This window comes from Lepisma saccharinum, chromosome 9 (genome assembly GCF_977018435.1).
Source record: "Lepisma saccharinum chromosome 9, izLepSacc3.1, whole genome shotgun sequence".
Lineage (NCBI taxonomy): Eukaryota > Metazoa > Arthropoda > Insecta > Zygentoma > Lepismatidae > Lepisma > Lepisma saccharinum.
The window spans coordinates 2735092-2807180 of record NC_139237.1 but is presented as its reverse complement, the minus strand read 5'-3'; the positions used below and the strand labels follow the sequence as shown (position 1 = coordinate 2807180).

The window sequence follows — 72089 nt, the reverse complement described above, 5'->3', positions numbered from 1 at the left end:
TTGAAACTGTAGGTCCGGTTCCAAGAGTGTTCTATCCTTGTCATATGAATTAGCCAATTTCAATGGAATGCACAAATGCGTCCTGGGTTTCACTTTTATCTTTTTAGCAGCTACAAATTCTGGTTGCAAAACATGATGTAACAAATGGGAAACTTTGATTGACACGTCAAAAGCTTTCTTATTCTCATTTTTAATTTGGTTTCTAGGAGGTGTGCCAAATCTATGCAAGGTAAGCTTATTTTCCTCAAAATCTAACTTAGCCTTTTGTCCCTTCAAGAAATCATTTCCTAATATAGTAATTTGATTAAAATCCTTAACGATTCTAAATGGATGAACAAATGTTTGGTTATGTATAGAAAATGGTAGTAACACAATTTCCTTAACCGTCAGTTGACTATTAGTGACCCCTCTAATCGCAGTATTTATATTAAATCGCTTGGCATTGACTGGTATGTTCTTATCTCCCGTTACCGAAATTTGACTTCCACTATCCAGGATAAACTGTCGAATTTCCCCATCTACTTTCACATTGATGTAAATCAGATCTTCAGAAGGAAAAGTAGAGACCGTTAGAGTTTTTCCCGAAGGTCCTACACCTAGGTCCCCGTCATATGCAGGTCTTACTCGTTTAAAATTGCTTCTGTTCTGACGAAAAGTAGAATGATTTGTATTTACAACCTGATTAGTATGGTTATTTTGATCTTCGCGTCCCTGTTGTTGCTCCAAAAATGTTCGCGGCGATGAAGATGAAAAATGCGAACGCTGAAATCGAGGGTTACCGCCATTGCGCCATCGCCCCCTATGCGAGCTTTGCGACTGTGTGTGGAGATTATTATTGTGGTTGTTATGCCAAGTATTTCTATTCTGAGCTCTATGATTACTATTATTATAATAGGTTCCCCTATTGTTTCTATCTCTATGTTCATATTCTCTAACTGGATATGAGAATGATGACTTAGTGAATGAATGTTTTTTCCGATGTTCTGCAAGTGCATTTACTTTAGCCTCAAGATTCTGAAATTGCAAAACTAAATCTGACTCATGAGACTGGAGTCCCGCGTTCGACTGTAATTGATCAAGGTCTTGTTGTAGTGCATTTAATCTTTCCTCGATCTCCCGATTAGCCTGAGAATAACTTATGTCAACATGATCATTGACCGTACGCTGCAACGTGATAGCTTGCTGAGTCGGCATGTAGGCTCGACTCGATTCAGAACACGACAGAGCTTTCATTGTCTCACATTCAGTTTCTAGAATTTTACGTTTTTGCACGAGATATTTGAATTGGTCAACATGTTTCAGGTCTCGTAACATTTCATGCACTGAATCATATTCCCTGTTATAAACTTCTTTCATAAAGTTAGGTTGTAAACCCCCGCTTATTTGCTTAATTTGCTCACTAATGTCCATGGCAGGATCTAATTTTAATAACAATAACTGTTTTTCTCTCACATATTTTGAAACAGGTTCATTTTCCTGATGGAAGCGTAATCTGATTTGTTCCTCTAATTGAAAAGTGTCCCCCGGTTCCGTAAATTCTTCCACAATTTTAGTTTTTAAAGTTACAAAATCTAAATCCTGTGCTTCCTGAGTTCGACTCCAAGTATTGAACCATTCCAATGCTGAATCAGCCAAAAATGCCGGTAGCATTTGCCTTTTCTTTGAGTCATTCCACTCATTAAGAATAGCTAAACTTTCAAATTTGTCAATGAATTTTAATACATCCTCGTGAATGTTACCTTGAAACTGGATAGTTTCGAGAATGTCGGGGTGGATAAATCTAGATTGCGCCATGATTCTATGATTAGCCTATGCACAGGAAAAATGCTTGATTAGCTTAAAATTAGCACTAAGTTGCTTGTTTACATTTCTCATCCACCGTGGCTTTGACAGGACATTATCAGCAATCCAATTGTTTACTCTCCCGGAAATTTGATAAGTTAGGTTCAACAATCGCGTAACAGAGTGACGACAGTACCGAACACATCTTTAAAATATTTAACCAACCTTTATGCAACATCCTAATGTTAATTCTCATCTTTTCACAAGCCAATCGCCGAATAACCTAGTTAAAACTCTACTCTTATTTATTTGCGCCTTACCGCGTAGCATATTGCTAGGCCTACCTTTTGCTTTCTTTTCTTGATCTTTGGTAACAATTGATAATTAACACAACGTGAAGCGCTAACAAGTGAAAATTCCGGCGCCATATCTCACGTAAGTAATTTGAAAAGCTAGAAGGCTCTATTATTTTCATCATATTTCGGGATGAAATAGATGAAAATCGCAGTATTTCACGTACTGCAGTGTTTTCTCATCACATTTGCAAAAATGGATGAGAAGCCCTAAGCAGACTCCACCACGTAACGCAACTCCCATGCTGCGTTTGGGATCGAACCTAGAACCTCTAGATTTAATTGGGTGATGTAGTTACTTGTTATTCATCTCTCAGATGGTTATCACTCGCTTGGCCTAAATGTGACAAATGCAAGAGGTTACCTTTTAAAGGAATGGCGATAGAAATTAACTTAGATTAGATATGGGTTTTATACTCTCCGTGACTGAACCGATATGGATTGGTTAAGGAAAGGATATTACTTGCCTTACAAATATATGGAGATTGTTCCTAGCTTGTCCTCTCAACTATCACTTGTCTCTTGTCACACACCATCGTCCAATAGTCGTTCTCCACTTTGTTCCTCTCTCACAATCCGCAGACCTTACTCTCTCTCTCCTATTCTCGCCAACTGCCCACACTACCTGACAATCCCAACACTCACCTCACGTTTGCCTAATTGCTTATTCTGCATTCCTTTCTCTGCTTCCTGCTATCCTAAGACTTTATACTTCTTACCCAATACCTTGGGTACGATACGGTATCCTATACTTCCTTTAGTTGCTGATTCTATTGCATTATATATGTGCTCCCAATTCTTATTTACATCTGTTTCATTTATATTTTCATTATTATTTAAATCCTGTAAAATAACGAATCCATTTGACAGTTTAATTTGGTAATCTTTCTTAACTCTATCATCAGCAAATTTTCCTGGATTAAATTTTAGGGCTTTTAGATTTTGTTGCTTGTGATTTATCACCGAGAGTCTTTCTCTTAATTTAGCAATTACTAAATAATGGTCACTGGCACAGTCAGCACCTCTATGTGAACGAACGTCAATTATATTAGTTTGCCTTCTTTAATCAATGATATATGACCTATCTGATTATGAGTTTTACCATCTGGAGAAGACCAGGTATCTTTATGTTTAAAAGTAGTACCTTTCACAATTAAATTCTTCAAAGTTGCAAAAGTAATTAATCTTATACCATTGTCATTATATAATTCATGAAGACTTTCTTTACCAATAGTAGGTTTAAATGCCTCTTTTGTTAAGTCTGAATATGTTGTTTAAATATGTGACCAATGTAGGTCTTAAAAATGATGCATATTTGATGCATTGAAACATAGAGAACAGATGAAAGTGCACCATAGAAGGAATATAATATACAGTATTTCAAGCAATTGTTCATAAAGTTAACAATGGACAAAGAAATTTGAATTTGGTGGAATGTAATTGAAATACTTCATCCTCAGCTTCTTTCTTATGAATACAAAATAATGTTGCTTACCTTTCTCCTTCAGCTGGACCCCCAATTTCAAATTTCACTTCCCCACTTCGACACTTTCATTATCACTGTCTTCTAGCTCACCACTGCCAGCAACAGGCATCTGTTAATCCACTGGTTCCAATTTGACAGCTGTCAGTTTAGGTGGCCAAGTTCTTCTAATTTTCTCTTCGGGAGAAAGAACCTCTTGGGGTTCAGTCTTAATGCAGCAACTCACAAAGTCAGGGGCCAGCTCTTGTGGTGGTAACGAACAGGACCCACCAACATCTAGGTTCTCCTTGCTCCCTGCGTTCACGAGTGGTAACAAGGGCAAGGTGCTTGCAGCCTGCAAAGAAAACAGTAATGGCACTAAAATCCACATCACTTATTTATGATAGGACTAGTATTTGCCACCATCTGCCTAGTTGCTTTCAAAAATAGAAAACTTCGGAAAGGGGAGGAAAACAAAACACATTACGCTATTGTTTACAATCAAAAATGTGCAAGTCTGGTCCCAGAATTTTATCATTTTTTTTCAATTCTTTGTGGGAGTATAGTGTCCAAGTGCAAATATGATTTGTGTGTACAATAATGGACATTTCTGGGTTGTAATTATCCCATTGAAAGTCAACCTTGATTGTGCATGCAGATAAGATCCTTTTAGACACCTCATGTTGCCAGCATCCATTACATTCTACTAAATGCCTCCCCAATGGCATAGTCATAAAGTCCTCACCTTGTAATCAGGGGTTCCAGGTTCAATACCTGCCGGAGGCACAAATGCCATTTTAAACTGTAGGCAAAGTTCAGATTAGCCTTTATGTGCATAAAGTATACTTAAAACAATAATTCAATTCAATTCAATTATATGTTACTAAAATGCAAGTTCATGTTGTTTAAAAAGGAAGCTTGCACAACTTAAATGTGTGAATTTTGTCATTTGAAACATAAATTATGGTCTACATAATTTAATTAGCCATACTCTTGTATGTGCAGAAAATGGTCCCAGAGTAGACATGGAGTCTTCTGATTATTAAAATGGCATAGAGGTAAAGGTAAAAGTTGTGCATGTAGCACTGTGCCATGAAGGTACATTTAGAGTATTTGAGGCTGGGTGAGCCCTGGAACCGCTTTATGTGAGGACAAGGCCAAATAAATTCCGACCTTAGATCACTCATCCCGGGAATCTAAAAGCCAGGTCTCCTGCATGGCAATCAGACACCCTACCGACTAGACCACTGCGGCTCTCTAAATTATTAAAATATCAGGCACCATTGTAGTTAAACAATCTTTAGCCAACTCATGAATCTCAAGATAGCGTTCACCACCAAACTGAAATTCTTCAAATTGCTAAGTCTTTTGATATCATCCTTCCATTTTTCCAGTTCTTTCTGTTTTCATTGAAAATGTTAAAAAGGATGATGGCAATTAAGTCCATGAAAATGATTGTTATCCATTTGAAATTGCATAGATGATGACAGAAAAAGATACTTATACTAGAAAGATGGGTAGTAGAAGCCATGGTAGCTCAGTCGTTGGAGTTCCGTGGAAGCCTTCAGAGAGAGCGGACACGGAAACTAGTTGCTCCGTGAAGGTAAGTGAAAAGTTGCCTTCAGGAAACAACGAGCTGGAGTGCAGTGTGCATGTTGCTTGTGGCGTTTGGTGCAGTTGGCTGGCGAGTAAGTAGAATTGGAAAAGTACTTTAGAATAGTAAAAAGATTAATATCATTACACAAAATACCATTCAGATACGCTTTCCGTTCGGGGCACCGAGGCCGTCGGCGCGAGAAATTCATGACTTTATACATGGACAATTTCAACTCCACATAGATGAGATCTTGGGAATACAAATACCTACGCATTTTCGATGTGTTTTTGTAAAATGTATCAGAGAAGCAATAATGACGCGAATATTAGAGAAATGTGGTCCAGAAACAAACTTTTGTTATGAAAATGGTGAATCTGTAAAAGTGCTTTTGAGTGATGCGGGGAGGGAAAGAAAAGTGGTAAGAGTGTTTAACTTACCACTAGAATTAGATGATGACTGTGTGAAGGAAAAAAATGATGGAATTTGGGAAGGTGGAATGTATAGACAAAGAAACATGGTCTGAAAACTTCAAATATCAAGTTTATAACGGGGTAAGAATAGTGAAAATGGAACTAAAAAAAACAATTCCGTCGTTCATTACAGTAAAATGTCATCAGGACCATGTGATATACGACGGACAGCCGAGAACGTGCAGGGCGTGTGGAAAAGAAGGACACGATAGCTGGCAATGTGATAGTCGTCAGATAACAACGCTTCGTGTGAATAAAAACCGAGAGAGAAATTATAGTGATGTAATAGTGGAAAAGGGGAGTTCCTCGAACGTGAACAATCAGTTCCAACCAGATAATAATCAAAACAAGTCGGAAGGTCTACAAAAGGCGATAAAAGAACAAAAGCAAGATAAGGGGATAAAGAATGTGTCAAGTGATAGCCGCCCGGTGGAAATGTTACCAGGAACTTCCCACCTAGACAAACAAGATGAAAAAGGAAGTGAAGAAATGCAGGATGACCGGATGCAAGACGAAGGGACCTCAGTTGATCTTCCTCCCATCCCAGTGGCAAAGGACAACGTCCCAAAAGAGGAGGACAAGGGGCCATCGAAAGACTGTGAGCTGGAAAGTGAATTGAATACAGAATAAAGTGACGAAAGTGCCACTTCAGTGTCAAAGTGGAAAAAATCTCAGCAGGTGGGTGCAAAAAAAACGGACGAAGAATACTTCGAAAGGTAGCGAGAACACAGTAGCGAAGAGGAGATCAGTGAGAGAGGTAGGAGGTATGAATAGAGTAATGAACAGAAGAAGTAAACCCTAAAAAGGGAAATTTAATTTGATATTTCATTTGTTATTTGTATAGTTTTTTTCAACGTTATGAGGGACGATCGGAAAGTACTATTAACTGTGTGCTACATTATTCATTTATTAATGGTGTATATCACTAGAATATGTACTATTAATATTAATGAAATATTTTCGCCAGTAAAATGTAAAATGTTAGAAGAATTTGTACGGGTACACTCCATAGATGTATTGTTTTTGCAGGAAGTTTGTATGTGTGACTTTCCATCAATATATGGTTACAAAGCCATAGTTAATATTGGTATCAATGTCCGTGGGACAGCAACACTTGTTAGAAACGGCCTAACCATTAATCATGTTAAAAAGTTAGTAGATGGGAGACGCATTAGCTTTCAAAGTACCAACTATACTTTTGTAAATATTTATGTGCCATCAGGGAATCAAAACAGACGGTCATGTGAACAATTTTATAATCAGGAAATATTATATTTGCTACCGTTAAATGAATCTAAAATAATACTTGGGAGTGATTTTAATCAGGTATTAACCTTTTGGTGCCCAAGCATCTCGAACGAGATACCCAAAAGTAACCCTCAGGACACCAAGCGTCTCGAACGAGATGCTGTGTCAAGGTCGTAGTTTTTACGTTATAACTATTCTATTTTTGGCTAGAATTTCAATTTTATTTTTTTATATTGTTCCTAACACATGTATTTAACAGAAATGGTTTTTTGCATTTTTTTTTTGGTCTTCATGAAAATGGAGGGGGAAAGGCGGGAAAAGGAAGACCGGCTTTGTTGTTCTAAAGCAATGCTTTTCACTCCCTCTTGCTAAGTGCATTCGAAGGAAGCTTGTTTATCAGTATCCGATGTCAAAATGAAAGTTTTCCGTGAGGGCGCAAGCAGGGGGGAGGGGGAGGGGGAAGACTGGTTGTTGAATCTGCGTTGTGAGGATGGAATTTCGAAGCGCGCTGAAGGAAACCTTTGTTTTTTTTAGCACAAGTGGCAACAGGGGTTACCCAGCATTGTCTAAAAATAGAATTTCACTACGTTCTAGCTTTTCGTCCGTGAATGTTGTGCGTAGGTGTCGTTTTGTGTCCAAGTGCGAGGACATTTTTTGGGTGAAGTGACAATTTTTTAAAATAATTTTTGGGGGTTTCCTCCCTTCCCCCTCCATATATACACCAAATTTGCATAAATTTTGCATTTTGTGCATTTTGACATTTTTTTCGGGGCGGGGGGAAACACCATTTTTTTTAAGAAAAGTATTTTTGAGGGGATTTTCCCCTTTCCCCCTCCATATGTACGCCGAATGTGCATAAATTATATATCGTCTGAATCTGTGATTCATTCTGCGTACAATGGTATATCTTTCATATCTCTAGGGCATTTAGTTTCTGAGCTATAGTCATTTCAACGTACCACTGCATTTTGAAGCTTGAATCAGTGGCCATTCCTTTCGGGGGTACAACTCAAGTGGTCATACGACAATGATGCAAATATTTTTCTGTTTCTTACATGCCAGCGATAATTTCTATGTGCATTTTGAACTTTTCATATCCTTTTTTTCAGAGGGCGAGAGGGCGAAACCCCATTTTTAAAAAAAAAAATATATTTTCAGGGGATTTCCCCCCTTTCCTCCTCCATATATACGCCGAATGTGCATAAATTATATATCGTCTAAATCTGTGATTCATTCTGCGTACAACAGTATATCTTTCATATCTCTACGGCATTTAGTTTCTGAGCTATAGTCATTTCAAGGTACCGCTGCATTTTGAAGCTTGAATCAGTGGGTACAACTCAAGTTACATTGGTCATATGATAATAATGCAAATATTTTTGTGTTCCTTACATGTCAGCGATCATTTCCATGTGCATGTCGACACTGTCATGTACTTTTTTCTTGGGGGGAGGGTGGGGGAACCAATTTTTTTTCCGAAATTTTGGAATTTTGAGAGTTTGCCCCCTCCCCCCCCCGCCACATATACGCCGAATTTTCAAAAATTTCATATAGTCTGAATCTCTGGTTCATTCCGCGTACAACGGTATATCACTCATCTCTCTAGGGCAATTAGCCTCCGATCTACACTCATTTAATTGAAACTCTGCATTTTACTCAAAATCGGGTCGGACAATAGAAGCTTACTTGTGAAAATGGCCTTGGGCGGCAAAAGGTTAAATCCCAGCGATTGTTTAGGAGCTTATCAAAAGAGTCCAGCCCTTGCAACATTAATTGAAGAATTGCATTTGAAAGATATTTGGTTACAGAAGAGACAGGATATAAATTTACATATTTTAATAATAAATCTGGATCGAGAATGGATAGGTTATATACAAATACAGATCAAATAAAAAATATAACATCCATCGAAACATTGCCAGCGCCCTTTACTGATCATATGGCAGTAAAAATGGCAATAAACCTGGAAGAAACAAAACTAGTCAGGGGTCCTTCATATTGGAAGCTAAATATACAGTTATTAGAGCTTCCACATATCAATGAAATATTTGTACAAAAATGGGCCGAATGGTGTAAACAACAATAGTATTACAGTAATCATAATGACTGGTGGGTTCGATATGTAAAACCAAAATTAAAAACTTTTTTCTACTGGTATGGAAAAGAAAATGGAAAAGACAGAAACGGATTGATCAACTTTTATTACCAGTGTTTACACGAGGCATGTCAAGGGAGAGATGTCACCAAAAATTACCAAGCCATACAGCAGTATAAAGCCAAAATCCTAACCTCCAGAGGCAACAAATGGAAGGCATAACAATAAGAACCAATTCCAGAAATTTAATTCAAGATGAAAGAACTTCGATGTATCACTATGTACAGATGCAAAAACAACAAAAAACACTCATGATAAACAATATTTTGGATTCAGGTGGAGAATCGGATGTGAGTCAGCCAGGAATCATGCGGACATTTTATGACTATTATGGGGAGCTTTATCAAACCGGGGAGGGGGAATCAGAAGCAAGAGAGACACTACTGAATTCTCTAACTAATGGTTCGCAAGAAGAGGATAGACAACTTTTAGATACTGAAGTAACAATAGAAGAACTATATGAAGCGTTACGAACATGCAACCTTAAAGGAGCACCAGGAAAAGAAGGTATTGGTTACAAGTTTTATTTGCAGTTTTTTTGAGATTATAAAATATGAACTAATCAAAATCATACAAGATACCTTTAAAAATGGAAAATTTTTACAAAATGAAGGCATCATCATATTGATACCGAAAAAACCACACGCAAAACAAGTAGACGACTTCAGACCAATAACATTACTAAATTGTGACTATAAATTAATGGCAAAGATCTTAGCAAATAGGTTAAAGATAATTTTACCACGGATACTCAGTGAGAAACAAACATGCATTGGCAAAAAGCATAACATATTCAGTGCAGTTGGAGGGATTCGCGATCTGATATCCTATTATATGGTGCAGAAACTTGATGCATGTGTGCTTTTTTTGATTTCAAAAAAGCGTTTGATTTAGTGTCGCATGACTACCTGTTTGAGGTGCTAAAGGCATATAGATTCAGTGATACGTTTATTAATATTTTGAAAGGTTTCTATCAACAAGCAAAATCTCAGATAATGGTCAATGGATTCCTGTCGTCCCCAATAAATATAACAAGATCAATTCGGCAAGGATGTCCACTAAGTATGCTCCTGTTTGCTTTAACCCTGGATCCTTTGCTGCAATATATCAGGAAAACTACTTCCGACGAGATACACGCCTTTAAGGAAAACCAAATGTTTGCTTTCGCAGATGATCTATCTGCTTGTATCACCACAAACGAGCAAATGCAAAAAATGATGGCAGCGATGTATATATACTGCCATGCTAGTGGGGCCAATATAAATATGGAAAACTCGAAGGCACTACCCTTTGGCACATGGGATCAAAAATATCCAGATATAGGGATACCATATGTACAGGAAATTAAAATATTAGGAATAATTTTTCACAGGGACGAGTAACAAATGTTAGAATTAAATTGGCAAAAGTTAGCGAGAGACATTCACATACAATGTTATAAAATGCGAAGCAGACAGTTAAACATGATACAAAGAGTGTGGTTTTTGCAAACATATATGTTTAGTAAATTAAACTATATGGCCCAAGTGATCCCAATCAATCAAAAATACCTCAGAATAATGAATTCAGCAATTGGTTGGTTTATGTGGTGTGGACATTTTTTTCGAATAAAACTATCAAATCTATGGCAAATGAAACTAAAAGGAGGATTTGAGCTGATAAATATTGAGATCAAATGAAAATCCCTATTCCTGGCAAAAATCTTATACGCTATATGGCATTGAAGATTCCATTACATCATTATGGATACAGTTATGGACGGAGGAATTTCCACCCCAAAATCTGCCAGATCTACATAGATTGAAAAAAGGACCGATATATCTACGAAGTTTGATGCAAGAATTCAGTTATGTGGTGCTTCCGCCAGAAGCAATACTTATATACACTGTTTCACAACCAGTTGCAGATACCAACTCACCGCATTGAAAAACATTTTCCCAATAACAGATGGCAAAATATTTGGAAAAACTTAAATAAAGAAATTCTGGATACATCAGTGTATAGTGTTTGGTACAATGTAATACATGATATTATACCAACTAATGAATGCTTACATAATATCAAGAGAATAACAACTAATAAATGCCACATATGTGGAGAGATAGACACCACTGAACATAGAATAGTAACATGTCATGGAGTACAGGGAATTTGGAAATGCCTAACGACATATGTCAAACAGCACCTCAGTACTTTCAACCGTCTATGTGTACAAAACCAGATTTCAAATATTTTCCAGAAAAGAAAAACAATGCAGTAATTTGGTTAATAACTAATACAATATATTATGTATTTTGTAAAAAGTATGAGAGCAATAGCACTTTGTTCACACTGTATTTAAAAAGAACTGGATGGAAAAATGTTACAATATCCAAAAATCTATGAGTATTTTGGAAATTACCTGTGTTGTTTAGAAAACAATAATTGTATACTTGTGGTGTGAAAGTGTAAACAGGTATTTAATATATGAAGAAATGTATATTTATATTATAGGTACAAATGTATGTTTACGCCAAAAAATCTTGTATCAGATAGCGAAAATGGGACTCTTACTATATTACTTACTATGTTATAAATTCTATACAATATTTTAACGGAAATTACGTAAGTAAACAGACCTATTTTGTATATATGCTGATAAAATAAAAAAGTAAAAAAAAAAGTCGTTAGGGCATCTGACTACCATGCGAGAGACCCAGGTTCGATCCCTGGTGGGGGAGAACCGGGACTTTTTTAACCTGTTCAAGAGGCTCCGGTGGCCACCCAGCATCGTATAAAGTGGGTACCTGGAGGAAACTCTGGGGGTTAAAGGCAACCAGGGGATGGTGCTGATCATATCACTCCCAGCAAGGCCGAGATCAAGGAAGTGTGGGATCCTAACCCACAACCCCTATACGCCTTCATGGCATGGTGCAAAGCACAGGGGAGCACTTTACTTTTTTTTAGAAAGATAGGTATAGACTTTAGAGTGTACGAGGGACATTCATTAAATATTTCCCCTGAACCAGTTCCCATGGATGGAGATAAACGAAAATTGGTACAGACATTAGTCCTTCTGTACATAGGAACCACCAATGGCCACACACTTTTCCCATCGCTTTATGTACCCGTGGAGACCTTGTTTGTAGAAGTCTGCAGGTTGCTCCAGAAGCCATAGCTTGACCTGAGAAATCAACGTTTCATCGTCATTGAAGTGCGTTCCCTTCAGAAATGACTTCATGGTTGGGAAGAGTGAAAGTCTGATGGCGCGAGGTCTGGAGAGTACGGGGAATAAGGAAGGATTTCGTTTCCGCAGGACCGTGCTTCTGTCTGGGCAACATGTGAGTTGTGAACTGGAGCGTTTCTTGCAGGATGCGGACTCCTATGGTCAACATGCCACACCTCTTGGTTTTGATGGCCTTCCGCAATTTCTGCAGCAGTGAAGTGTAGTATGTCCTGGTAATTGTATACTCCATGCTGGTCCCAAAAGCCATGAGCATCACTTTGCCAGCTGAGGGTTGGACACGGGCCTTCTTTGGTGGTGGTGAGTCAGGATCCTTCCATTGCTTTAACTGGGCCTTGGTCTCTGGGTCATAGTGATGGACCCACTTTAACCCTGGGTGATTAGTCTGTCAAAAAATTCCTCCTGGTTTTCCTGGCACATGGTCAAATTAGCCTGGGAGCACGTGACTCGTTCCTGCATTTGGAAAGGTGTTAGTAGCTGAGGAACCCATCAGGCAGACACCTTCTGCATGTGCAAATGGTCATGGATGATTTTTCCACAGACTGCACACTGATCTTGACATCTTCAGCTAGTTGGCGAACTGTTATGCGGCGATCTTCCAAGATGGTGGCTTTCACTTGCCCAATGGTGTCTTCGTCAATGGCTGACTGGGGTCGCCCAAGAATGGGGGCTGTTTCTACTGAAGTCCGATCACACTTGAACTGACGATGCCAGTGCTTCACTACGTCATACGATGGGGCATCCTCTCCATAGGTCACTTTCATCTCACCAAAAGTTTCCTTTGGTGTGCAGCCTCTCAAGTAACAAAACTTGATGACTGCTTGGTATTCCACTGGATCCATCACTACACCTTGTCTCAATTTAGTACTTGTAAGACAAAAACTAAGAGGAGTTCAGAATTGCAAATTACCTCATGACCTATGCACATATGTATCATTACACACGTAAAATTTCAGTATCCTACATTAACTAGAACTGGGGAAATCTTTAATGAGAGTCCCTCATATATATAAGGGGCATTCCTGATGGTGCAGTGGTAGCATCATCGTCTTGTAATCAAGGGGTCCAAGGTTCGATACCCGGTGGAGGCACATAGTGGTTCGGACACCACTTTAACACTGTAGGTCCAGTCCCGATTAGCTTTACTGTGCATAAAATGGACTTAAAACACCAAATCAATCAATCAATCAATTTAGAGTGTATACAATTTCATTAAAATAAAATTTTCTGATTTTTCCACGCTTTCCAGACCAAAGGTCACAATATTTAAGCTATACACTCTCACTTAGAATCGCACTTAAACAAGTCTTAGAATATTCACTTCACATGTAGAAGTAATAATGTAATTAACCCCTAGGTAGGGGAGAGAAGCAAATAACATGTATCAGGAATAACTTTCTACATATGTAATACTTGAGACTAGAAATAGAGATTTTCTTTTTCTAAAAATTCACATCAATGGCAGTGCAAATAATACATAATACATAATTATAGTGCCCGGTGGAGCACATAGTGGTTCGGATCCTACTTTAAACTGTAGGTCCAGTCCCGATTAGCCTTACTGCACATAAAGTGGACTTAAAACATCAACTCAATCAATCAATCAAAAACACATAATTATAGTGAAATTTATATAGTAACAAACACACTTAAAGAATTGCAAGAAAACAGCAGTAAATACCAATAACCATTTGTTGTACTATATATTTCCATGATAAAAAGAGTTAAAATATGAACCCCTTTCCCACAGTATTTAATAAAAAAAATTCTTCTCTAACTACTGATTATACTCAGCAGATGAAACTGAAGTGCAGTTTCTCCACAGTAAATTTAAAATGTCTTTCTCATCCTTTTTTAGTTGAATAACCTACTTTTACTGCACTGCTACAAAAACACAGATTTTTCCAGACAACATTAACACATTGAATCCCATGCTTGTGCTATGCAAGAGCATCCTGAATATGGAAAGTGTCCCATGCACTCTAAAGTGGAATTCCTCAAGGAGTGTGTTGCAGCGGATTTTGCCATTCACAATTTTGTATAAGTAACTGAAATCATTCTGCAAACGTCGCTGATAAGCAGTTTGTAAGTTTAGTAAAGACAAGAGATGCGGAGATGAAAAATTGCGTAATGAGGGAACCCTGTGTCGGACTATAGCTAGGAAGAAGTGAAAGACTGAATCGATTCTGGAGAGGTGAGTGGGACATGCCATGGACCAGACGGGAGAGCAGTATTCTATTATTGGGGAGATGAATGATTTGAAGTACAAAGTGAGGGCTGAGATGTCACTAATTTCAGTGAAACGGTAGAGTAAACCTAAGAGACGCATGGCCTTTTTTGTGGTGCATAAAATATGTTCAGAGAAAACTAAAAATACACCAAATTGCAAGTTTCCAACCAGAGAGCATTGCTTTTTGCTTGCAACTTGAATTTGCCTACCACAGAAAACTGCCTCACAAAATGCACATTTTTTTTTTGCTTGACTTCCACAATGTTGATAAACACAAGTCCACTCTTCCCCTTTCTCTCTCTCTCTCAGATGCATTTCTTTCCAGGCAGAAAGTTGGAACTTTGGTTCAGGGTTCAAGCAAGGGAGCATTCCTTCATGGAAGAGCCTACACCCAGCCAGTCGGGTTGCAGAGCAAGCCAACAAAAATGATTCCAGAAAGAACACCTGGGGTTTCAAATACAAAAGTACATACAGTGAGATACTGCTATATACGTAACTCAATTCTGTGTAATTCTGTTTTATATGTAAATTTCTGTTGGTCCCGGCAAAATATGATTTAAAAACATGTAAAATAAACCATATTTGTACATAATTCGGTGTTATACGTACTAATTTTCATAAAATTCAGATGATTTGTACCTAACCAAGACAGGGTGGCCACTCTAGGACCATGATAAAATTCAAGTACAATTCCCGGTTTTCAAGGCAAACTTTCCAAAAATTCACGACTACAAGCAGATGTTTTCTCAATTTCAACCTTACGTATTATGGTCTCTCACCACACACACACACACATATTAACAATATAAAGGGTCTGTGTGATTCTAGTGTATCCAAAAATTCTAAATCAATTCAATTGAACGGTATATATATATTTTTAATTTAAGGTGTGGAGTTTACATATGCCATTTCGCATACTCAGACTAGAAATGCATCTACAAACACAAGTCACAAATGATACGGGATATAGTAATGTACGAAAAATTGTTATTTGTGTAAGAATTTCAAATTTACCTAATCAACTTAAAGATATCAACTTCAATCTTGTAATAATCTTCTGTCTGTCAGATACAATTGTAGATTGTTCTGCAGAGGACATCAACAAAGAAAATGGGTTATTTTCCAAGAAGCTTTTTCTTTTCCTTCCTCGATACAAATAAAAGCTAAACTGGATAAACATATTTATGAATGCCTCAGGGCATTCATAAATATGTATAAATTCAATGGAATTGGGATTTTTAAAAAGTTGCAATTTTTCACGTCTAAGGAGAAAAATTCAAGCAGAATTCCCACAATTTAACGAATTCCTGGCGAGTAGCCACCCTGCAAGATACAAAAGTGATAAGTTTTCAGCTGCTACTGGTCGGCCACAGAACAGAAAGAGAAAAAGTTACACGCTTGACCAGAAAGGAAAATTTCTACGGGAAATGGATGCTAATTCACATAAAACCAGAATTGAAATAGCAGTAGATTTAGGCAATGCTTGTGCCACATTTTGCACAGTCATTAGTTAAAGAAATGTTATTTTAGACGATTTTATAAAATTGGGTAATAAAACTATAGTGTCTACTGTAGTATTTCAGTGTCAAAGTGTTCACTAATAAAGTGGTAAATGTAGTGTGTTTAAGAATCAAACTTTTAGCGTCGTTAATTTAGTACTTTATGACAGAAATAACCTGTATTATGTATATATTGTTCCTCAAAATAGATACAATTACATTATTTTAATAATAACATGACATGGTATATAAATCTGATTTGTAAGTAATTCTCAGGTACACGTATTATTTTCTCTTCACCTTGACATACGTATAACTCAGGTTCGACTGTTTACTCACACTTAGAATATAATCCAAATCCATTGTGTACATAATTACTCAATTATAAGAATGGGTGTTTTGATAGGGAGGACACAATATTTGAGGAACACTTTTACTTTTTTAGATTAAAATAAAAACTACATTTTTTCTTGGAATTTTAAATTTGGTTTTCTCGTACTTGACCCTAATTAGCACATGTCAAGGAGAAACTCACATTCACAGCATGCATGCACCACACGCAGTCACCAACCTCTACCTAGAATTGAGCAATGTTCAACTGTGAATTTTAAGTATCTCAAGTCATGTTTAAATACGAGTAACTATTGCATGTTATGTAGAAGTAACTGCATTTTAATATCCATTAATACAATATATATTATATTTTAAAAATCAACACAACTTTGGAAAATTGTAGGCACATTTTAGAATTTTTCCATTTACTTCAGTTTTAGGTGAGATCAATAGTGATTTCCATATTCTTCTACCTCCTCTAACTGTTCTCGATGAAGAAAACATCAATATGTAATTTTTGCAAGAGTTTGATCCTTCCATGTTTTTGTTTGGATGATGAAAAGGTTGACTCGAAATCCAACCACACTGAGAGGTTTACAGACGTCAACATGTACTGACAGAATAAAGGCTAATATATGAAATATATATTTCACTTTATTTCATTGCACATTACACTTTTTTCTTTTCTTTTTTTTAAAAAATGGAATACAGTTGTATTCAGAGTTTTCACAGCATCCACTAAAAGTTTGCCAGGGCGTTTAGAAGCCTCAACACCTTTGGGGAAATTGTGTAGCTCTTCCTTCTGCTCTTCTCAATCTTGGATCCTCCAACGGGATTTATGCCAATTAGGCACCTGGGAAGAAAACAGAGATGCCATGAAAGAACCACTAACACCATCCAATATGTGAAGAAGTGTAAACATTGCACTGAGACGGAAAAGAGAACCATGACCTATTTCTCACCATTTCTAAGAACAGTACTACCAAGCAGAAATATGTCAATATGTCTGGTATTTTGGAAAACAAAAGCCTACCATGGAACCCCCAAGGAGCACAAAGAAGAGGACGTCCCAGACGTACATGAAGAAGGACAATTGAGCAGGAGCTGGTTGGAGGTCTAGAGCTTGGCAAAGATGGTATAACGAATATTGTTATATATACATTTTAATGGTATACTGTGTTTATTCTTTACTAAATCCATGTCAAAAAGTGTAAGTTAATGCCGCGGTATTTGATTTAAACTGTTTACGTGTGTTTTGAAGGTGTTTAAGATTTACTCACTAGGTGGCAGTAGTCTGCGGCGCTGTCACAAGTAGTATAAATTTTGCTCAATAGATGGCCTTTGCTTTTTCTGTGTGCGTGAATAATATGTATTGGAATTTAAAAATTAAAGCTGGTTATTTCAACATTTTATTTAGGGTTATAGTGATAATTGTTACGGTTATACTTATGTAGTAAATCGAAGGATTTGCATCTTTATTGTGAACCTAAATTGAAAAAAGGTAATGGATGTTAGGGGATTTAGTGTGCATAAAATCTCTTGGAAATAGAAGAAGAAGAAAAAAGATTGACCGGAACCGGAACTTTGAACGCGAGAGTGGCAAAAGTATGGAGAAGGAAGGATGTTGTAAAGGAATACGCACAGAAAGGAACCGATTGATATCGGATTTACAAAGCTAATGCGAGTTGTTGTGCATATCACCTTTTAAGAACAAGACTTGGGGAATCATGTACATGTACAAATAGTGAGACGAACGACCGTCAGATCAGACGATAAATGGAATTTGCGTCCGGCAGCCATTGTCACATGGTTTGTATAAGCAGCAGAGATGTAAGTACGAAATTCTTCTTATATCTAAACGTCAACCAGATGATGGTTTAAGGAACTTTGAAAGCGCGACGTTCACATCGTTTAAGCATGCTAGCATTCGTGTGATCCGTTTCATGGCCATGATTCGCGAACTTCCTGCATCACAGATCTAACAAAGGGCATTGCGCCGTCATTTTGAACAATACGATTTCGAGAAATTCCTGAACAATAAATTATCTAAGGGGATAAGAATATGGACCTATGTTGTGATTAAATTTAACATTGTATATCTCTATCTGGTAAAAAGGAAAAATGGTGATTGTCGCTCCAGGCCATGTGACCCTTTCTCGAGCAATTGAGCCACTTACAGTTGATGTATGAACCTCTCATAGTTGATATCAGTCTTTATAAGTGTAACTAGTTGTATGAAAGCATATTTTCATTTATGGGTTAATTTTGAAATCCGTCTTAATTTTTTTTTAGTTTAATTGTCCTATGACAAGGGAGATCATCCTTGAGTTGTGATTGTATAAAGCATTACACCTTCATTTATGTGTTTATTCAGGTGTGCTTGAGTATTAAAAGTGCAGTTGTTCATCACGAAAATCTGTAGTTTCGAGGCAGCTTCTTGCATGAATCATTTACTTGAACAATGACGTAAAATTAGCAGATTTGTGAATTAACGTCTGTGTGCCTAAAAGTGATTATTGGTTTATTTTTATTCTTGGTCAATAAATGAGTATTACTGAATCGTGGTGTTACACTTTCACCTATATGATTTCTCAGTGTATAGTTATTTGGAAATTTATGTACTAATGACAGTCTTCACTTCCAGGAGAGGGGGGGGGGGGGATTCTAGTTCACACTGGTCATCATTTGTCATTTTCTAGTGATACGAGGGATTCAGATTAATTGTTGTTATGGCCAAAATTTAAATTAAAGAAAAGTTAAGGTACTGCACGTACGTGGCTCAAAGGCGCGTTTTGATTGACAAGTTGTACGAAGTTCACGATAATGCTTTTGATTTGGGTTGGGTTTGTCAGGTTGGTTTTTAGTTGGGAAGTAAAGAAAAGGTTTGTGGGAGTGATAGGGGTTTCTTATCACGTGATTCAATTTTGGATAAGCCCTCCACTGATAGTTCGTCATAATGGACAAGATGGAAATGCTTCACGGAGGCCCTAGGCTCCACTAGGAGCGACAGGAAATAAGTAAGTAAGTAAGTTATACCTTTATCTACACACACACTTATATCTAATAAAGTAGGTGATTACTAGAGGCACATATTTTTGGTAAATAAAAAAGCAAAATTTTTGTAGAAAAACACAGTCAATTTCGGGTTTAAAAGTGGTAAACAAAATAAAATTTTGCTGTTATGGTGGTGAAAAAGCAGTATATAAAATGACATTTTGGTTTTGAAAATTGAATACAATCCCAAATTTGATTTAAAAACTTCACTTATTACACAAAATAAACATATGCCTTTTAATAGCACATTTATGTTGTTACCAGAATACATAAGTTTATTCCTGTATAAAGGGGTCTATTTATGCTTTTCAAATATTTACAGCAGAATGAATCAATTTTCTGTGAATTGCATAACTCACAGGACAATTCTGATTTCACAAAGTGTCGCATCAGTAAATAAACTCTAAATTTAGTGTTTAAGAGTCTATTTCGCATTATTTTCTGACAAAACAGGGTGGAAAAATGAACCTCACACCTTTCAGAAACATGAAAAATTAACATTACAATGTGTTATTTCACATTTCGTGTTTTAGTCAAAAATGAAATATGTATGCCTCTAGTGATTACTGTCATGTATAGCTTATGCATAAACAAAATGTAAATCAATGTCCTAAATTGATTCTGTTGTATCCATAATTTCAAAATAAAAATATTTTAAAATTTACATGAAGTTTTAATTGTGACAGTACTTTGGGGTATCTGTAGTGTAAGACAAGGTCAAGGGGACTGACGAATGGGCTTTTCCATCTGAAAACTTTCTTAAAGAGAAACTTAGGGCACATAAAATATCCTGGGCAAGTGGTATTGAAAGTGTCCCTGAAAAAGCCTTAATTGTAATATGCTCTCCCAAAAGACATTGTTGCCACATTAGCTTCAGTGATAGAGAGTATAACTAAACCTTCAGCAGATGGCTGGTTCAAACAAAACCAATCAAATTATGCGCTTCCGGAGGGACACGAAACCACCACCACAAGGCAGAAATTAACATGTCATTTCTTGAACTGCAGATTATAATTCAGTTTCATCTTTCATGTTCATTTAAATATATATGAGGGTAAGACATACTAGACTGACAAAACAATATACTTATTGTTACTATGTTTAAAATTCATTTTGAAAATGTTGATTTTTCCTTCCAAAATTTACATGACGTAACGTACCGTTTTTTGGTGATATATTTTACTCTTAAGTGTAACATGGAAAAAAAAACCTTTGTTCACAACGAATGACAATTACCACAGATTATGATTTTCTAAAATTAGTTGCGCATTTTCATCTTTTCTTTTTTTCAAAATTTGAGGGAAGGCCATGCAGCATCCATAGGGTCGATGCTAGAAGAAATTTTCCAGAATTTTTTCTCAAGAAGTATGAGCCTATTTTCAATCTGACTATGCCTGGTTGTAGCAATGTAGCAGTGCTACAGACTACATTTTTTGTTCACTTTGTTCCATTGTGGCCACAGAGACATAAAATTTCAATTTTCTTCTTCTTTCATTATTGGGAGTTGAAACGTATAAAATTCACCTCTGCTAAGAGTCCCGTCATTCTGTGGAAAAAATATTATAAAATATTTTCATGTCTGTACAACAATTAGTTCTCTTGCTATAATTTTTTGTACATCATTTCATGTCTGTACAACAATTAGTTCTCTTGCTATGATTTTTTGTACATCACAGCAAGTTTGAAAAGTGCACACGTGTAAAGTTCCCATCCGGAGATGCTAACATGGTCCCATCCGTAGGTACTGCACGATTTGTACACTATGCATTCTACAACTATTGTTTGAAAGTGTGTTTCCGTAAAGTGCACAGTTAGAAAGAAATTTGCTGAAATACTTAAACTCCTCTCCGAAAAATAACAAAATTAATTTTCAAAGTTATGTTCTGATGAGTATACTAATAAATAAACAAAAAGCAAGATTCTTTCTTGGGCTGAACAAACCCCAACTGCTTCTGCTTAATCTAAAATGAGAGACTATAATTCTAAAAAAAAAAAAAAAAAAAAAAAAAGAAGATGGAAAAATTGTTTCCACTACAGGAAGAAAAGTCCCAAGTATTTTTCTATAATTGCCCATTTTTTGGTATTTTATGCAAATAGTATGGAAATGCTCACAGATAGGATGAAAATGAATTTCACCTTTCTGAAAGTGCGTTTTTTATTACTTTTATGACATTTAAAAATTAAAATTCAATCAACTGTTAACACTTCTTTCGAGACGTATGCGGTGCGTCATTCATTTGTTAAAGTAGTACTGGAATTCGGCGCTAGTTGTCTCTGTAGTCGCTCTTCGTTTTGCAGCTGCCTTTCGTAACTGCACACACAGTAGTACAGCCGTAGCGAGCATACATGTTGGTTTTACGTGCAATAGCAGCATGACACACGATTGGGGAGGATATCGACGCGTAATATTTTGTCAAGTTGAGTTAGTCATCGAGTGAAATGGATTTCTAAGAAGTATATTTCGACAAGGAAGTGTAGCAGTCAAAAGTTGTGGCCGATTAGTATGTGTGAATTAAGTACTGTGTTTCTCGCTGAATTAAGCATCTTTAACTATTTTTGAGGGAAAATAAGATGATTTAAATTTAGTATCTTTTGGCTTTTGACTTGGATTCTTGCTTCATAAAATAGTCAGCACTAGTTAACGCAAGAGAACTTTATACAGCGTTTCAACGTCCGTCCACACTTCTATTCTAGTTCGAACGTTAATTATTGTTTGCGAAAATTTGACTGTTGCCCCAGCTGATCAAGTGATATACCTTACGAACTCTTCATCATCATATCTTCAACCAAGTTGGCTGCACGTCCAGGAAGACCGTTGATGACCAGATACGTCGAGTCAAGCAAGGTAACCAATGGGAAGAGGTTACAGATGTTAGAGGCCAATCTTACTTCGAGTCATGAAATGTAACTAAATGGGAAGAGGTTACACCAAGTAGATGACCATTCCTGGAAGTATTCCATTAGACGTAGTACACGATTCGAAGGAATCAAGTACCACGAATGCCAATTCTGTGTATTCGAGGATCCGATTGAGTGAAAAGGAGGTATGTACAGTGTCAGCATTAATTGCTGTGTTTGACTAAATAGATCGCGAGTGGAACATACATATAAAAGTGAGCTTTTTGCCCCTTGCCAACCCCCCTCCATTTCAACGGTTAAGACGTTTGACAACACTAATAGTAGTGGAATGTGCGTCTAATTTACGTACGTTCGATTGTCGGTCAATCTTGTAGTGTAATGTGCAGCTTAATCTAGTCAGAACAGACCTATTGTTCAAGATACGGCGTTATCAGGAGAAAACTGTAATGAGAGCGACTTCGCGTTATTTACGTAAAATTACAAGAAGTAATCCAAAGACTATTGTAAAGGTTATTGAGCATCAGATAACTCGATTTTTAAGTAAACCTTGCAAGTGTACAGAATTTTAGTAATATACAAGTTTTAATTTGATTAGATATGTTGAATTTGTGCATACATATTTATACATAGTGCGATAATGAATTGTGGAATTTTGACAGATCTTAATCTATCCTAATGGTCAGTTTAAATGTTGATATTTGATGATTTTGTACCAAAGGAGACCTGAAGGTCAATTCTTGTATTAGTAACGCTCAGCGTTGTAATTTATATTTGCTCATGAATGTACTTGTTGTTGCACGATAGTCGTACTCCGTTGCATTGGCTAATCGTAATAAAGAAAGATAAAATTATAAATTGGACTTGCAATCTTGACATGCCTTTACGAGAGAAAAAATACAATCCTTTTAGTATTATAAGTACTGCATAATTCAATAACAAGTTTTGATTAACGGGGGGAATACTAAATTATATTTGGTATTATTGTTTTGGAGGTCAACTAGACATACGCTGGTTATTAGTATGTAAGCTATTTTTTGTGAGTTTCCACGACGAAACCTTGGAGATTGTTTGCTAGTAATTTTGGGGTCTTGAGAAACCAGATGACGTTTACGTAGTTTTTTTCCTGTTTTTAATTTATTTTGACTGCATGTATTTGCCGGTAGTTTGGATCTCGTAAGAGACTGGGACGGACCGTTACAATGCATCCAAAGGTTCCACAAATAAGTAAGACTCTGGTGATGGGTAGTTTAGTGGCGTAGCTATTTCAATTACCACTCTCTGGGTAGGCTTCCAATTTGTTGCTATGTTTTGATGCCCGACTACTACGTTACACTGTTCAGTAGTTACTTAGCAGTAGAGAAATCAAATCATGGCAGCCATTTTGATAACATAACCATCATAAAGTGCATATAAAATGCTTCCTCGTTGCTAGAAGTCAAATACTCTGCACTAAATACATAGATTAGTTGTGTGTTGAGCATTGAAAAAAGTTTTTCAATTATGATTAGAATTTTTTACATAAATAAGATTCAAAATTAAATCTCTAGTTTTTCTGATACATACTTCCTACCCATCATAAAATTTCCACAGCACTTTACTCACACTAATGGTACATTTGGCTAAACATACCTTTGGACAAACTCCAACGTATATTGCGCTTCTGTTGGATAATCCATATTAAATACATAAAAGCAAGCAAAGAGAACTGACACAGCATCCAGAAAGTCAACTATTGCCTCGATTCTCACTTCATGCTCAAGTGAAAGCATGAATCTCCTGCATTCAGTCAGGGATGATCCTAAAAAAAAAGGGGAAAAACATAGGATTTTTTTTCCAATATACAATGCATTGTCAACATACAACAACTAGCATGCAGAAGAACCACTTCCAAAACAAAGAATGGCAAAGAAAATCTAACAGAACGTCCACACATTTGTATTACAATGTGGCAACACTTTATTAGTTGCAGAAAAGAGATTATTATGTAGCTGATAAAATTAAAGCCATTTTTATTAAAAGTCATGCAGGCAGGCTGACACACACACAGACAAGAATCAAGTGGATAATGAAGATTCATATGTGCATCATGAAGGTATGAAAGGGAACAATAAGTAATTAATTCAAGTATTTTATCTCCATCCTCAGGGGATAAAATGTTAAATCAATTTCACTGCATATTTCACACACACACAATGCAAGTAGTTTCAGGGACCTAACATTTCATCCAATAAAAAGGGGATCCCAGATTTAGTTTCTAATAGGGATGTATTTCACTGTTTCAAATTACATTTTGAATTACAGATCCAATTCCAAACACACACACAATCTGGATTTAAACTGAAACTTTATATTATCTGACAAGAATCAATCCATTATCCATGTTACTCTGTGATAAGTTAACACTGAGTGCTCATATTTAAACAAAAAGTACCTTTTATATATTTTTCATATATATATATATCAAAACTAAAGCAAAAAGGTAAAACTCACCACACAAAACAAAATTGTTGATTCACTGTTTATATGAAATACAGAGCACCATGTAACTTGGGAAAAGCTAAACTTATTCACCTACCAATTCACCAACTCCTGCCAACAATACCAAAAGGATTGTGTAGCAGTAAATTTGTCAACTACGGAATAGAACAAACGACGACATATAAACATGCAACGTTCGATTGGTGGATATTCTGGCAATGTGGTGATCACACTGCATCAGGAAATTCATCAATAGGTTTGATATGCAGAATGCACTGAAATGACCACTGAAATGTTACGTTGAAAACCCCACATGTGAAAATATTATTGGAGAGAGTAAAAGGGCCAGCTTAATGGGATTTTGGAAGATTTTTTTTAATTATGTGGTGAATTTTCGATAACAATAAACCTAGTTTATTTGCAATTTCCCTGTAATTTCAAGCCAGTTTTGTGACTGGTGATTGAGATAGTTCTTGATCAGTGGTGTTTTTATGAGTGTGTAAGTAATATGTCAATGATCCAAGAATGAGCAATATCTTTCATTTTGATAACTCGAACGTGACATTATGATTGTGAATTCTCAGTGTTGCTCGAGCCAGGGAAGCAGGTCATTGCCATGGGATTCTGACGTCTTCAGTTTTCACTGCTTTATTGGACAACGACTGTGCACGCGCCTGATCTCCCCCACCAATGTGCTAAGCAAATCACGTAGTTGCATTTACTTTCAACTGCTTGTCTCAATTTTAGAATTAGAATTAGAAATTCTTTATTCATGGGCGAAGTTCAGCCTGTGGCTGCTCTACCACTTTCACTCCACATTCAATATTGCTCCATCAGCAATTTATGGTCATTAAAACTTATGATTATTTCAGGATGGCTAGCAAAAGAGTAGTGCAAAAATATGTAAATGATTGCTTTTCTTTGATATGATATTATGAAACTGATGAATGGAACCTCGCAAACATCCATGCCCAGGCCGGGATTCAAACCCAGGACACTTGGTGTCATAGCGCAATGTGCTAACCACTCCACGATGGGGGACGGCTTTCACATGTAGAGAAGAAACAAATTATTGCTAGTGGTCATCCATGTCCTATATCACCATGCTGACATGTGTTAAAGAAAAAAAAAGAGTGGTGTTGGAAAAGGTTTTGAGGGACATTTTTGAAAATATTATGTTTGTTGAACATGAGGTGTGTTTATAGTCTGGTAGTTGGTTGGGATTTTCTTGCATCAGATAAGTGCTGTTGCATACGCTCATTAATGGTTCTGATTGATCTGGCAATGTAATGCAAATTGCAATCACACTTGGCGTCATATACTACTGGGTTGTCAACAGAGCAATCTCTAATTGAATGGGTGAGAGGAAGAAGAAACAGACTCTGCAGAGTGTAATTTTTGGTAAATTAACTAAATAGTTCTGGGCTCAAAATACTTTATTAATTAAAAACTTTTCTATTGTGAAATTATAATAGAAAGCTCGGACAATAATTCAAAAGCAATACTTTTTGTAAATTGTTCATACATAAATAGACACAGTCATGAAAACATCGTGGAATGTTTCCCTTTTGGTTCTCACTTGAACGTAGCAAGCAATAAATTCGGTTTTGAAACATTACAGCCCAGTTATTAGTTGATTTAACATTACTATGAAAGCAAGAAAAGTGTTGTGACCAAATAAAATGTTTACATTGTGTAATCTCTCTCTAATGAGATTTAGGGGATCAAACCTCAGGCTATGTGAGAACCTGGGGCTAGGGGGATTACCAGCGAGAGGTACATGTAAAGAAACAACGTAAACACGTAACCAAGTAAAAAAGGGACTTGCCCCTGTAACCACTTCGAGGGTTGACTGGTCTGGCAGGGTTATGAGAATGTAAGAATGGGGATAAAGGAACGTTCTTTACCTCTGGTTTTCTGTAGCTTGAAGATCTCATAGAATCTGTAGACCCTGTTATGACGAGTGACGATACACGGTCCTGAAATAAAACTTCGCTAGAGCTCGTTCCTCTCGGTAACACTTTACGTAGCGATCATACTCAGCCCATAATTGGGAAAGACAAGAACTGTTCTCACAATAGATTTTGAATAACAACTGGGGGTGAGAAATATTCTCTCAAGCTATTTATTTGGAATTTGAACATTCGATCGGTAAATCCGTTGACTTCAGCGTGTCCCTCACCAACAGCGATTTCTGTGGATACTGCTGATTTACTGTATTTCATGTTCGTCCGGCCTAGTGCAGCGTCAGCAGAGTTTTACAACTCCACTGATGGTTGCTGGCATGATTTACTTTTAAGAAGCTCTTTTCCAACGCTTCAGCGGGACCCCTTTTATGACGTGATTAGCTTATTAATTTATGATGCTCGAGGCCCTGGGTTCGACTCATGCGTGGGCCTTATACGACATTAGCATTTCTTGATAACAAATTTTAAGTAACAACATTTTCTTCAAATAGTGGTGAACCTGCAAAATGAACGTAATGAATTGAAAAGTATTCTCTCTATGGCACTGCTAGTCACTATCAGAATGATTATCGTATTCAGATCGCATGGATGTAGGCCATGATAAAATTGTGCCATACAACTCTCCGCAGTCGTCTGGTACTTAATGCACAATTTTAACCACATCCTCAATTTTCTTATTTTTTAAAAAATATTACTGTTTGTTGGAACTTTCCCACCATAGACATTAGTAGTAGCAAGCACAATCTCACTTTCTTTGTAGAGCTTGAATACTTCTCCTAGTGCAGTCTAAACTCGTGAGGTGTCATTTTTCTTCTTCTTTTTACATGAGATGCCTGTACTAGCTAATTTGGAACACGTCACTGCTTTGCAAGCTCTTCTTAAACAGGGTAGGCCACCATTGCTTAAAGTTGATTATTTGTTGATTTTTAACACTTTTTATTTTAAATGTTGGCTGCTTCTTGTCAGTTCCCTCAATTATATTTCCTACTGTTTGCTTTCTCTGTGTCAGGTAATGCAGCTTAACTTAAGTAAAAAAAAATGGCTATATCAGCTCAAAATGACCAAAATATGGAATTTTTAGCTTCTTTCTCTCACCCATTCAATTATTATCAATGGCATCTTTTATTACCCAAACATGAAATTTATTTTAGATGGTTCCAAGTCAATTTACTACTAGGTGCATCACATGTAATCAGTTAGGGAGGCAGCTCAAGTAAAGTGTTCAGTAAAGCTAAAAAAGAAACTTTCAGTAATACAAAGGCTGTTGCAGAGAAGGTGAGACAGATCTTTTCCTGGGTTGGCAACACTGCCTATGGTTTCGGAACTAGTCGCATCGATTAGAATGACTCATTCTGTTTCCGTAGCAAGTTGTCACATGTTACGAAACCACGTTAGTTAGCAGCTGTGTTGATTTACGTGGAACGTGTTTCATTTACCCCTCCAGGTTTTTGTGTATAACATTGCTTTTTGCGATGAGTATTCAAGACGAACAGCGACATGTCATAAAATTTTGTTGGCGTTTAGGGAAAAGTGCTGCGGAAACATATGCATGGTTTCAACAGGCATATGCCGATCAAGACAGACTGAGTAGAACCACAGTATTACTAAGGAGTCATTGAGACTCTGCACCAGCACATAGCAAAAAAAAAAGGCCGCATTTGAAGAACTCCTTCATATTGCACCACGATAATGCATGCCCGCATATCGTGCGGGCTTTTCAGGATTACTCGATGAAGAGAAAAATAGAAATTTTCCCACATCCAGCATACAGCCTGGACCTTGCACCTTGCAACTTTTGGTTATTTCCACTTTTAAAGGCCGCTTTAGGTGGACGTCATTTCATGACAAACAGAAAAGTGATCACCCCAGCACAAGTTTTCTTCAGTTTGCTACCTGACGACGAATTTTCAGACATTCACTAAGTGGCAGGAGCATATGGACACTTGCTTCACTGTCAATGGTGCCTATTTTGAAAAAGATGTACGTCTACTCGATATGGCTGATTCTGAATAAAAATTTTGTGGTTTGTAATTATTTTGTTTCATTTTAATGATTCTTGGAGGGGTCCATGTACATGCTTGCCTTTTAACTGCTACGCAGTCACGACTTTTTGACCGATTGCGCTCATTTTGGTCTCAATTTGCAGCTAATGAACCAAATTTTCACCCTAGTACATTTGATAGCCAATGGACGTCGCTGTTTTCCTATACAGGAATTAGTCTCACCTTCTCTGCGACACCCTTTGTATATATGCTGTCATGATGGAATATTTTACAGGAATTACGACATGATCTGGGAGGGGGGGGGGCATTGGCCTTTGGAGGGGATGGCACTTATGAATTTAACTACTTCCTTTTGCCTAATGGGTGTTATTTATTTCCCTTCTTTTAAAATTTTCTCCACCTTTCTTGCTCTCCTTCCATTCCTTTTGCATACAATCCTAATTCTTTAAACAAAATCTACTGACATATTTCAACTTACCGCACACAACAAGACAAGGGGTGTCAGGGAGCATTTCTCTGGCTACTTCCCAGGGTAGCGTGATGTCCTAGAAAGCAAAAACTCGCATCAAAATCAATTCAATTCCAACAATCCTCCCAAACACATTGCAAGTGGAGCAATTATTTGTGAATAGATTCACTAGTTAAAAGATTTCATTTTTATGTTACTACTGACAAGTAGTTTGCACACAGGTCTTGTAATTAAGATTTAACTCTTACTTTGAATCCTTGTATATTTTATGGATGGACGATGTGAGATTTTTGCTGGTGCTACTACCGATATAAAAAACACTCATATCAATAACTGATATTCTGCCGATCTGATATGAAGTTGCAAATATTTCTTAAAGAAAATAAAACGTCCCTAACTTCCTTAATTATTGTATGCATGTACTTTACAAAACAAGGCCATATGAATTACATGTTACCTTCATAAAATTAATAATAAAATGGCAGAATTTTCGTGATATGTGAAAAGTAAAAAAAACTAATGTATTTTTGAGGATCCTCAGTACAAATTTTATTCATGAAGTAATGCAAAATACCAAAATTCCCTGCAAATTGAACATCCTTTTTTTTTTTTTAAATGTTACCAAATTAGATCAGAAACATGCAAAATTTTGCAATATATGCTGCATGTTTGTGCTGCGGATTTTGTGACAAAAATATGAATGTCACAAGGGCTGCAGCACTAGTTCACACCTACTCCATTTTTCTCTTGCTGTGCTCTATTACCTAATAATGCACCGGCATACCAAGATGAAAGAGAAGATATAAGAATGCTATGTCAGTTTTTTTAGGCATATTTTGGTGCAATGTGTGTATACCTTGGATAGAGGTCTGTTTAGTTTGTAAACATCAATGGGCTGTGTTCAATAGTTCCAAAGTTATTGAGTTGTGAAATTAGCTCAGATTTGGACTACACTGATTTGGACTGTTGAACACCACCTTCTTCCACAGTAAATAATTCTAAAACTATTTCTCGAGGAACCTAAGCACAACCCATATATTGCCACAACAAACTGATAAATTCCGACAGCGACATGAAAATATTTCAAAACATGACCCCTCTTCCTAGAGTATTTAATATGCAATTTCTACTGCATATCAAACTCTCCACAAGATATTTAAAATTTATTTTTTCTTCTGCATTCCTTTGTTCGAAAACCTACTTTTAGTACACTATTACAAAAATGCTAATTTTTCCAGAAAAAAAACAGTAAATTTCTCTGATATTTCCAGAGAAAGTAAATTCCCTGACTTTTCCAAGATTTGTAGACTGACAGACAACCTGTTGCTACTTTTGCTTATGATTTCATAGTAGTGTCAATTTCTGTCCCCTTAAATAAAGTGGGTCTCAATATAGCATTTATATATCAGTAGTTGCAAAATTATTTTCTTCCTAGATCGTGTCAGGTCTGCCCTATGGCATAGATGTAACTTCCTAATCAAGGGTTTGATTGATTGATTGAATTGCTTTATTTTACTTCACTCTTTGTGCCACTTTTGGCTAATTTGCGTAGATGGGGATAAGTGATGACATGATGAAAATGATGGACACTCACAAACATCCATGCCCAGGCTGTGATTGGAACCCAGGACCCCTGGCGTCATAGCGCAATGTGCTAACCACTCCACCACGGGGGATGGCCCTAATCAAGGGGATCCACGTTCAATCCCTGGTAGAGTTACCTTACACAGTGATTCCGATCCACTTTAAACTTTTGATTCATCGCAGACCAGACATATCCTACTGAACACACATAAGTTTCATCCCCCTTGTTGGCCTGACAATGAAACAATGAATTTATATTCTCAAAATTATTTTTATCTTGCAACATAATCAATCTCCTTTAACCCTCAGAAGCTGAGGCTGATTTTCCAGGTATTTGAACTAATGCTGAGCATGTTTTCAGCGGGAAATTTGAAATTCTGCATGCTTGTAAATGAAACCGCTGTCTGCTCCTTCTACCAACATCTTGGTCTCCACTTTGCCCTTATTCCCACTCCTTGTGCACTGTAAACTCTTTCTGCATCCATCCTCTTCATGTGTCCGAACCATCTCATCTGTGCCTGATCTATCCTGTCCTGAAGCTTTACCACCTCCACTGTCTGTCGGATCTCCTCATTTCTTATTCTATCCCTTCTAGTCTTCCTCAATATACTCCTTAAAAATTTCATCTCCACTGCGTGCATCTTTCTTTTTCTCTCTGTCATGTCCAAGTCTCTGCTCCATACGTAATTATTGGCACATAGTATGTGTTATATATTACCTTCTTGAATTTAATAGGTTCCATATTAATCTTTGAATGCTTTGATACAGTCCACAAACAAACAAAACTCCAGTATCAAAATGTGTTTTAAACAAGTTTTAAAAAAAACATGTTTAAAAGACTTTGTTTTAAACATTTGTGAAAAAAAACAAGCCAAGTGTTTTAAACATGTCAACCTTGTGCAGAGGGCATTTTGAACGCTCCGGTTGTGAGGTGAGGAAACACAATAGAATGATAATGCTGATGCAACGTAATCATTGTTTGTAAACTGTTTTCATAACACTTCCGAAGGTGTCCTGGGTTCTTGTTCTTTGGGGTAAAAAAAAAAAAACTTTAAAAATGGGATGATTCTGTTTAAAATATACATGCATGATGTGATCTTTATAGCATAAAGCAAGGAAACAACAGATGAAATGTTTAGATTATTGAACGAAGACCATGAAAGAATAAAGTATACAAAAGAGTAAATGAACAATGTAAAGATTAATTACGTACTTGGATATAGCCATTGAAGTAAAAGGGAAAGGACTTGAAACCATAAAAAGGTAGCTGGGAGAAAGTATATCTGCAAGGAATCTGCAAATGAAAGAACAAAATACAACACCTGGGAGCATTTTGTACAGAGTAACAAGATTACGCAACAACAAAGAAATGAAGTGGATACGAAGAGCAGAGAAGAAAATGAAAAAAGAGATGAACAATATGGAAAAAAAGAAGACGATAAGGATGCACACAAAGAGAAGTAGTATGTGAGTGTGCCATTCAGAAGAAAGATGGAGAAAAAGTTAAGAATCACCTATACAACGTATGGACTTTCAAGCCACCAAAGAGAATCGAGAAATAGTTTTAATGCAGAGGTTTCCAAACTTTTTCATTTCACGGCACCCTTAGAGTTTCAATATTTTTCCACGGTGCCCAAGTCAGAATGTAGGCCTGTCTAACACTTGCAATGCTCACTTAGTGTGGTTAGGTTGCTTGCTTTAAGTTAAAAAATAATCACATATTTCAAATTCAGAAACATTTTATGTGTAAAAATTACTAAATAAGCACATATTTGAAACAATCATAATATTGATTGAATTTACAATTGTATTTCACAATATGCTTGAAACATTTCGTGGCAATCCTGTAAGCCAGCCCCCTGCATCCCAGGGTGTACACTTTGGGAAGCACTGGTTTCATGAGTACAAAGGAGAAAAGAAGAGTAATCAATTGGCAATGGCAGGGGTATGTGAAGTAGAATGTGGTGGATACGTAGAAGCAAGTACATAGAAGAGACAGGGAGAAGCATCAATGAGGGAATTAAAGACTATACGAGAGACATTAAAGAACAGCATTGAGTGAACATATGTTGACATATGGGCACAGGATTAAGAAAGTACAAATGAAGGAGAAGAGGGGAAAATGAAATAGAGAGAAAAGTGGCAGAGACAAAGCAGGGGAGAGAAAATTAACAAAAACGGAGGGGAAATTGGAATGAAATGGGTGGAACTAATAAACAAGGATGTGGGAAGTAAATTGGTTGTTTCCAAAGCCACCTTCAATTTTCAACCCAAAGTGGAAGATTTTAACTTGCCAGACCAGATGAAGTAGAAAAGGAAGGCTAGTGCCATCAGGAGGAGGAGGGGAGGGAAAGAAACAGCCAGTTATGACACCTGGGGAAGTACAGCAAGGTGGAAAACCCAGTTTTCTTAGCAGGAAACGAGGACACAAATTACCATTCCTTACAAGTGTAGAGTAAGGTTGTATCTTGTGTGTGTGTTTATCTTGTGAAAGCATGAAAAAATTCTGGGAAACCATGACAAAACATCACAGAAAAAATAAAAACCACTAAAAAGACTGTATTATATTATTTTGCATCTAGTAACAAAGTATCAGTCCAACTTCAGTCTCCAGTAGCAGCCGATACTTTTACGTCTGAGAGTCCTGCAGGGTCTGCAAAAATGCCACGAAACACTTTTGTAGTGTTTAAATGAACTGGAAAGTTCATAGTTATATAAATTTGAATACAATAGTACAAATAGTAAATTTTATAAAAATAAGAAGAAAGGAAAGAACTTAAAATGAAGCCCGTCCGCTAGCGCCCATTGATCTGGGCAAACCGCCACTAGTCGCTGATTGCCCCAAGTTATACAAAGGCGAATACATAGTATCAAAACAATAATACAAATAGTAAATTTAATTAAAAAAAAAAGAAAAACTCAAAATCAAGGAGAATTTTCATCACAACTGGCCGCAGAGACGTTATCAGAAATGCACCCATCTATCAGGGCAAACCGCCACTGGTCGCTGATTGCCCCAAGTTATATAAAGGCAAATACGACATCACAACAATCAGCCTGGCGATGCGAAAATGACGTAAGAGTCTACTCGGCGATGACGAGAGATGTGAGGTGAAGGCTTGGAAATTAAACCCAAAAAGATTCCGTGTGTTTTTTTTAATTCAGTTTTCTGTTTATTAAACTTTTATTACCAAAATATTTGTTTGACGAAATATTCGTCATCCGTCCTTGAATTACTTCTGACATCTATAGGCCCCGCCCCGAAAGGGTTAAAGAAACCCAGACTTTATCTTTGTCACAATCTTGACAAGTTATTGAAGATAAAATACAGATTTTACTTACATGTTGTTTCTAACACCGACATGGAGGAAATGATAAAATGTGACCTTGCGTTGACAAGACAGCTGAAGACTATGAGGCCATTTGTAATCAAGTGACTCTTATCCTTTCAATCTGTAACTCTTTTATCTTTTTAATGTGACTTTATTGAAGAAGGCTGAAGAATGATGCAGCGATGATTCCAAAATGTTGGGGTTAGAAATAACCTTATAAGACACACGTAATAAAAATCTATATTTTATCTTTAATAATTACGAACTGTTGTTATGTGAACAGTTAAGCAATTACTTGAATCTTGATAAGGCATGGAAAGGTATGTGGGTACCACACGCTCCTTCAACGTTGCTAATTCCTGTAAGGACACCCACATGGTCATGTGGTAGTCACATTCACATGCCTTATGATTCACATTTAAGTTTGTCGTGGAGTATAAATTTGAATCTCAAATCTCAGTATTAATGGAAATTGGTCAGAGTATCAGCATTGTTATCACATCAAAGTTGTATCAATTCAGCCCTAGTATTAATTAATTTAATTTAATTTAAAAAATTAATTAAATATCTTAATTCAGAGAGGGGAGAGAGAGAGAGAAAATGAGTGAGTTTGTAAGGAACATTCTGATTCCAATACATGAACTTCTTCCTAATAAAAGTTTATAAACTTATCTGAGACAACTTGGCAAAATAAAGAAAACATCTAACAGAAGCACACACAAAAATCTTACTCAATTTACGATTACTGAAAATAATAACTTATAAGAAAGCCCATTCAGTGATGAAAGTAATACTACTCTACTGTATTCTAGGTTTCAAGCATGGAACAAAGATTGGTATTAAATAGTTAAAGAATCTTAAATACCTCCACGTATCTGAAGAGAACATCATCTTCTTGAAAATATGCTTGGAGCAGCTTCAATAATATGGCAGGGTGGTTCCTAAAGTCTTCATCATTGTGTTCCACATCTTGACATAACTCCTGCGTGAGATTCAAACAAGAAAGCTTCAAAAATTTAACAAGGCGTGGCCCCTTGGTGCTGAATGCGGTTCTCAAAGTCTGCTTGATGTCGATGTTCACAAGTTCTGTGAAGTGCCTAAGAATGGCCTGGCCATCAAAGAGCCCCGGATCGTTCTCCTGTATCTCGGGTATAGAGGCTCCGGAGTTAATCAAACACCTCTGCCTGTAAAATGCTACGGCATTTGAGTCGTCCTCGTCAGGTTCCCTGGGCTGCCAGTTGACGCAGCCGTACCTATTCCTGCCGATGCAACGTGCAACGTTGGCCTCACACGCTGGCATCTTCCGACTTCTCTTTCCATGTTCCGCTTTCCTGTTTGCATTTTCTGACCGCACACTTAACTGCCGTTGCAGAGAGAGAAAGCCGGTTCCCACCACCGTGCCATCTATCCTATCTTGAAAGCATTCGGGGAATTCTTGAGTTATTGCCCTTGCGACAACTTCCATCTGCTTCTTCTGCGGCCTTCTACATATTCTGTGGATGTGGTCCACGATAATTCTCACCATTTGCCTTCTTGCCCCGGGGGCAGGCCTTCGGTTCCTTCGCAAATCATTCATCAGTGCTCTCGGCATGGAATCCCATGGCACCTGGAATGTATAGGGCCAGTTTGGGTCTACGTTTGAACATTGAGGGTCTGCCTTTGGAGTGAATGTGGTGTTCGCAGCAGCTGGGGCCTGTTTTGGAGATGCAACTTCTTCGGATGGCTCTCCTGGAAGGGAAAAGCAGAAGAGAATATTACAATGACTTTAATCCAGCAGCTTATGCATTGTTAATAACAAAAAAAAATAATAATAATCATTCCACTTGTTAAATTTCATTGAACCGTATTGATAATTGCTTGTCCATCTTTATGAGTTAATGTCAGTACTGAGGATGGAAAAACAATGGGGGGAAAAAATCTTCCTCTCTCATGACACACCTTAATTACTACATACAGAGTAACATTAATTCCGTGACCTGAAAAATTAATTTTACTTTCTTATATACAGTTGTAAAAAAATTGAGCCCAAGTAGATAATGTAAACTATAAAAATGACCACTAGCAATGTGACAAAGCGTCAAACTAATATCATGATAATTTTTTCAATGATTTCCAAGCTCCATATTAACTGATTCTGATATATGGTTATTTCATAAATATGTTTCAGGTATTTTGGATGTAAATATCACAAAAATTTCATATTTATCAGAGCATTTACATTGGCAGATGGAATAAAATGAGAAGATTGACTTCATTTCATTTCGAAGAAATAGCCCACATTTCTTAGCTTTCTGATCCCACTTTAAACTGTAGGTCAAGTCTCGATTAGCCTTACTGTGCACAAAGTGGACTTAAAACACCAAATCAATCAATTAATCTTAGCTTTCTCCTTACAAGGAAACAATGCAACATCTACCACATTAAATGAGAGTGATATGTCCCCTTTTATTAATTCTGAAAAGAGAAAAAGAAAAGAGGGTAAGTGAATCGGATTAAATACATAACTTTACAGATTCTGGTACCAATTCTAATATGCCAATTTCATCAGAAACTGGAATCAACATCCCCATGATTTCTTTATTTTCTTGCAATTCACTGTAATCGCACAATCAACCACTTTCCTGGTACATATGATGATATTAGGTCATAATTGCATTCGAGGTAATAAATACTTTTCACATTCAAGAATTAAATGGCTAAATGGGTTTCTCTTGGTAATTAAATAAACACATGATTTAATATTACTTGCCCGTAAAATTAATGCACATCTAGTGAACAGATTCCTCACTAGGGGGTAGGTGTTTGCAGGCAATCTGTTAGCACGGGAGTATAATGCTAAATGTGCTCGCTAGATGTCACCATTTGAAAGAATTGCAAAAAGAAAGCAAAATCTTATTATTGCTGTGTTTGATGTAATAAATTTTAATGTAGATTACTTTGTTCATTTATTGGGAATTTGAAAATCATGTAACCTGTATTTCGAAAGTTGTATAAAGAATCTTGAAGTAAATAATATGTAATGAGGGACAATTCGGCTGATTTGGCGTGAAATAGGTGTATTCAAAAATCCATGAGAGGAAATGGATAAAAAGGCATTGCATTATTTTCGCTTGTATATAGATTTTTTTAGTGTATAAGTAGTGTAAATTGATTTAAAACATACTTAAATGTACCCTAACACACACACGTACTACCTTATGTAATAATTTGGTGCAAATAAGGGTTGCGTGTGTTATCGCTGGCGGAAGTTGGAAGAATCCAAGCGGAGAAGGGCTTGTTGGGAGAAAGGAACTGCGTCGGTTGGAAAGAGAGCGAAATGGAAGATGGATGGTGTGAACTGCAGCAAAACTTGGCGTGTTGGTTTCACAGATTTGCAGATAAGTAAATCAAATGATAGTGAGACGTCCGTGATCCTGAAGTCCTATTGATGCTATTAGGCATCAAAATCCAAGAAGAAGTGATTTTGTGGGCTATTGCTAGCTAAGTGAAGGAACGGTAAGAAAGCTGTTTTGCTTTGGCTACCTACATCAAGAAGGTAAGAAGTTTCCATACGCACAGTGAAGTGCTCATGACAAACTCGTCAGGTACTAGTACCATTTACACAATCGCGACGGGAATACAAGTTTTGTGGAATCACGTATATTCGCAAAAATTGCTGTACAGCTCAATTGAACGTAATATATCAAGATATAAAACAGTGCATTATATCGATAACCGAGTGACGTATCGTGTTTAACGCATGCAGCCATTGTGATAACTATTGTATTTCACGAGCGAAATTTAGTGATAAGAAAGCAAGGTGATATTATGTTAGATAGATACTGCTAGCAGTACTTAATGGAACGTTAAATTAACTTCGATAAATAGTACATTCTAGTGGGTAAACGTCACGTGACGAAATCTTTATTTTGAATGTGCACAACAGAACATTGAAAGCATTGCAAGTCCAGTCCAATGCTCGGACGAGGTATTTGAGAAAAATAAAGGTGAAAGTTATCAGATTGAATTCTTTTAAATTGTCTACAGTGTGATAGGCAACTACCATTTGAGTATTATAAGAATTTCCAATTTGTTGCATGAAGAGAGTTAGTTTTGAAGTCATACTATTTGCAGGAACAAGTTTTTATATTCAGTTCATGCAATGCATGCACCAGCTGGTTTGTTCTTTGCTCAAGTATTAGTTTCAACCGGATCCAAGTTTTGAATAATTTGTTGTACTGAGGTACCTTTTAACAAAAGGTAACCTGATGGGAATTTACACACTAGTATTGAAAGGTGATGTGAAATTTCATGAAAATAACTAATATATGTTGTAATGCATGGATGATTAAATAATCTTGGATATTGTACTTGGCTTAAATGTAATTTTAACATATTCACAACAGAAGAAATAGTTTGAACGTCTGTTAGCTTTACATTTCACCATAATATTACATCACAGTATCTAGTTGTAAAGGGTTTGACCATTCGTCCAGGAGACCGAAGTCCCCAGTTCGAGGTGCCAAACAACTCTACCGCTGGTCCGTAGGTTAAGGGTTCCGCGGCCGCCCGATTGGACGGTCGTCGGTCCTTGGTTCGCGTCTCCGGTTAAGGAAACACGAATCCTACCACCAGCTAACGGTTTAATTCCAGGTTCATGTCACCGGGTCGGTTATTTACACCTCCGGCGGTAAGCCACGTCGTGCATAAAGTGGTGCTGTTATTCATTTATAATAATAATAATAATAATAATAACCGTCGTAATAATAAAAAACTATAACCCTTCTGGTCAATGGAGACAAGCTATACAGCTTCAAACTCAGGACTAAAAAAAAAAATATCGACCATACGAGGATATACATCTATACATACATATAAATGAATCAAAAACACCTGTAGGATAACGAATATATACGTGTATTCGGCAAAAATAAACACAACAATGATAATATAACACATTACTTGTACATATCCCCTCGCTCTCATTCCATCATGCACTCACACACACACACACGCTGCAGGGGTGAACACAATATACCATTACATGATAAAATATCTAACCGCCTCTTTGGTTTATCTCCCGTGTACCTTCGAATTTGAGATTTCTATTAGCCCCTTAGGCTTGCTTTCAATGTAAATACGCGCGGCTAGCGCTCTGTCACATACGAGACGCAATTAGCTAGGCGTCATAGTTTCCAAAAGTAAATAATAATTGACATTACACTTGTTGAGGCACTACTATGCAAAAAGAATTAGCATACACTAAATGAGTGACAAGAGGAAATTAACTTTATTACAAGTACACGAGTGCTGATAATACAAACAACTGTAATATAAACTAGAATATATTAAAAATGATTAAGTCGGCTATACTATTTAGTACCTAGTTTTCTACTACCTATATATATCAAAGAGCACGGTAAAAGTCAAATAATTAATTATATAAATACTCGGCGAGAATAGGAAAACAATAACAAATCGTAGGTCTTTACGTTTATAGAATTTCGAAGGGTGAGCGAAATAGGTTCTTAATTTTGAAGATTTATAGTACTTTTGATTGGATTGGCCAAAATAATTAGTAATTGCAGGCAACATTGTTCGATTTCATCTCGCTTTGTGTTATGACGAACCAGTGGCGACGTAGGTGGACAAATGTTCACTCTCACACATAAAGAAATAACTGGAGGATACTATACCGACTCAATGGCGGCGTGGTCCTCGTTGCGGCGTCCCGACGATACTCGTGGCTATGCCAGTCTGTCCTCCTGGCGGGCAAAAACTGTCTCTTCGACTTAGACGTAACATTCATTTTTCTTCCTATTTTCCATCGCGGCGACGAAGATGGGTGGAAAAAGCACCTCGCTTCCATCTGTCTGCTCGGGGCGTTGCATCCGATCGTGGCTTCAATGGCCGTTCGGGGATACGCAGGGCGTCGGGTCGTCTAAGGGCGGACGTCGTTTCATCTCTCTCTTTTCTCTATCTCTTCTTCTTTTCTCGGCGTAACATCCGTCTCACCGTTGTGGTACTTTCGTCTCTCATCTGGGTTGGCAATGCGAGTTGTCGCTGCGGCGTGGCTTTCATCTCAGATGCCGTTATGCAAGCGTCGTGGTGCGGTTCTCTTGACTTAAGGCGTCGTATAGTCAAGCAAGGGCCCTGGCTTCTTCTCTTGGCTTCATGGCAGCAGTAATCGGAAACCCGAAGGTCCCGTCCCTCTTAGTTTTCAGCCGCCCATATTGATTCAATGTCCCTCCTTACAAAAAGGGGAAAAACACGACTGGAGCACGTGAAACACGTAATTAACACGGCCTCAATTCCTGGCACTGTCACTGTGATCACACACTCACGGCAATTAACACGACGCGGTCGAAAGGTTAAAACAAAGCAAAGTTCCGTAACTCGCGCAAAGTGACGCGGAGATGGTGTTCGGTCTGAATATGGCGCTAAACTGTGTCGGTCCTCTGGAGTCCAGGGGTATTTAAGGAAATCTTGAAACTTCAAAAATCAACCGCCTCGCAGTTCGTTAGCTTAGAAAAAATGCTGGACGGTGGTCTTTCTTCCAGGCTCGTTGTCCACTTGGGAGGTTTGGGGGTGAAGAAAAAAAAACAGAGCAGTCCTCACACGTGTTGCGACAGAACTCCCCCTCGGTCGGCAGCTTGGACGTTGTTCCTATTGCTGGACAAGTAAAAGTCACCCTTAGTGTCAAAAATTCCACAAATCGGTATTGTTTTCCTACCCTCGCCGTCTAGAACCGAAAATCCAAGAAAAGCCAAAAAGTACAACTGGCTACAGAAAGTAGTTAAAGAGTATTTACGAAATTCTAAAATACACTCACATAAAGTACAAAAAAGACTGGTGACAAAAGTAATTGTCACATAGTTATCAGCTATGCATGTGATATAACCATGAGATTCCTTTTCAGGTGAGGGTAACTTCAGGTGCTGGATGGAAATTGCACATATTCGTATACTTAATTATTCAGGTTGAATTTTATTTGGTTCACCTCTCGCCAATAGTAAATTTTCAGTATTTGAACATAGTTATGGTTGAACCCTTTATGGCAAGTCAATTACCACTCAGGAAACACAAGAAGGAAAATATACTTTAATATTTACAGAGTCTAACTCTAGTTTGAATCAAGTTTGAGTCAAAACAGAGAATTACTAGTATATGTTCCTTATCTGGCTGGAGTAACACCTAAGGTACAGGGTGATGAATAAATAAACAGACTAAATTTAAATTATACATATATTTATTCTTAATTAGTATAAATTTAGTGTTAAAGTTTTTCTTCCTTTCGGTGGTTAGGATCCGCTTATTGAGATTCATAATAGACGCCAAAGCTACTGCACGGTAGGCAAGTGAGAGAGAGTTGGTATTGGGACAAATAGGCACAAAGGATACCCTCAAAATTACGAGGATAATAGGATTGGGCATCCCTGCACAGGCAGATCGTGATTTAAATCTCGAAGTTCAGTTTGTGTCTCATAGCACTCTTTGATATCGTGATATACACACATCAAAAACATGATACACTGGATGACTGTAACTTACTGAGAGTGCAATGCAGTCCATCCAGCCCTTCAGATAATTTGAAGCAAAATGTATGCTTCAAAAGATACAGTAAATAAAACACATGAATTCTTTGACTGGAACACATTAAATAACAGTATGCCAACTTTCTGCCTTCACGAACAAAACTGACACAATTAAAGCAGTAAATAAAATACAATAAATTGCTTCTGATAATGATGAAATATAAACAAAAAATATTAAACTGCTAAAGTGAAGTGTTCCTCTGTGCCTTGCACTATGCCATGAAGGCATACAGGGGTGTGCACACCTGAGGCTGGGGGTGATGTGATCAGCACCATGCCCTTGGCTGCCTTTAACTCCCAGAGTTTCCTCCAGGTACAAACTTTATATGATGATGGGTGGGCACCAGAGCAGCTTCAACAGGTGGAAAAAATCACAGTTCTCCCCCGCTGGGGATCGAGCCTGGGTTAGACACCCTAACGACTCAGCTACCGCAGCAGCTCCTGTGAATATTAAACTTTTACGGCAGCATATATTTTATCTCCTGAATACAAAATTTTCATTCTGAACTGAACAATATTCCATTAGCTGTAAAATAGCACATTTTGTTCCAGTACGAAAGAATGATGTAACAACATCCCTAAATTACCTTTGATTGTATTTTACAAAATCGCTAGAAAAATTGTTTACAAACAAATTTATCACAATGGTAATCACCCAAATCTGTTCCCATAATGCCAATCCAATTTCCATCCAGTACAAATCACAGCAAAATCATTCCTCAAAAACACTGGAAAATTTTCTCCGATCAACAGACAAGAATTTGAATTTGAATTTTTGGGTGCGTCAGTACTTAAAGGCTACTTTGAACCCATCACGTTATACAGGGTCCAGCCCCTTACCATGACTAAAATAACTGTACTGTAGTTAACTAAAATATTAAAATATTCTGACTTTGGTTAAAAGCTGAGACTGTAAAGGGGCACTCAGCACGCATGAGGACAAGACACAGGACAATGCAAAAACAGTCGTACAAAGATTATACTGGCCGTAGGTGCAGATGCCAGAGCCTCGTTAGTATGCAAAATGCAGTCCAGGGTGTACTTACTACCTGGAAGTGAAGTTGACAATTGTATTTACTACATAGAAGAATTGCCCCTTACATCCTGATCAATGGACAAGACAATAGCAGTATTGCTGTTGCTAGTTTGACCTGACTAAAGCCTTTGCTAGTGTTCACTATGGTCTGGTCTTAAGTTAATCAAAATATATTTACAATTTTTCACTTCCTGCATGCCACTGAAATGCCCCCTCTGTCCGACATACTACGACTGGAAACTGGTGTCCTACAGCGATCCATCCTAACTTCTATTCTATGTAACACTTTTACAACAGACTAACCTACTGTGACAAAACCCCTGTTTCTCCCACCCTCTCAAACTTAGTCAAAAAGTTTAGTTCTTTTCGTTTACTTGTAGAAAACATCAACGAAGGAAAAACCAATCCCCAAGGAAGTGTTGCCTACTCTCTCTAGAAAAGTGTTCCTAAACGTCTCAAAAGAGTTTGCCAAGGGTTGACTTATATTATATTGACTTAGACTTATATTTTCTTAGTATGTGAAGTCAAGAATCAGTGCTCAAGTAGATAAGAAAATTTGCATGAAGCACTCCCTCCAGCCAGGATAATTTGTGTAAGCCTGTTTCCAAAGCCAACTAAGTACGTGTTTAATACTCTGTTCCAACGTCATAGCAGCACTACATACACCTGCAATGTTGGGGCCTCGCAATGTTCTCCACATGACTCTTGTGCTCTTGAAATTTTGTACAATCCTAGAAATTCAACAGATGAGATGTGATATGGAGTAATTTGATTTAAGAAATGTATGCTGTGCGCCAACAATGACAATTCAGAATGGAAATTCTCTGGACAGAAAGAGCCTCTCTTCTACAAAAGTAAACAAAACTTTCCATGGACTTTAAAGATAGATCAACAATCACAGTTAGCTCCATTGTACGAGTCAACTAGCACATTAAAGATAACAAGTTATTGTTTCATGAAAAGTTTATCAAAAAGAAATAGCATCGATAAAATTATGAATAATAATTGAAATCCACTAACATACAAAGCAAATTCTCTGGGCGCGAAAACAACCTTTTGAGGATCAAGTTCTTCCATTGGCTGACACATGATCAGTGAATTAAGTCAATCGCCACCCTATTTCTTTCCCGTAGATTCCAATTGGCCTTTTGAATGCTGGGTCAACAGTGACAATCTAAAAGTACAATTCAGCACTGAAATTATCTGTTGAATATAGTATTAGTTACTATTAGCATTAATAGACAATTGTGAATGACTTTCCGTTCAATGTTGGACTGGCACAGCCACGGAAATGGCTTTTGAAGCTGAAGCACTTTTCCCACTCACAGTTCAATTACAAACAATTCCCAATTTTATATTTCTTGAATGTACACTGTGTCCCAAAAGGTACTTTACAACTTTGATGTCTTAAAGCACAACTTGTAATTGACATAGAGGAATATACTTTGTTGTAGGTGATTCACCAACACCTGAAGTTTTTTCTCAGTTATTGAATAATATTGTGCACTACCACACTTTGCCTTAGACGTGAGAGATATCCTGGACAGGACATTTCCAACACATTGAACTGGAAGAGATGGTTCAATTGCCTAGCATTCTAAGATTCCCTGACATTACACCTCTGGACTTCTTTTTGTGGGGCTATGCCAAAGACAAAGCATACAGAACTCCTGTCATCGATCTTGAGATTCGAAGCCGAGAATAAGGTTGCCATTGCCTCAGTTGACAGGGATATGCTACAGAGGGTATGGTCAGGGTTGGAGTTACGATTAGACGTTGTACGCACCACCAGAGGTGTGCGTGTTGAAGTGGACTAATACACAATAAAACTTCATGCCTTGTGAAATCAAATGGGGCATGGTATGTTTCTTTAGGTCAACTGCAAGTTGTGCTGTGCGACATCAAAGTTGTACAGTACCTTCTGGGACACACTGTATGTGTACGTATATACGTAATGTAATTGTACTCTTAAAAATTACATCAAGCCAAAAATACAAAAAGGCATGCACTAAATAATTGGCTGAACGAAACCTCAGCCTCCTTCAAGGAAGAATCCTGACTGTGCCACTCCTTTGAAATAAAGTATATTTCCAATTTATTCTTCCAGTTATTTATCAGAGAAATTCAAATCATCCTGATTTAGTTTCCTGACAAACACAAGTAAACGATATACAATGAGAAGTTAAGATGGAGCACGTTTGCAATAAAAGTTCATTCCTTGTCTGTTGTGCCTGTGGATATACAGATGGGGGACAAAATAATACGAACACCTGTGAAAACGTATGCCACATTTCACACCGGCAGTACAGCAGCACCACCTGGCACTGAAGTCTGCCACCTAGTGGCTGTGAAGGGGAAGGTATTAGTCTGTCAACAGCAGTCATTGGTGGTACATTCGTCTATCGTACGGTCTCAAGAGGCGCTGCAATGTCAGACCTGACAGAGTTCCAAAGAGGCATGATTGTTGGAGCACGTTCAGCTGGAGCCACGGTGACTGAAACCTCAAAGCTTGTTGGGTGTGCAAGGAGCACAGTATCAGCCGTTATGACAGCGTACGCAACACAAGGTAAGATGGCGTCTTCAAAGCACAACAGTGGACGAAAGACAAAGCTTGCTGCTCGGGATAGGAGGGTGTTGAAGCGCATAGTGGCCCGAAAGCACAAGCAATCGTTATCCGAGATAACATCTGAAATGAACAGGCATCTCCAGGACCCCATTTCAACCAAAACTGTCAAAAGGGAACTCCATGCTGCAAACATTCATGGCCGAGTGGCAATTCGTAAGCCATTGGTGACATCACGTAATGCTGTCAAGCGACGCCAATGGTGCAGAGCTAACAGAAGTTGGTCCCCACAGCAGTGGCAACAAGTCATCTGGTCTGATGAATCAACATTCACGTTATTTCAGACCACGGGGCGCGTTTATGTGTGGAGAACACCTCGAGATGCATTTCATCCTGACTGCCTCTTGCCGACTGTGAAGCATGGAGGTGGGTCCATTATGGTATGGGGTGCGATATCTTGGCATGGTGTGGGACCACTTGTTTTTCTGTATGGAAAGATCAACGCCAGTCACTATTGCAGCATTCTGGGGGATCATCTCCATCCTTTTGTCCAGACTTTATTTCCTGGGGAGCGTCCGCTTTTTCAAGACGACAACGCTCCTATCCACACAGCTGGGTCTGTCCAAACATGGTTTGAAGAACATGACGATGAAGTAGGACATCTTGAATGGCCCCCACAGTCTTCTGACCTGAACATTATAGAACATTTGTGGGGATATTTGGAGTCCAAACTTCATGCTCGAAGTCCGCCTACAGCCACACTTTCGGAATTGGAGACTGCTCTGGAGGAAGAATGGCTCCATATTCCCTTAAACATTGTGCATGACATCTATGTGTCCATCCCACGTCGCATACAAAGTGTACTTCAGTCACAGGGTGGTCCAACCCCCTATTAATAAAGATTTTCTCTACATTCACAGGTGTTCGTATTATTTTGTCCCCCATCTGTACATTATGCTCTTTTCACTACAGGACTTGAATATTTTTTTATGTCCGGGTATCACGGGAAACTATCCTATGCCACTAGCTAGGCACCTTTATAACGTGAGCTTACAAGCTCCACATACTCAACCGTTGCAAAAGCCTGCCTCTTTCCATTCAATTTGGCAACGAGTTATGGGATCTGGAAACACTCTGGCTGTGCTCGTGGGCTTTCACAGGAAGGAAAGGACAGACCATGTTACTTGGCCAGAATGAGGGAGGAAATTCTCCAAAATAAGTCAGGACAGGTTGCCAACTCCTGAAGCATCATCATCTTATTGAAATGAACACTTGCATCCACATTTTCTCATCAAGCTTTCACATCTATTTTAGTCTGTGGGCTTCAGGCTTCAGAGAGAGCCCAGCTAGCCTACAATACATGCTCCTGCTCGTAAGCTATTAACACAATGAAACACAGTAACGACAGTCGTGAAAAGCTTGCAGTGTGGACGTGCACAGAAAGTGCAGCAATGCATGCAAAAGAAATCTAAATTTAATAAACTATAGCCTGCAGTCTGTTATTTGAGCCTGCATCAAAAGCCACATTACCTTACTCAATGCCTGAATCTCTTTTACAAAGTGCTTTACCAGGTTTAATTTCTTAACAGGTAAAAAAAAGTACAGAAAATATTACGGGCGCAACTTACCTACACCCTTCCATGCTCCTAGCAATTTCCTCACTTGGACTGGCTTCAGTATGCTCAATAGGTCACATTCTTGGACGTAGCGCAAGTCCTCTTCTTCCTCAACGCCAGAATCCAAGAGTTTATTAGCCACCGTGTCTAATATGACATCATCAAGAGTAGGGAGAACGCTGCTGATTCTTTGTTTGACTGCCTTCAATTTTAACTGTAAGATTTGTGTAATATAAGTCACATCATAATGCAAAACAATTTTTTTTTTTAATCATGGCTTAAGCTAAATGCCGAACACAAAATATGAGGAAGAATTTTCTAAAATGTAATAATTTTTTGTAGTTCTTGAACTGAAGAAAAATTATAAGCAATGAATCATGTGCTCAATCAATGTATTTTAGTATGAACATACACGCAAAATGTACTTACATATCTGTGAAAAGATTTACTTCTGTTTGATTAATTCCGGTGACCCGTGTCACCATTCACATCTGTTTGGCTGGCTTCTGGTCTGTATTGTCATGTCAGTGGCTGCTGTTGCTGGATTATCTGCTGTCAATGTTTGCTTCTACTTGCTGAATTAACAGAAGCCATGTGGTGAACTTCTTCACTATCCATGGCTACTGCATGGGGAAAATGCATATTGCTGTATGCTTCCTTAATTTTTTGTCGTACATTTTTGATGCAGTGTCAGTGCAATGCACTATCCATTTCATTAACGAAAGAATTAAACAGCACTTATTGAATGAAAAAAACTCACCACCAGCCTAGCAAAACCCATCAGATGCAACAAGCATCAAATCAGAAAGTGTCAGCCAAACACGTAGCACACAATCTAATAGATTCAAAAATCAAGGAAGCACATGCCATTCTGCAATTCCTCCATGAACTAAACAAGTGGACAAGCTCACCACATTTGGCTTCTGCTACTTCAACAAGTAAGACCAAATACCGACAGATAACCCAGAACATGGTCCAGCAATAGCAGCGCACCTAGCAGCAACTGGCATAACAATGCAGATGACTACAAGTTCCAATGTGGATGGTGACAGTGGTAAACGAAATTATCTAAATGAAAATAAACTGTTTTGTGGATATGTAAGTACATTTAGTGTCTACATTAGTATCTAAAGTTTTCTGTGATATAACAGGAGCATTTTCTTTATTGTACACCTCCCAGTCTCCACGGGATCTTCCAAAGCTCTTCCCCCATGGCAGCGTTGCCAACTTAGCTCTCTTGGATCCAGGTTTGGCTCTTCTATGCACTTGTTTGGCTATGAACTGGGGCACCTGCTCCCAAGCTCCACTTAGATGCCAACACTGGTTCCGGCCCACATAGACCAACTTTTGTCATGATTATACATTTTGCACATGACGTGATATTGTTATATTGGCTGTGTCACGCCAACCCCTCTTATATCCCCAGCCACATTTTTAATAGTGACGTGAAATTGGCATAATATTGTTATCGGGAAATCCTTTATTTTCGATTTCATACGACCATGAGATGCTGCTGGATCTAGATGATGAAAACTAAGAATAAATTATCAGCAATTTAGAGTTAACATAATAGCAGCACCTCACCCCTTTGACAACTAACATTACTCTAGGAAGCACTTCGTAAATCTAGCTCCTTCAAAGTCAGTTTTAACTCCATTTAGGGTGAAATTGAGCTCTTTTATGTGCATCAGGTTTGGCAACAAGGAGAAATGCATTGGACTTATGGGGAATATTACTTGATTTGTTCTCTTGGGAATATCAAACTTCCGATGGAAAAGAAAAAGATATCAACAAAAAGAGGGTGGTTTGAAGATGTGTTTGACAAGCGGAAAAGTCGAAACTTCCATTTGATTAGCTGTAACTTGATGTTGAAGTTGATTCCCCATAACAAGGTTCCTACACAAAAACATGCAATTTTCCCCAGGACATTTCCAGGACTTTTCAGGGATTTTCTACAATTGCTCCAGGACAAGTGTACAAAGTAACCATGGCAAATAACCATGGCAAAATACACATCATTACATATTTTCTTTTATTAAAAAAAAAAAAGTTTTACGTTTTCTTAATGCAGGCTCCCAACTCCCCTCCACCTGCTCCTTTCCACACATTTCATTTCTTAGTATAATGAAGGTTATTTAATTTTTATAATAATACAGAAAAAATACAAAGGTAGAAAAATAAACACAAGTATATATAAGTTTATAAAAAATACAATCTTGTATTACAAATAAACAAGAATAATATCTTTAGAAAACTTGGAATATTTAGGATAGCAAACCCCTTTTTTTTAACCATTATTATTATCATCATATTTTCTACCTCTGAGCGATACAAAATAATACAAGAACACGGGGCATTATACTTCAATCACAAAAATAAAACTTAGCACAAAACTATGACTACAGTACACAGCAATGTGACATAAGTAAATAAACCACTGTCATGACACTGACTTGTTTTAAATGAAAACTTATTATAATTCATACAAATAAAATGGGGCAAAGTAATTTCCAGGCCTGGAAGGAATATTTTAAAATTCCAGGTTTTCCAGGATGCATAGGAACCCTGCATAAGGAATGCATGGGATTCCGAAAATTCTTATTCATCATATTTTTTAAATATCGTGTCCAGCTTAATAATCAACATAAAAAATGCTTCCACTTGCAACATGGAGAGAAATTCATACATATTCTTGATACAACTAGGTTTATATTTTAGTAGCAGCGCCCATTTGGGTGATATTGAAATAAATGCACAATTGGTGCGTAACTGTACCTCCTCCCCTTAACTAGGACAATGAGAATGAATACTAGAGAGCAAAGTACACTTTACTCTCAGTTAGGCTTGTGGGTGCTTGAATTTAAGTTTAAAGTGGGATCTGAGTCCAACGTGCAATGTGGCTCAACCAGGAACTGGACCTAGGACCTCTTCACCTCAAGGTAAGATCATTAGGTGCTATTGGGGAAGTTAGTAATGAAGACTGGTCTGATAAAACATGTACAAAAAAAAAAAACAACCTTTATGTCATATTATCCTTTGGGCTCTGATGTAACCACATCTGATGTACGCTAACCACTCCACCATGGAAGAACTTTCAATGCTCAATGAAGCTGTTTAGTCTATTGGATATGATCCTAGTTCTTTTTTCTTTAGAGATTCAATCACAATGCAGTGCATGACACTGGTCTGTGGTATGCTATACAAGAGAAGAAGCTTATCTCATGCAAAACTTTGCTGTTTGCAAATCCACCAACAATCTTTTTACAAACGTTATACATTTTCATCTTTTTTAAATCTAGGGTAACCTCCACTTCATGTTCTAAGAGGTGCATGAAGGCTTCATTGCAGACACGGTGGGACTCTGTTGTACACAAATGACAAGTTACCTCTCTCCTGGGAAATCCAGGAAATTACTTTTGTATGTACTACACATCTGGATCAATATTCACAAGTACTTCCTCATATATCTGTTATCCTGCTTTTGTCCAATGCTTCTCTACAGTCTCATATTTTCCTACAGGTAAATTAAATTTTACTTGTCGCATGATATGGGGCTTTCTTTTTACTCTTGATCAGAACTTAATCTCCATTAAATTAATTTTCGTAAATACACACATTTCAGATTTTTCAGCAAAAAATGCAGGCTCAACCGGGACTCGAACCTGGGTCTCTGGCATATACCGTGTCATTGTTCTACCGCTGAGCTACTGAGCCAGCCTGGCATTGATAATTTTTCACTGGCTCTGTTTTACCTGTGTGGAATCGTCTCTGCAAGTGCTACTGCAATGGGATCTGTTGAAAACTGTTGAAACACTGCAGACTTTGACGTTACCTGGTTTCTCCCATTGTAGAGATGTAAATTTGTTAAATTATGCTGAGAGGACCTAGGTTCGAGTCCTGGTCGAGCCTGCATTTCTCGCTGAAAAATCTACGTAGTACATCTTGTGTGTGTGTGCCTAATTTAATGAACACGCATTTCAATTTGTCAAATATCAAATGTTGCTGTTGATCTCTGACCTCTGTATTAATTACTAGGACAAATAGCCTGAGTGCTGGCACATGTGTGTAATTTTAACTAGTAAATCAAATTATGAGGTAACTGAAATAATGAAAGTCTCAGTATATTTCGAGTGTTGATATTATGATGAAGGATTCCTATCCTTTTACCAGTACACCGATTAAATGATATCTGCATTTTATGACAGTTGTAGCAAAATAAAATGGAAAGGTTTCATGTAGCACAATGGCAATATACACATATAACACACTTTTTTCAGAACTTTCATTATATTAGGCCCAGTAAATAAATAACGAGGCAGAGGATATTACACCAAAACTATGGTAGTTAGAAATGGGTCGACGGGCCCAAAATAGAAGTGCAGGTGTGACGAAACTGATACGTGCATGGTTTTATGCTAAATGGCATTACGTGTCTGGCAAGATATGCGCAAAGGCTGCTAACTGAGCAGCGGCAGTGTCCAGTCATTCCGTGTTTGACTGCGATGCGAAATGGAGGCATCCAAAGAGGAGCAATGGGGTGTTGTACGCTTCTTGACAGCGGAAGGTGTAGGGAGTTGTGAAATCCATTGACGAATGGAAAGGATATATGGGGGCACTATATGTCCCAAGCAAGAGTGCAGGAGTGGAACGAACGCTTTTGCGAAGGATGACATGCTGAGTGGAGCACCGAAGCGTGTCACAAACCAGCATGTTGCACAGGTGGATGAGCTCATCAAGACAGACCACACACATCCAACGCAACAAAGGAATGTCTGGAAAAATTCAAGTGGGAAGTCTTGAGCCAACCCTCCCCCCCCCCCTCTCCTATAGTCCAGATCTGTCCTGTGTGACTTCCACATCTTCGGTGAGCTCAAAAAAGCACTGCGGGGACAACGGTTTCAATCAGATGATGACGTCAAGGAGTGCATGCGCAATTGGTTCCAACAGCATGTGTCACAATGAGATAAATGCCTAAACAGTGGCGGACAATACTTCTGAGGTTCATTATGTAAGTACTGCATTGTTATTTATTGACTGAGTCTCATAAATGCCCAAGTATAGTGCAACACCACATTCTGCAATCTCAGCCCAGAGAAAGTATGTGATTATCGTTCATTTACAATACATGGAGTGATGTAATGATATACAAAATTTGCCATCAACATTGTATCCATAAAATTGGAGGATGAGAATCGACCAATAATGCAACTTTACATAATGCTGTCTTAAACTTCTTGTCTGTAGAATCCTAATGTGCCTACATGCACAAACTGGTAATTTTCTACTAAATATTACTTTTCCTGTCACTGACTACTTTTCTGTAAACGATTCATTGCTACATGCATTGAAACTCACTGTCTTCAATTTCCTCCTGAATTTGAATGCTTCTGTCAAAATGAGCTCCATTATTTACTTCAGTTTCTGCAAGGAAAATTTGCCTGCATTATGGTGAGCTTGCAGTAGCTCACATCTAAGAGTCAATGTTGTGCACAAGTCTTTCAAATTTTACAGGATCTGTGTTGACTCTCAAACCTTAATGTCTGCAACGTAATAGGCAAAACAAAATAAGACACAGGAAAAGTTGTTATTCTGACACAATGGTAATTTTCAATACACATTGCTAAGTATGGAATTTGAGTGAAATACACAGAACTTATTAGTTCTGTAGTTTCTTTCAATTTTATGCAGAGGATCTGTACAACATTTCCCTTCTCAACAATAAATCTGAACAAAAAATGGGGAAAAGCCTCAAAAACTCTCTGCTGGAGTGCATCAAGTTCCTTCTGAATGCAAATTCACATCATAAGTTTCTCCTTCAATGTAACTGTACTAGACCTTGTTCAGATATCCCATTCACATGCAAAAAATAAATTGTGTTTGTGTTATATCAAAAATATAACTGCCATACATACTAATTTTTTCTGTTTCAAAGCACTTTTCCTGAGAGATCGTCCTTTGCAACAGACTGCATCATTAGTGGCTGCTTAATATGCACTGCCAGGCAGGTTACAACAAATTTCATCGATTAAAGAAATTCAATAAAATACTCAAGTGAAATTAAAACTTCCTCACATTAAGAGAGACAATATGCATTTTCTGTACGGTGTTAGCCTGTAATGAATAGCATGTGATTGACTGGCTTCATTTCCCATTTTCTTGTGGGTGATGCAGGGTCTTGCTCAGGGGTGTGCTCCCAACAAACCCAGCCTGGTAAGAAGAAAGCCTGTAGACTCTGTTAGAACGACATCACCATACTATCATATCCACATGTTCTGCAGGTTATTAGTGTACATTTGAGTAATGTTTGTAATATGTCATATATGTTAGCACAAGCTGTAAAAAGTTGAAGATACCCTTTCACCTTGAACCATGAAACATGCACTTCTAACTTGCGAAAGTGATTTCTGCTAAACGATTGAATGTTTCAGAAAAATTAATTTGACCTAAATGAATGCAAAACTTTAGTACTTACGAAACAAATGTTTTTTGTTCTAGCCAGTTTCCAGCACAAAAGGTTCTTGCACATTTCATTGTGTGAGTCAGGTCAAGTAGTCGCTGTTGCTGTGAAGTATTAGTTGTGATTTGTTGCTGGAACTGTGCATGTATGTGTGTAACATGAATATGCAATGTGATTGTGTGTGAGCGGTCATTTTACATGTAAGAAAGAACTGAATGACCTGTAGCCACAGCTGGACTGTATGAAAAAAATCACTGCAGGTGAGTCAGCTTTTAAGGAAAGGTGAACTTTAATTGGAAAGTAATAGAGAGCAGTTTGAGCGGATAAGTGAACCTGGTTAATCTCCTGTACTAAAGGGTGTCTCAAAAATATGGGATTTTTTGAAATCGTAACTTGGCAACACTCTGAGGACTGCGGCATCACGTAACGTACAAAACATGACGTAGGTGCCATGCCGTTCGGTTATCTTGGAGCAGTGGAGTGGTGCTTCAAAAAAATAAGGGCCCAAGATGTCAGACAATGACAATGGACTCCGTACAGTCACTTTGTTGCCGTGTAACGGCACTTCATTCAGTATAGGCTGGTTTTCAAGGGCCCAATATTGGGATTTTGCTTACTGACGAAGCCATTGGGATGAAAATGGGTTTCGTCTGACATCACAAACAATAAATTGCAGCTTTAAGACAGTTTTTTGGCCAAACGGTAGCCATCTACAAAAACATCAAGGCCATCTTTTGAATAACATATTTACTATTAGTTGCATATCCTGTACTATTCATTTCCATGAATGCACTTCCTTCGAAGTTCATCTTCTTATTTTATTTTCCATTTCAAAATGTTCCATAATTTTTGACACACCCTTTATATACTTTGTACAGTGCTCACTGGCAACAAGTTTTTAGAAACCTACTCCTCAAAAAGTTATTTGTCTCAAATGTATTGCAACACAATTCATTAGCTTGGTGTTTAAATATGTGTCCTTCTCACTTGCATTGATCTTACAGCACAAATACTTCCACATTCGAGCTGCAATGATAATGCGATGCAATATGTATGTGCGTGTACACATGTACGAGGCATATTTTTAAAGTAAGTTCTGTTTTGCAATTAGGCCGCTGTAGTGCTGCACTCGCCGTGTCGCACGTGCGCACCGAGGACTTGCATCTATGGGCTTGCCACAGACGGCAGTACGCAACCGTTTGCCCGAGAAGACAGTTGTTCAGGTGTGATTACAATGCCTCAGACGATTGTAAGTCCCGCGGAGTGTGAACTAAGTGCAAGAGACGTGAAAGTGGCCGAAATCCATCGGCAGATTGCAGAAGTGTATGGAGACAATGCTATGAGTGATAGCATGGTAAGAAGATAGGTGAGGGCATTTAAATATGGCCGTACAAACGTGCACGACGAGGGTAGAAGTGGGCGACCGTCCGTCATTAACGATGACCTGGTGCAGCAAGTTGATGAAAAAGTGTGCAAAAGCAGATGCTTTAAGATTTCATTTTTATCTACGGAGTTTCCGTAAGTGTCACGCAATCATCTGCGCTTTAATGCAGATGATGACATGAAAAAGGGCGTGCAGGAGTGGTTATCACATCAGGCGGCCAATTTCTATGAAGATGGCATTCAGAAGCTGGTCGTACAATATGATAAGTGCCTTAATGTAGGTGGCAATTATGTTGAAAAGTAGATGTAGGCCTAGGCTTTCATGTAAAGAAAAGGTTCCAAAGACACCCAAATGTCACCCTCCCTTCCCCATAGTACACCCTGGACAGCATTTGGAGACTAGCGAGGCTCTGGAATCTGAACTCACAGCCAGTATAATTCTCCGTAGGGCTCATGTTGCGTTGGCGATCGTCCCTTCATCCATCTCAGTTTGTCTCTCAGTTTGTCGCCATTAGAACTCTAGTCTGAGTTCCAGTATCCCCCCAGTTGAGCATACAAGGTGTGGCAGAAAAGTAATGAGACTGGCAACAATGCACATGAAACAACAACACTGCTGCCTTCCCCTTCACCTGGCAGTTACATAAACATCTCCCGTAATCTCAATATGAGTTCCAACCTGCTGCTGCTGCTACGTGATTGTTCAGAGCATCTTTAGTGAAGATGTATTTGTGAGGTGCATTACGAAAATGGACCGGCAAAATTTTGAGGAACTTTGTGCCATTAAATTTTGAGTAAAACTTGCCAAATCTGCCACTGTGACAGTTACAAAGGGCTTGTGGAGAACATTCCCTATCCAGGGCACAAGGCATTCTTAGAGGGCCGAGAAGAAGTGGAAGATGAACCTCGTGCTTGTCACTCGGCAATCTCCATCAATTAATTACAAATTTGTAATTAAATTACAAACATTAGACCAGAGTTTGTTGAATGGTGTACTCAGTATTAATGCTGACAGAGCATCAGGCATTTGACCTGATGATAAATTCATAGGAAAAAAATAAACTCTTGACACCATTAAATATTAGCATCTATTACTGCTAATCAATTTCATATAGGCTACATAGTTAACTAAATTAACAAGCTATGTACATAATTAAGAAGGATTTTCCAGGTTTTCAAAGTCTGTTGATGCCATAACACTCCTGCCTAGAATCCAGAGAGTAAAAGAAAAAAGGGAAGCATTGCACTATGCCACGATGGGACACAGAAGTGCAAGTAGGGACACGCACATTCTTGATCTCTGCTATACTGGCTGCCTTTACTCCCAAAGTGGCCATTGATTAGAGCCTGGGTGAGCCTCAGAGCCACTTTAGGGTCATTCCATGTCAAGTGGTCTAGTTTCAGAAAAGTGCCACGCTCGACCATCTTGGATTTAGCTTAAATTTTGTATGTAGAGTACCACATGTCTAAAACGAACTTTGGTAAAGTTTTAGATTCTACAGTAGAATACTTATTGAGATATAGCCATTTGTTTGACCCCATACCCTGACCACGTAACGTACGACACTGAGATTTCACCAACTTTGATACCTAATATCTCTCTTGATATTCTTTTAAAATGAGTGAAACTTAGCTAGCTTGTACAACTTTATGCGCTCTATTTTATGGTAATAATAACTATTATTTCTGTGCACGCTGTAGGTAGATAAATTATATCAAAGTCGGCCAAAAAAATGGACTTTTAAAAAAAAATTGAAATTTTAAAGTTGCATAGTTCCTTCAAGAATTATTTAATAGATGTCAAATTTGATGCATAGCATGTCTACAAGTTGTCCTTTAAAGGTTTATAATTTCATTGTGGTAGCTCTTTCTGTTACTTTACAAAGTTAGTGTAAAGTTGACAATTTGTGTAAAAAGTCAAAAACTGAGGTATTTTAAATTCTATTTTGCAGAAAAGTATCTTCTAGAAACGTTTGAAAACCACTTCCATTGGAAAGAGCATGTCTTAAAGCACCTAGAAAAGTAGATTTGATTGACTAACGCCAGCATCTAGTGCCAAAAAAAGAGGGCCAAAGTTGAAAGTCATTGCCATAGCGACAAATATAATTCAAAATGCAATCATGCTGTTATTTAGATTTCTTGATTTTCTCATATGTGTTGATATTATTAGACAAGTTTTCGTTCATAAACGAGCACATTTAACCTATTATACAGATTTTTAGATTCCCATTAGTATGATATAATTTGCTAATTGATCAATTCGATTAGGACGTCAGCGAAGCAATTGATTATGATTCTCCTATAACCGAATGCACTGTTGGGCAAAAATTGTCATCAAAATGTCACCATGGTTCATTTTATTCCAACAAAATCGGGCTAATTTCTGTTAGCAGCTTGTCAGCAAATGAAAAATTACTTATTGCTCGACGATCAGAAGTTGAGCTTATGGACGATGAATTGGTCTGTTTGCATCACCAAGGAAAATACCTCCTCAAATACGAAATGAGCCAAAAATCGTGTTGCAATGTGTTTGGAAAGCAGAACCACATGATCAAAGGTGGCTTGTTAAAGGTCACTTTAGCCATGTCTGAGGAACTGAACAAAGTGACCAAAGTGAATGTAAAGCCAGGTCAGAAAATTTGCATCAAGTGCAAAGCTGAATACGTTTCTAAGACTGAAGTCACAGCAACTTCTTCTTCTGACGAATTTGATTCAATAGCATCCGATAGTCTTGATCAAAGCTTGACTGCTTTAGGCACTTCTCCATTGAAAATTCGTAGGATAAGCAGCCAAAACAAAGCTGGCTATTTGAAACACAAAATTGAACGTGCACAAAATGTGATGGCAGAAAAAATCATGTCCGTCTCCGGAATGACAGATGATATTGCACAATCTAGTCGCTCTGCTGAATGCAGTTTGTGTAATGATTACACTGACCTTATCAAAGAAATGAAAGCTAAAATCGAAATATCCAGTAGATCAAGAAAAGTTCAGCTGCTGACTATGGCCCCAAGAAGTTGGTCAATAAAGGAAACTGCAAGGAAGTTTGGCGTTTCTGAACGCATGGTCAAAACAGCCCGGAAAATTAGGGCAGAAAGAGGTATATGTACATTACCTGATGCAAAGGTTGGCAAACCATTGTCAAAGGAAGTTGCTGAAAGAGTCAGCCGTTTCTATGAAGATGACGAATTTAGCAGGATGTGTCCTGGCAAAAAAGATTATGTTTCAGTTCGGATTGGTGGTATTAAAGTTCAAAAGCAGAAGCGGTTGATATTGTGCAACCTTAAAGAGCTGTACGTGGCATACCGTAATAAATATGGAGCTGAAATCAGTTTCTCCAAATTTTGCGACCTCAGGCCAAAGTGGTGTGTGACTGTTGGTGCGTCAGGCATGCATTCCATCTGTGTGTGCACCATACATCAGAATGTTAAGCTCATGATGCAAAGTGCTAATATTAAAGATGACTACAAAATGCTAATAGAAAAGGCAGTATGTGATCTGAGTGCCAAGGACTGTATGCTGCACCGTTGTCAAAGCTGCCCAGGTGAAGATGCAGTTATGGTTTACTTAGAAGAAATATTCCATGACTGGGATGCAGAGGAATCGATTGAATTCAAACAGTGGGTTCATACTGACCGTGAAACACTAGAAACCAATGTATTAACAGTGGAAAACTTTATTGAAAAACTCTCAAGCAAGATTTGGAAGCTGACAGGCCATCACTTTGTTGCAAAGCACCAAAGTGATTACTTGAAGTCATTGAAGACTAACTTAAAAGCAACAGAATTGATAGTTCTGATGGACTTTGCCGAGAACTACTCATTTGTAGTGCAAGATGCTGCCCAGGGCTTTCACTGGGAAAATTCACAGGCCACCGTGCATCCATTCGTTGCATATTATGTCGACAATATGGGCAACTTGCAAATTGTTAATTGTTGCATGATTTCTGATAAATTGCAACATGATACAGTGTCTGTACATGTGTTTATTCGAAAGTTAATCGAATTTTTGGTGACGCGGACAGAAGTTACCAAAATATACTACTTCAGTGATGGTTCTGCTGCCCAATATAAAAACTACAAGAACTTTGTGAATTTATGCAACCATAAAAATGATTTCAATATCGAGGCTGAATGGAACTTCTTTGGTACAAGCCATGGAAAATCACCCTGTGATGGGGTTGGTGGCACAACTAAACGGCTGGCTGCTCGGGCAAGTCTCCAGAGACCTTCATCTGACCAAATATTGACGCCAAAAGATCTCTTTGACTTTTGTGATCAAAACATAAGTGGAATTAAATATATTTTTGTCACAAAAGATGAAATTGAAGAGAGCAGAAAGTTTCAAGAAGAACGGTGGCGAGAAAGCAGCACAATAGCTGGTACTAGAGAGCATCACCAATTCATACCAGTTGGCTTAAACTCGATTAGTGTCAGCAAAGTTTCCAATGACACGATAAATTTTGTTGCCAGAATTTCTGATACCACTATTTTGCACTTGAAATTGGCTGAGCTGTCCCCTGGTTGTTACGTTGCCTGTATTTATGACAACAAATGGTGGACTGGCAATGTTGTTGAGGTTTCAATTGAAGAAAATGATGCATTGGTAAATTTCATGCATCCGCCAGGTCCTGCTCATTCGTTTTATTGGCCAGAAAGGCAGGATATATGTTGGATTCCAGAGCAACATCTCATTTGCATGCTCCCTGCTCCTTCAGTCACATCGTCAGGCCGACAATATCAATTTCCAGAAAATGTGCTGAAGGAAGTGGCTTATAAATGTAACAGAATGTGAAGATTGCTATCAATTGAAATCAAGCTGTGGACATCGGCTTAGGAACCATATAAGATACCCACTTTAGGCTTGAGAACCTAGGATAAGCTGCTCAATCATTGGCTTGGGATCCAGGCAGACACCCACTTGAGGCTTTGGAACCTCGATTAAGAAACCAAATCAAAGGCTTGGGAACCTTGACTAAGAAACCCACCCGTGGCTGGTATTGCACGGCTATCGGGCGTGGCCCCTACGGCGATGGGGCTGCCAGTTCATGTTCATGAACTGGTAGTGACAATGTCACCATGGACCAACGCAATATAATACTCATAATTTCTCTATAAAAAGCATTAAGAGAAGTCTTAACCTATAAAAGGGCAGAATTTGAATATTAAAATGAAAGCTGTAATAAGGAAATGCTTCTCACTTTGGCCCATTTTTTAGGGCATTGTATGCTGGCGTTAGTCAATTAAATCTACTTTTCTAGAAGGTTTAAGACATGCTCTTCCCGATGAAAGTGGTTTAAAAACGTTTCTAGAAGATACTTTTTTGGAATATGGGATTGAAAATACCCTATTTTTAGCCATTTTACAAAAATTGTCAACTTTACACTAACTTTGTAAAGTAACAGAAAGAGCTACTGTCATGAAATTACAAACTTTCAAAGAACAACTTGTAGAGCCACTATGTATCAAATTGGGCATCTATTAAATAAATATTTAAGGAGCTATGTAACTTTAAACTTTCAGTTTTTTTGAAAGGTCAATTTTTTTTACTAACTTTGACATAATTTATCTTGCTACAGCATGCACAGAAATAATAGTTATTTTTACCATGAAATAGAGCGCAAAAAGTTGTACAGGCTAGCTAAGTTTCATTTGTTATAAAAGAAAATTAATAGAGATATTAGGTCTCAAAGTTGGTGAAATCTCAGTACCGTACGTTATGTGGTCAGGGTATGGGGTCAAACAATTGGCTTTATCTCAATAAGTATGCCACTGGAAAATCTAAAACTTGGCCAAACTTCGTTTGAGACATTTGGTACTCAACATACAAAATTTCAGCCAAATCCGAGATGGTCGAGCGTGGAGCCCTAGACCACTTGACATGGAATGACCCTTTATGCATCGACATTGCCAGGAAAAACTGCCAACACGAGATCACCTACTGGGAAATCCAAACTGGGTTCCTGCGTTTTAGTCAGGTACCTTACCAGCTGAATGAGTGTGGCTCCTAGAAAGCAGAAAGAGTGAAGTGACACGTGGCCCAACTTACCTCATGGGATTCCTGTTTCCTCCTGCTTTCTTCCATTGCTGAAAGGTAGCTGGTTAGAAGATTCTCCGACTTGTGGCACACGTCTCGGAAGTTCTGGAAGTTCTCCAGCTTCTCCATGCACGCCATGCACACAAACTTTGGTAGGATGTCATCTTCGGTAACCTGTTGGAAAATGCACTGTAGAAGTAACATTCTAAGATTCTTGTACACAAAACACTATATAAAAAATCTAGGACCAAACCTCTTTACATTTGCGTTCAGCAAATAACTTTTCTATTCTGCTTTTCAAGAGTATTAGGTATCATTTGACTTCATGGCAAACTCGTGATGTACTTTGGCTGCCTAGTGCAGTGGTTCTGAACTTCCGTGAGAATGAAGACCAGAATTATTATTATTTTCTTTAAAGAAGTTGGTGACCAATCTCAACAAATTTACTCCTAAAAATCCCTCTAATTAGGAACTTTAGATTTCCTGGCGACATGATTCGAACAAGAGTTCTTGGGTTGTTACCAGTAGGGCTCAGCCAGTACCGAGCCGATACCAAGGGTATCGATATCGGTTGTATTTCTTTTGCCGATACCAAAGATTTTGATTGGCTAGAACAGCCAAGAGAAACAAGTCATTTGTCTTTTTCAAAGGTTCGTTCACCCTTCCACGTGACAGGTTGAGGTCCCCCACAAAAATTCCCGAAAATGATGCACCCTCCTGGGAAGCGGATGTCAAGATCAGAGAGAGGGCTAAAGTGAAAGCGCTGAACCCAAAAGTGACATTGAAGGCATGCAACTGGCTGGTGGTCAACGCTAAGTGGAAATAAAAGAAACCATTCATTAACAATTCTTGCTTGCAAACTTGTGGGTTAAGAACATGACTTTTTCGAAACCAGCATTATTATAATGCTAGGCTCATTCCGGAGTTCCTGGAAAGGGATGAATGTCGCTGTAGGAGGGAGAAGCTGTGGATTTTCTTCTTGTGCTCTACCCTTCTGTGTGACTGCTGCCAGATAACGACGCGGCAGACTTGTTTTTATTGCAAATGGCAGAGAATAATGGACAGAAGGGCATATACAGAGCTGCCAAATGAGCATTAAATATATCGTGTTTGTGCATATTTTTCCGTCGTTTTCCTCCCTCTACAGGGTAATCAAAACGATAACAATGTTGTTTACATTTGTATTTATTTTGCCTTTCTTATGCAGGTTGAACGCTATACGCACTACATAAATTTTATTTTACACACTATAACTTTCTCTCCCCTTAAATACATAATATAATGAAATTGAAATGAAGCAGGGACACTTATAATAATCCACATATTCTTTCAGTGCATCTGCAACAAGCAATGCTTGCAACATTTCAAAAACTTCTTTTGCATGCTCCGGGGGTAGAAAAAAGTTCACATAAAATGTCACAGGACATTTTAAGTCATGTAATGCTATATGAGAATAATTTGGGAGTATTTACTATCATTAATGGAATGTGATGTGATGAGTTTTGTGACTCAGTAACTAGCGTTTGTTATTTTAAACTGGAAGTATACAAGTATCGGTATTGGCATCGGTATCGGCTCAGCCCTAGTTACCAGTCAGGTAAAACCAGCACTAGCTTCCAATGTTTCAACATTTTCAGGGAATGTTTATTACAGACCAAGAGTGAGGTTATTGTGATTGGTTCACTCTGGATCCTGGTGTTCCATTGGCTGATGTCATGCTTTAGCAGAGAAGTGGATTCCAGGCGAGGCTGAGCTGGAGTCTCACGTCACTGTTGAGATTCGTGTTTTCTTGGGCAACAGCTATGGTTCTCTTCACTCTCCTGTCCCAGTAACCGGTAGATTTGGCTAAGATTTTGGTGTCTGAAAATAAAATTCTGTGGTGATGCTGTGTTCTGTTAGTCCTGGCTTTTGTGCAATGGTGCATCCTGTTTGTTTTATATTTGGTGTCCTATATTCACAGGATATGCGGCATATCCCTGGAGTAAGGTCTTGGTCTTGAGTGGTGGTCTATGGAGTCCCCTAGCTAGAATTTATCCTCACAGGAGCTCACAGGTTATTGGGGGTGGGGGTTCTAAACCAAGTCCATTTTTCAAAAGTTTAGCAGTATTAACTAACTAACTAACTCTATAGCCTTCTCAAACCCGAAGGTTCATGGCTGCAGCTACACAGGCCTTCCATCTTTCCCTATCTTGAGCAAGTTCTATATACTCTTTTCCATCCCTACAGATTTCCCTTAGGTCCATCTCAACGTTGTCCCTCCATCTTCGTCTTGGCCTTCCTACAGGTCTCTTATCATCAGGTTTCCCAACAAGAATCCTGTAAACTCCTGTTTCCTCTCCCATTCGTGCCACATGGCCTGCCCACCTAAGTCTTCTTGATTTAATTTTTCTAATAATATCTGGACATGAATACAATTATGGATTTCTAAATTATGTAACCTTCTCCACTCACCTGTCTCCTCATCCCTTTTAGGTCCAAATATTTTTCTAAGGATCTTATTTTCAAATACTCTCAATTTATGTTCCTCTTTCAATGTAAGGGACCAAGTTTCACATCCATACAATACTACAGGCAAAATTACTGTTTTGTATATTTTAACGTTTAGTTTCTTAGATATTAAACGAGAAGACAAAAGTTTATGAAGAGAGAAGTTACATGCATTTCCTGAATTAAGCCTACTTTTTATTTCCTCTTTAACATAATTTTCATTTGTTAATATTACTCCCAAGTATTTGAATTTGGAAACTGGTTCAAACGAGTTGTTATCAATAATTAGATTTTGATTATTACCTAACACTTGGTTTCGGCCTCTAAGCATATATTTAGTTTTCTCTTTGTTAACTTCCAAACCTATCTCTTTAGCAGTTTTGAAAAATATTTTAGCATTATTCTTAATTGTATTCACATCATCCCCCAGTAAGTCTACATCATCTGCATATGCTAACAACTGAGTCACACCACTTAATTTTAGTCCTTCTTTAGTTTCTTTTACCTTCCTAACAGCATATTCTAAGGCAAAATTAAAGAGCAATGGAGATATGCATCTCCTTGTTTTAACCCATCATGAATTGTAAATTTGTCAGACATATTAATACCCACACGAATTTTCCTTTCTGTTTCACTGGTGCATACTTTTATCATACTAACAAGCTTCTTAGGTATTCCAAACTCGACTAATATATTATATAAATTATCTCTTTTGACCGAATCATATGCTTTTTTTAAATCAATGAATGCACATTTTGATTATATTCCCACTTTTTTCAAGTGTCTGTCTGATGTGAAAAATTTGGTCTGTAGTTGATCTGTTACGTTTAAATCCACATTGATAATCACCTATAAATTCATTAGCATATGGGGTTAGTCTTGTTAAAAAAATGTTAGACAATATTTTGTATGTTGTTGAGAGTATAGAAATTCCACGGTAATTATTGCATTTCATTTTATCACCTTTTTTAAACACAGGAACAATTATGGATTCTTTCCACTGTTGAGGGATTTCTTCTTTATTAAATATTAAACAAATTAATTTATGAATTTGACATATTAATGAATTTCCACCATATTTAATTAACTCAGCTGGTATTAAATCAATGCCAGGTGCTCTTTTAATAGCATCTTTAACTTCAGTCAAGTTAGGTTCTGGAACTAAAGGTTCTGCTGTGTGTACTTCATTTACTTCTGATTTATCTCCTACATGGACATTTAAAAGGTCATTAAAGTAGTTCTTCCATCTATTTAGAATATTGCTTGGGTCAGCTAGAAAATCACCGTCTTTATCTTTTATCAAGTTTACTTTAGGTTGCCACCCCTTTCTAAATTCATTTACACCTTTATATAAATCTCTGATATTTTTGTTTTTGCTGTTTGTTTCAATTTCGTTAATTTTGCTTTTCAAGTAATCTTTTTTTACTTTTAAACGTGAGGTTAACTTCTCGCTTTATTCTATTATAATTGTTTAGATTTGTATCATCAGAGTTATTTAACCACCTAAGTCTAGCCTGATTTCTTATTTCTATTAGATTATGACATTCATTATCAAACCATGGCTTACTTTTTCTCAGTTTATGGTATCCTATACTTTCTTTAGCTGCTGATTCTATTGCATTACGTATGTGCTCCCAATTCTTATTTACGTCTGTTTCATTTATATTTTCATCATCATTTAAATCCTGTAAAACTTCACATCTATTTGACAGTTTAATTTGGTAATTTAATTTAGCAGTATTAAACTAAGGTAAATTATGTGTGTGTATGGGGAGGTATAATTAAGTAAAAACAAAATATAACTTTAAAAGTGATCCACAGAATGTCCGAAACACATCCAGAATGTCCGAAACATATCCAGAATGTCCAAAACATATCCAGAATGTCCAAAACACACCCAAAAATTATCCACAGAATGTAAAAAACACGTCCTTTCTGGATATCCTATGGAGGTCCCCTGGATGGACATATGGATATCCCATATCCAGGAGACGTCCTATGGATGTGTACTGGACATTTTATGGATATCCAGAATTTCATCACGAATATCAAGAAGACGTCCAATGGACGTCTCCTGGATATGTGTGTGCTGTTTGGGTTGGATGCATATAGTAATTTCACGTTACTCTACGATTGATTTATTTGTTGTTTTAAGTCAACTTTATGCACAGATAAGACTCATTGGGGCTGGATCTAGTTTAAAGTGGAATCCGAACCACTACGTGTCTCCACTGGGTATCAAACTCGGGACCCCATGATTGCAAGTTGACGACGTTACCACTATGCCACCATGGAGGCCACGTTATTCTTCGAAATTGTGTGTGTTCCTGAACCTGTAGAACGAAATTTGCTATAAAAAGTGGTGAAGTGTGGGCCAGGTACAAGTAATTCGGTTATGCGCTAATTACACTACAGGGCTAAATGTCTCGCTTATTTGTGATTTCAGAGCTCTGAAATAAATTTCAGTAATGGAGAAAGTACTTACGGAATTGAGTTTCTATAGATTGTTGAAAGGCTGTGGATGTATTTTTTTCAATCGTGCAATATATTTGACCGCAAATTCATGTAAATTTCAAGAATAGTATCTTTCCGGCGCTCTGCAGTAACCAGATGTTGCGTACATTTCATGACGTAACCCCCTTGAAGTGTTTCCAACCACGTGGTTCATTTGCAATATTTTTTTTTTTTATTATTTTTTAAAGCTGTCTCGCATTGTGTTACGAACAAAATTTTAACTATGCTTGCCTAACCTAACCGAACCTAACCTTGCTGGAAATGGTTTATGGGGCTATCCGTCAATGGTTTTTGGGGCTATCCATCAATGGTTTTTTGGAGTTCGAACCCGGGAAAAATCAGAAATCAGTAACACCCAAGTAGGTATTTTTCAGTTAAGAAGGTTGGAAACACTGCATACCCGCTGATGATTCGCCACGCTACTCAAGATGTGGGTGCCATCTTGTGGTATGCAAGCGAAGAAACCAAGAACAATAATTACTGTTAATTTTATAAATTGAAGTTATTTTCTTCACAAGAGCAAAATCTTACCTTCAAGAACCTTTTGCAATGCATAATCGGTAAGTATGAATGTTAAAAATTACGAAAGAAACGAGTGAAAAGTGTTTGTGCGAGATTGCACCAGTACCCAAATTTCAGGCTCTTAGGCTTTGTGAAACATTCAAATCAGTAGATTAAAAAAAAAAAATAGAAGTTTTCGAAGGTGTACAAGCGGTCACTGACCCCGGAACATTTATATTTAAGGTAAACTGTTAGTACCGAAGTAAAGGATTAATTCGGTCCTCAATATTTACTGGGAGGATAACAGTTTTATACATCGGAGAAACAATTCTTCAATTTTACACAAGAAACTGCTTACGGAATGAGTTTCTCCAAGGTTTACAACGTTCGTCAAGGTATTTTCTTTCATCGTGGAATACATTTGACTGGGAAATAATGTATCTCACCGACGCACAATTGTCATTGCTATCATTTGCTTGCCAACAACAACCGGATGCTGTGTACGTTTGATGACGTAAGCCCCTGTCATCTTTACTGTGCTTGCCTAACGTAAACCTAACCTAACCTTATCGGAAATGGTTTGTGGTGCTATCCGTGTATGGTTCAGCTACCCGTGCTTAATGTACAATTTGCACAAGTGACAAACACAATAGTAGGTATTTTTTGGTGAAGGATGTTGGAAACACTGCATGCCCACTACAGAAGTCAAGATTTGCCCGCCATATTCTGTGTTATGGAAGCAGGAATGACTTAAGATGACCAAACCCCTCTCCGATTTTCTTCATATTTGGCATACTCACTGATAGAGGCCTCCTAATCACGAATCTGTTAAAAGTTAAAAGTTGTCGGAAACATTTAGAAATTGCAAAATAAGCAGAAAAAAAGGCATTAGTTTTCGGAATGGAAACCGTTGATTTTCGCATTTTTTTTTTGTTTCACAAGGAAATATATATATTCCTGATACTACCACGACACCAAATTTTAACTATGTTTGCCTAACCTAACCGAAACTAGCCTAACCACACGTCAGTCAATGGTTTGCAATTATTTTGCAATTTCTAGATCCTGAGACTACAACGACACAAAATTTTAACTATGTTTGCCTAACCTAACCGAAACTAACCTAACCACACGTCAATGGTTTGTGGGGCTAGTATCAATGGTTCATAATTATTTCGCAATTTCCAGATGTTTCCGACAAATTTTAACTTCAGATTCGTCATTAGTAGGCCTCAATTAGTAAGTATGTCAAATATGAAGAAAATCGGAGAGGGATCCGTTCATCTTAAGTCATACCTGGAAGCGAAAAAAGGAGTCGGTAAAACTATGAAAGCTGGGAATTGTTTGTAACTCGTGTATTCTGTAATTGTTGACATTTGTACTTACTTATTCTGCATTGCGAAAGATTGTTTAACAAGGGATTTCGCTATTTTAACTAAATTAGTATCTATGTCGGCATATCGAGTAATTATTGTTTGTTCTTTTCTCGCTTCCTGAACATGCAAAATGGCGGGCAAATCTTGACTATTATTGTGTTTCAACCTTCTTAACAGAAAAATTCCCGCATATCCCCAAAAACCATTCAGGATAATATGACCATCCACAAATAGCCCCAAAAAACATTCCCGCATAGCCCCAAAAACCATTCACGCATAGCTCCAAAAACCATTCTGGATTGTATAACCATTCACGAATAGCTCCAAAAACCATTCACGATAGCCCCACGCACCATCACGGTAAGGTTCGGTTAGGTTGCTTTAGGTTGGGCAATATAGTGAAAAGACTGTGTGTTTGGAAACACTTACCGGGGATTACGTCATCAGATGCTCGCAACATCCGGTTCACGTACATGGATGGAAATGCAAGCAACAGCTTTCGTGCATTGGACGGACACTATAATAGAAAAATACATGAATTAGCAGCCAAATACATTGAAAAATGTGAGAAAAAACTTCTATGACCATCTGAAAGGTATGACTGAAGATGACCGGACCCCTCTCCGATTTTCTTCATATTTGGCATACTTACTAATTGAGGCCTGCTAATGACGAATCTGAAGCTAAAATTTGTCGGAAATGTATAGAAATTGCAAAATAATTGTGAACCATTGACGCTAGCCCCACGAACCACTGACGTGTGGTTAGGTGAGTTTCGGTTAGGTTAGGCAAACATAGTTAAAATTTCGTGTCGTGGTAGTATCAGGATCTAGAAATTGCAAAATAATTTCGACCATTGACACTAGCCCCACGAACCATTGGTGCTAACCCCATGAACCATTGACATGTGGTTAAGTTAGTTTCGGCAAACAGTTAAAATTTGGTGTCGTGGTAGTGTCAGGAACATATTAATTCCTTGTGAAACAAAAAAATTCGCAAAAATAGACTGTTTCCATTCCAAAAACTAACGCCTTATTTTAGCTTATTTTGCAATTTCGGTAAAATTTAGGTATCCCCAAAACGTATTTCTTCAATTTTACAGCAGAAAATACTTACCGAACTGACTTTCCGTACACTTTTGAAAGTTCGTGGAAGTGTTTTTTCACATCACTTCATTTATTTCGCCGGTAAATCATGTATTTTTGAAGATTAATGTCTCTCCAATGCAGGAAACCTGTTGCCTCCATGTCTGTCCACTAGGTGAATCAAATGTTGCGTGCATTCGATGATGTAACCCCCGGTCAGTGTTTCCAACCACACCGTTGTTCTCCAAGAACATGACAATTTTAACTATGTTAGCCTAACCTAACCGAACCTAACCTAACCTTGCCATGCAAGTTCGTGGGGATATTTATGAATGGTTCGTAGGGCTATTTATGAATGGTTCGTGGGGCTATCCGTGCATGGTTCGTGGGGTTATTTATGAATGGTTTGTGGGGCTATCTGTGAATGGTTCATGGGGTATCCGTGAATGGTTCGTGGGGTAACAGTAGTATAAGCCGGAGACACATTAAACTCGCTTGTTTTCAAATAAAAATCATTGCTACTTACCTCATATGCATAGCGGAAGATTTTTCAAGCTGGCGATAACTTTTTTTCCATGAAAAACACGTTAATTTTAACATTATAATCATTTATTGGTCGTTGCTAATTCTGCGGGCAAATTTTGACTCACGTTGTCTATCGTCAGCTGATATGCAGTATCGTCAGCTGATGTGCAGTGTTTCCAAACTTATGAACTGATAAATGCCGCACAAACTATTCACAAAAGGTTTTTAAGCGAAAATTGAGGCTAAACTGTACTTTACGTCCTTATCTGCATGGTGATTGCTTCTTTGCGCTCGCGGTGAGCGATCGTGGTGCGTCACCCGGCATCTCTTCGGGAAAGTACCTTTTTCTTTTTACACTTTCTGTTCACGATAGCCCCACTATCCATTCACGGGGTCGAGGTATGCCTAGGTTAGGTTAGGCCTGTTAGGTTAGGTTCCATTAGCACTCATTTCACCCCTAAATATGTGCTTCATTATCTAAAAAATTCCTTAGTATGTTCAATTACGCATATCCGGACAACATCGTTTTTTCTCGATTTACTCTTTCAGGGAATTTTTCCTACCTTTGGGATTTACGTTGTTGAATTCCTTATAAAATAAGCTTTCCAACGATATATGACACGTATTCCTTAGGAAAAGGACGTAAACTAGAGTGTTACCTTAAATTGGAACAAAAAACCCGCTCACACGTCATCTTGTAAAACTACCGCGTGGTTGCTACACTGTGAGGGGGTTACATAACCGAACGCACGGAACATTTGATTCACGTAGTCGACGGTATTGGTGGCACGAGCTATCGCACAACGGAGATGCATGATTGACGAAAAATACCTTATTTACAGGCAAAATGCGTAGTACGATTCTAAAAAACAATATCTCCGGCTTCAGAAAGTCCTCAAGAACACAATTCTATAAGTACTTTCTCGTCTTTTCTCCTGTAAATTTTAAGAAATCCGTCTCCGACTTATACTACTGTTACCGTTCGTGGGGCTATCCGTGAATGGTTCGTGGGGCTATCTGTGTATGGTTCGTGGGGCTATTTATGAATGGTTCGTGGGGCTATCCGTGTATGGTTCGTTGGGCTATTTATGATTGGTTCGTGGGGCTATTTATGAATGCTTCGTGGGGCTATCCGTGCATGGTTCGTGGGGTTTTCGAACCTGGAAAAAATACAAAATCAGTAACACGAAAGTAGGTATTTTTCGATAAATAAGGTTGCAACACTGCATAACCACTGATCATCGACAATGCTAGTCAAGATTTCTCCGCCATATTGTGTGTAACGCAAGCGAAAACCAACAAACAAGAATTACTCGATATGTCAAAAATTGAGATTATTTGCGTGAAAAAAACCAAATGGCACCTTCAAGAATCCTTAGGAATGCAGAATACGTAAGTACCAATGTGAAAAAGAAGAAAATAAAGGAATTTCAGACGTTTCGGGGATTTAATGAAAGTTTTACCAATTTGTTAAAGAAATTACTCTGTACGTGAAAAATTGTGTTTTTTCTTTCGTGTAAAAAGCAATACACAATTGGTAAGTACGAACCATGCGAAACACAAAATATCCGATTTTAATGTGTCTCTGATCTATGAAACTGGTACCACTGGGAGAAATACCAATATTACTTACAATGAGCGAGAGACAGTTTAGTATTTTTCCTGAAATGTTTCTTCGTAGTCCTTCTTCTTTGTATATATCAATTTTCAAACTCGCTTTCTTCAAACAGAGTCTGCATACATTTTGGTAATCTTCTCCAATTTGTTGGTGCACTGAGAACGTAGAGCTCATTTTTCACTCCAGGACATTCCTACATTTGAAAGAAGATTCTAGTAAAATTCCACAACAAACCAATTCACATTATCTATAGCGTTTATATTATCAGAAATACACTTAAATAACTAAAAGCTCATTGTTGATATTTTATAGTTGATACGTTGGATTACACAAAGTGACCATTGCTTCATAGGACACCTGAATTATGTAGTATGGTAGTGACATCCGCGAAGAAAATATATATTCTCTAGTGAAATAACATCCAGGCTGTTCAGAAAGTTTAAAAAATCACTCTATTCAAGCTATAATTTAAAACGATGAAGTATTTTGAAAATGTTTTGCAACTGACAAGTTAAACTACTTATTCATTGACGATTTGACAATTAAGCATACAAGTTTTATTCACCCAAAGACATAGTTAATGTGTAGACTGTAGAGTGATGAATTTAAATATTAGGTTAAATGCTTGTGCATAGCTGAAAATAAAAAGTGAAAAGCTAAAATCAAATTAATCTTATATATATATATATATATAAAATTGTCCCTATAGAGTAGCCGCACAACCACATAATTCAACTCCATCGGCGGGTCTCACGTATCGCACAAAACTCTAGCAACATTGTGTTCTATAGAGGAGCCCAAGTTAAGAGGCCATATCATGGGCAGCGGAAAAACAGACCTTCATTCAGAACACTTTTACTCGAAAACTATTTGAGGCATTTGAATGAGCTTTGTGGTGAATTGATCAGAAAGGATGAATCTTAACAGTGATTATCGATTTTTTTTTATCACTTCCATATTTTAATAGATATTAGCTGTTAAATATCTCAGTTTTTGGATCGGCGTATAGAGCCCGATTCTAAGGCTGTGTCCAAAAGGTACAAAGTACATACTTGAAGTACAGTCTTGACGGAAGTGACGTCACGTAGTGCAGTTCGAAAGCGCCAAGCAAACGAGTGTACAAGACCAGAGGACGCAGCACACGAGCGGTGCACACTTGCGATAATAATAATAATAATAATAAATTTTCTTTATTCAGCGGGCGAGGTTCAGCCAAGGGTTGC

At 37.8% G+C, this 72089-nt stretch overlaps 1 protein-coding gene across 3 annotated transcripts; it reads right to left on the bottom strand.

Moving 5' to 3' along the window:
* Positions 1 to 17006: 17006 nt before the first annotated feature.
* LOC145992589 (uncharacterized) lies at positions 17007 to 71380 on the bottom strand. 3 transcript variants are annotated; one of them, XM_083128945.1, is made up of 8 exons: positions 70882 to 70996; positions 68068 to 68155; positions 60773 to 60934; positions 46900 to 47101; positions 34964 to 35826; positions 29192 to 29258; positions 23895 to 24063; positions 17007 to 17205 (listed from the first exon to the last, which is right to left on the bottom strand). In XM_083128945.1, exons 3-8 carry the CDS (start codon positions 60896 to 60898, stop codon positions 17091 to 17093), a joined length of 1542 nt encoding a protein of 513 aa, XP_082985071.1. In that variant the 5' UTR covers positions 60899 to 60934; positions 68068 to 68155; positions 70882 to 70996; the 3' UTR covers positions 17007 to 17090. The 3 variants fall into 3 exon arrangements, with proteins under 3 accessions (XP_082985071.1, XP_082985070.1, XP_082985072.1); XM_083128944.1 differs by lacking the exon at positions 68068 to 68155 and having other exon boundaries at positions 70882 to 71380; XM_083128946.1 differs by lacking the exons at positions 23895 to 24063; positions 68068 to 68155 and having other exon boundaries at positions 17116 to 17205; positions 70882 to 71379.
* Between the last annotated feature and the right edge of the window lie 709 nt (positions 71381 to 72089).

Bases quoted from the DNA above. Each gene is read 5' to 3' on its own strand.
- LOC145992589 (XM_083128944.1), bottom strand. From the start codon at position 71,040: ATGAGCTCTACGTTCTCAGTGCACCAACAAATTGGAGAAGATTACCAA. The intron at 47,102-60,772 runs GTAAGTTGGGCC...CAAATCTTACAG, and splicing joins GGAAACAGGAATCCCATGAG to TTAAAATTGAAGGCAGTCAA. The intron at 29,259-34,963 runs GTATTTAAGATT...TTTGCTTTCTAG, and splicing joins TTCTCTTCAGATACGTGGAG to GACATCACGCTACCCTGGGA.